Below are 72,089 nucleotides of genomic sequence, written 5' to 3' on the forward strand. Positions count from 1 at the left end.
TAGCCAAAGAGGTTCTCATGCTGATTGGGCAACAAAAACAAATTTGTGGACAAACCTCCATAAAAAAAAGATTTCCAAGAGATCACCCATCCCTATACCACCGTTAACTCTATGTAATTTCATTTACATCATTTCAATAAAAAATTATGCCAAAGACATATCACACTCATATAATGGATGCAAAAATGTTCGTCAACAAAAATGAGAAGCATTTAATTTGACGTGTTTGTGACACTTAAATGCATGAAAAGCAAAAATAATATTTTATTTATTTTCTCCTCTCAACTACCACTTGCTCTCTGAGTTTAACTCATCTATCCCATCATGTATTAAGTTAACTTTGTAATTATCTCAATCTAATAGTATAATAATAATAAAATGATATTGTACGTTAGGAAATAGGAAATCATCACAAACAATATAAACATTAATCAATAGCTCAATCATTAAAACTCATTGCAATGATCTATCCTAAACAACACTCAATAGAGACATGAAATAAAAACATTCAAAAGCAAAGATTATGCAAACCAAAGATGTGATTTGAATGCTCCTTCATGCGGCTCCATTGTTCTTCTTTCCTCTTCAAATGGTTTGGTTATGGATCTCACCTACAAGTGCACACACATAATTGAAAGCAAGTAGACAAGATTATTGATCAAGAGTACTAGAAATGTGATTGACTAGAAATTCGATAGCCTGATTACCAATTCAGAATCAAGGGATTTGAGTGAAGAAAATCATCCAATTTATAGATAAATTGGAGAAAAGACAAGATTAGCATGAAAATGATTCGAATGGAAATTCAAATCAATAATAGCAAAATTATGACATGTGTACGACAAATTGCTATGCAAGGATTTATGACAATTTATGACAATTTATGACAAATTGCTATGCAAAGATTTATGACAAGATTTTGAAATAGAAATAGACATTTAGGAATTTAGGAGAAATTAGAAAATTAAGTTGGAAATAATGACTTGGAAATTAGGAAATTGATGCAAATTAGGTAAATTAATTAATAATTTCTCATTAATTAATTAATTTACAAAAATAGGAGGAATTAATTATCCAATTAAATAAACATTTAATTGTGACAAGAAAACTTAGGATAAATAAATAATTTATTAATCCTAAAGGAGGAAATGACAAACCAGGTTAAATGATTAAATCACGAAACCCTAGAAGATGAATTAGGTCTTGATGAAAGATAATTGACTCGATCATGATTTTGAATTGATAAATGACCAATGTGATAAATGATTTGATTGAGAAAATGCGCCAATTGACGAGGAACAATGACAAATTGATCCAAATTGACATAATTGAGACAAACAACGATCAATGACAAATTGATCGCAAAATGACAAGATTGACAAGTTGACAAGAATCGATGACAAAATAGATTGCAAAACGACAATATTGAAAATGACCACGATCAATGACAAATTGATCGCAAAATGACAAGATCGAACGTGGCAACGACTGATGACAAATCGATCGTTAAAACGACAGGATTGATGATAAATTGACAAGATTGATAAGAGGACAAAACCCTAATTAGGATTGACGATGTCCAAAATGATGACAAATAAGCACGCATATTGATGCAATAGGATAAGATCGATTAAAATCATGACTGGATAGTGTTATTGACAAGACCAAATTTGAGAGCGAGATGAATGAAGAATGTAGAAGAAGGGCTCGATGCTCGCAAATGATAAAAACCAAGTGCGTGACATAGGAGAAATGTTAATGCGACGCAAAAACCTAAAATGAGGCAATGTGCAAATGTTAAAGTATGATCCCGCAAGCGTTGACCATTTTTAGGTGTCTACATTTTGCCCCTCTTTGAGACAATGCAATTTTAAGAGTTGTTTCAAAGAATAGTAATGAAAATGCCCCAGACAATGACAATGACATATGCATGCCCCCTCGAGGAATTGGCTGGAAACATGCAGAAAAGAGGCCAATTGATCGATAAAAATGATAGGATCTAACAGACTGACAAGACTAACAGAAGAAATGTTAGTAAGAAGAAATTAGACAGAGGATAGTTAGAGATGAAGGAAAACTTGCTTTCAGTAATGCACTTTGTAGGTGAGAACCTTTATTTTAATGTAGCAAAATGGATGCGTAGCATCGTGGCATTGAAGGCCAGAGCTGAAATGCAACCCTTTTTGCAAAAGACAGACACATCATAGACAAACAACAATCACAACCAAAAAGAAAAGGACCATGAACCATCCCGGTCACTCTAAATCACTCAGTGACATCATTGAGCAACATAGGAACATGACCGAAGCCAAAGATAAATCAATAAAAAGATAAGATGCACAAATTCCAACAAATCAAACAAACATCTGGATCTTCATCGTCAAAAGTTGAAAGTGCTGATAGGACGATCATGTTGTCTGGTTTCAGGACATGTGATACCCCGTCTAAGACAGGACATAGTCTGGTTTCGAGTATACCACACCCTGTATAAGACCCATGATAGTGTGTCAAGGACAAATGATATTGATGGTGATTGATATGACAATGTTGATCAGTTTGAATGTCTGGTTTGAGTGAAAAAGTTCATCTATTTAAGCGCATGATTCCATTAAAGCACAATGTTTGATTGTGTGTCATTGGAGGAATGCTCAGTGAGTTGTCTATGCACAGAGGGGTTATTTATTGACAAAATGCTTGTTTTTGGATTTTAATGTTTTTGAATGTTTTTGTTCATGTTTTTCAAGACTTTATTTGACTTTTCAAGGATTTTTTCAGGACGTTATTCAATTTTTTAATGATTTTTTCAGGACATTTTTCAATTTTTTATGATTTTTTCAGGACATTTTTCAATTCTTTTAATAGATTTTTTTCAGGACATTTTGCAATTTTATTTTTTTTGAGATTTTTTCAAGACATTTTTCAAATTTTTTGAATTATTTCATGACATTTTTCAATTTTTTTTGATTTTGCCCCTAGTGTCTAGCAAGGCAAGGAATATGACAGGTGAATAAATAGGCTTGCTGAAATGTTGGTGGATAGATGGAAGACAAAGGCCTTTTATTATGGAGACAATGCAGATGCAATTTTCAAGGGCTATTGCGTGATGGGACAAGAGATTGGATATGACAATGTAAAGCAGTGACATGGCATGAGGGACATGTCAAGAGGTTTTTGAAACCATGTTTAAATTTTGCGTCCTTATGTCAGATTAAGATCAAGGAATGAAAAAGAGTGTATGGATAGTGATAAGATATGGATAGGATAAGCAAGACCAAGAATTAATAAGGGACATGGACTAAAGGTCAAGATTGGCTAAGGGATAGTGGCAGAAAGTTGCAATAAGACAGGGAATATGGATGAAAAGTTATAATAAGCAAATAGATAAATGACCAAAAGCTATGATGGACTAAAAGCTGCAAACAAGATGCGTGATGCTCATGAAGATCCTCAGCCTTGTCAAGATCAAAGGTGGAAAGGGAAACTGGACATGAGGGACAATAGGATAACAGAGGGTAATGATAGGGGTTCGATAGGATAGTGAAAGGGCAATATGATATGAAGGAGTATGACATGGGTTCGATAGGATAATGGAACAATGAAAGACAAAAGGATATGATAGGATAAAACCTGCCCCCAAGTGTGGTGTGCAAGAAGTTCATAAATTACGCATGACACCTGTTTGCCAGGTTTTCATCACGGTACTTGCCCAAGGCGCCTGTTTGCCAGGTTTTCACCAGTGGACGAATTATTTTTGCTTTACTTTTTTCTTTTTGTGTTTTGTGTTTTTTTTTTTTTTTTTGATTTTTCACTTTTTTTTTGTATTTTGACTTTTTCAATAGAAGATGGACACATGATAGGGGATGGAAGAAGGACTCAAGCATCTTTTTGTTTGGATAGTAACCTTGAAAAAAAAATGGACCATGACCTTTAAAAGTATGCTCAAAGACGTTGGTAGGATAAGGACATGGAAAATGAGATGAAACTAAGGCAAGGATTTATGCAAAGGATTGGACCAAAGGGATGGAAGGATGGAAAATATGAATTGGATAATGGATAGGGTATTGGAAGAATTGCGCTTGAGTGGATAGAAATGTTGGCAAGATCAACATTGGCACACACCTTGAGGGGTGATGGACTGATGGAGGAAGAGTGGGTTTTGGATATGAAGATTTTGTGGAAGGAATAGCTTGGGATTTTGGGACATAAGGGCCCAAAACGGATGAAGAAGGTGATGGAGGAATAGACTTGGAAGGTTTGGATGGAGGAATAGCAATTGTAGATGCCAATTTGGATGTTTCTTTAGGCTTTTGTGCTTCAAGCAGCCGCTTAGGGATCCACATGGTTTTTGATTTTTTATGCTTTTGTGGTTCCTTGGAGTGCATTGCTTGCATAAGGGATTTAGGAACCCATATATATTTTGACTTTGCTTTATTTTTCTCAATGGGCCTTTGTGGCCTTTTGGATATTTCTTTTTCTTTATAGATCATATTGTTCTTTGTTTTGACATGTCGATTATATTGGACATGTTGATCCTTGAATACATGTGGATTGCTAGACTTATGACATTTATACTTGGCATCCAAATTGCTTGGAAGAGGGAATGAATGTCGGTGTGGATGGGAATGATATGGAGGCCTATGGGATGGATGGAGGGTTCTCCAAGATGTGTGCCTTTGCTGATGTTGCATAGGAGATGGAGGGATATAGGGACCTAGAATGGATGGAAGTGATGATGGGGAAGGTGGACATTTGGATTTTGACTTTGAAGGGATACCAACGCCTTGAGTGTGAGCTCTGTAGCCATGACCATTAGTATATTCTTCGATATGGAGGGATTCTTGCTCATGAAGGTCTACTCCTTTGCCTTTATGAATATCTTGACTTGTAGGATACTCTTTTCTTTGGGAAGAAGACGTGAGTCCATTATGAGGTGGATATGAGATGAGAGAAATAATGAGATCTTGAAGTGGATCGGATTGCACCCAAGTGGAAGAACCCATTATGCATGTCAAGGGTTCATGAACATCTTGCACTGACACTTTAGAATCATGAGGGGAATTAGGATCATGAGAGGGACTAGTATTGTGTAGTGGACATGGTTCAATGATAGGCTCTTCAAGAGATGGAATGGGAGAAATAATGGGATCATCAAAAGAAATGCGATCTTGGAGTGTATATGGAGCATTATGACAAGGAGATGGAGGAACAAGTGGATCTTGTGGAGGATCTGAAGGAATAATTTGATCTTGACAAGGAGGAAGATCATTGGAATCCTCTTTAAAGTTGCTTTGCTCTTGACTTTTAATCGGATCATCGGAAAGGATGGAAGGGATATCTTGATCTTTCTTAGGAAGTGGAATGTCAATGGGATTTGAAAGGACATTGTTTTCATGAAATGAAAGGGGATCATTTGGGATTGGATGGACTGGGATATCTTGATCTTGCTCGGGGAATGGAGTGTCAATAGGACTTTGGATAGGATGGACAAGAATAGGGGAATCATCGTGAGTGTCTGGGAACATGGATTCCTGGTCAACAATTGGATGGGATGATAAGGTTTCGAGATCTTGATCTTGATCTATTTCAAGACACATTTCTTCATGCTCTAAATTATCCTCTTGACATGGGGTTGGACTTTGGATATGCATGGAGGATTCTGACAAGGGCTCAGTGTTTTGGGATGAAGGAAATGCACTTTGAACATTCGTGATGGATTTTGGAAAGGAATCAATGCTTGAACATGAGGAAGAGGGACTTCGAATGGGGTCCTCTAAAATAGGTAATGGCAATAAAGTGCATGGTGGCATTGGGTCTTGTATTTCTGAAACATGACAAGGATGTGCATCATGAATTGGATTATCTTGGCATTCAATTATGGATAGCCCTTGAATAATTTCATCCTTGGGTGTATTGTTTGATGAGGACAATATGGAAGGTTCTTGGGAAACTTCTAGAGGTGTAGGGATAGATGCCACTGGAGAGTCAATTTGCTTGTGGGGAGATGAGGCATTGCTAGACATAATTGTATTATCTTGATCTTCCTCAAAGAACTCACTTGGTAATTTCCTTAAGAGCATTGCAATAAAGCCACCTTTCTTTCGAGGTTTTGACATGATTGGACCTGGAATTTGAACTTGTTTTTGATTTGATGTCATGTTTTGATTTCGAACTAGATGTTGATCAAATTGGTTTGACATGTTCAAAATTTGGCTTGGTGCATGTTGCAAGTTTTGTTTTTGAATGTTTGGTTGTTGTTGTTGAAATTGATATTCCACCATTGGTTGAACCATTTGTTGACATTGTATAGTTGGTTGGACATATTGTTGAAATTGGACCATTGGTTGTATTGGTTGTATATGTTGAAATTGTTGAACAATTGGTTGTGATGGTTGAAAATCTGATTGATAGTGAACACCTTCTTGTTCTTGTTGCGGAGGCACATAATGTTGAAATTGATGTTGTCTCTTTTCTTGAAATTGTTTCATCATCTCTATTTGGGAGAGGAGAGCTGGTATGTCTGATCGTTCAAGAAGAGATCTTACATCAATTGGCTCAATCTTTGGATTTAGACCTGGAAATTTTTGAAACACTTTGGACATTTGTGATCTATTCTTCTCAATGTTTTTCAATCTTTGTTCTAATATCTCTTCTTCTTGAGCTAGTTTCTCCTCTAGTTTTTGTATTTGGACATTTACATCATCATGAAAAGTTTGACCAATATTGCTTTGTTGTTGGGTTGGATAGAATTGTGATTGCATTGTCGGTTGATTGCATTGGGTTATGGGTCCTCCACCACCACCAGATAGGGGGGACAAGAGGGATGATCCTGGGGTGGGTCCTTCTAGGGCTCAAATTTTGTCGAGGCCAGGCAACTCCGAGGGAGGGAGTTCATCATAGCCGTAGAGGGCTCCCTATGTATCAGTATTGTACCATTTTTGTATGATGATGTAGACACCTACGGGTGGTTGTAACCATATGATTTTGACATCATTATATCATGACACTTTATGATTATATATATGAGATGATTCATCTTTGCGGCAACTATATGCATGTGTACCTATGTGATGGTTCTATATGTTTCTATGATGTATGTTTCTATGTGATGGATTATGATATGGATGCAAATATGTACATAATGAAATGCAATATTTTTGTTCTTTTATGTTTTTTAAATGTTATGCATATGTGAATGTAAATGTATGAAATGCAGATGAATATGATAATGCAAAGAACTATATACATGATGAGAATGCAAGAAGTGCTAACATGTGTTGTGTGTTGGATGTGATGCAATTGTGATATCTATATGTATGTATGAAATGCTTATGCGTGGTAATGCAGGTGCAACTACATGAAATGCAAATGTTTTTGGTGTGTCATTATACTCAGTCATGTGATAGCAGGCTACACGGACTCAAGAAAGATGATAGAATTCAATCAATAAAGGGGGATGAAAGATAGAAGATATGAAAATGAAAGAGCTTCTTGTGTGTTATCATCATTGAGCTTTATTATGGCAAGTAGGTTATGACAATCGAGGCATATGTTCGACCCATAAAGTCATTGTACCTGTTTGCATGGAGATAAGACAGTCACAAACAAGGAATGCCCCAGTTCACACTAGACTCACAATGTCCTCATATCCTTGGACAAGTCATAGCATTACTAAAAGACAATCCACAGACAACAAAGAAAAATAGGTGACGATACCCCATCCTCACCTTTCTAGTCAGAGACATCCTAGAGATAGAATCTCTAGTCAAAGACATCCCAGAAAAGCTAAAAGACATGTCACCAAAAGATAAAATCAAAAGAAAACCAAGACTCGACACCAACATCCACTATAGTCCTCAAGTTTAGTGTCTCTTGTCACTTGTATAAGTCTTATTTGATTGTGGTCACAATGTTTACTTTCACAGAAAGGATAGATAGTACTGAACCATATGTTGTCTGAGTTTGTTGAAAGATTGGATTTGTTGAAGCCCATTGTTGCTGTTGTGTTCCATCTGAAACTGGCTGAATCCATGAAACTAATACTTTATTACGGAGAAGATGAAACTTTATTGCGGATCGGTGATGCAAGTGCCGCTTTATTGTGGATTGTGCATGAATAGACCGAAGGAAGCTGGAAGAAACTGTACTCTTCGAAACATGTGATGTTCTCAGTTCCACACCCGTCACTAGACATAGGATTTGCCTTAGCCATAGATAGGATCTGATTTATTATGGATGGAAAGGAGTGAAAAGGGAGGTTTATTATGAATGGTGAACCAATCTTGGGTAGATCAATAACAAGCCATGATGGGAATGTGTAAGTTTATTCTGGATGGATAGGATGTGAGTGTGTGCAAAGTGAAAGGATGCAAGTGAATCCTGAAGGAGGGAGGAGCAATGTCTCTATGCATGGTGCTGGTGACCCAATTTCCACCATGGTACCTGCCCAGGGTGCCATCGAAGTGGTTTTCATCGTTGGACGAAATGTTTTTCTTTACTTTTTTTATTTTTTTATTGTCACAAGGCGCCTGTTTGCCAGGTTTTCACCAAGTAATGATTTTTATGTTTTTATGATTTTTTTTGTATTTTTGAAAATTTTGATTTTTTTTGTATTTTTGAATTAGGATACTCTGAAGAGCTATGTGTAAAACCTGTGAAGGTGCATGCTGTTGATAGGATCCTCCAAAGGTTCACCTTCTGTATTTGAGAGCTGATATGCCCCAGATCCATATGCCGCTATGCTGATGTAAGGACCAAGCCAGTTTGGTTCGAACTTGCCCTTCTTCTCTCTGTCTTGCTGATTTTTGGGATTTTCTCTGAGAACCAAATCACCTACCTCAAATGTGCGAGGCTTGACTTTGTGATTGTAGCTGCGACTCATTCGTTGTTGATAAGCCTTTAAATGATTAAAAGCAGTTTGTCTTCGTTCATCTAATAGTTCAAGTTCTTGTAAGTGAGAGACCCTATAGTCTTCATCACTGATAATGTTTTGCAAAGAGATTCATAAAGAGGGTAGCTCGACCTCAATAAGCAAGATGGCTTCAGCGTCATAGACAAGTGAATAGGGTGTATCTCCTGTAGGTGTGCGGACACTTGTGCGGTAAGCCCAAAGTGCAGGATTAAGTTGGATATGCCAATTACAGCCAGCGTCGTCGACTGTCTTTTTTAAGATTTTAAGGATTTTTTTATTAGACGCCTCAACTTGACCGTTACCTTGGGGTTAATATGGTGTGGAGAAACGATGAGAAATATGGAAGCGGTCACAGAGTTCACGAACATCCTGATTTTTGAAGGGACACTCGTTATCGGTGATAATGGAAATAGAAATACCATATCGACAAATGATATAGTTGAGAATGAAGGTAGCAATTTGTTTTCCAGTGACTTGCGTGAGAGGCGCGGCTTTGATCCATTTTGTGAAATACTCTATGGCAGTGATAATGAATTTATGACCATTGGAAGAAGGAGGGTGAATCTTGCCTATGAGATCGAGTCCCCACTGACAAAAAGGCCAAGGAGTCGCAATCGGTTGAAGTTCTTGTGCTGGCGCATGGATGAGGTCTCCATGAAGTTGACATTGCTTACATTTCCTAACAAACTAATATGAGTCTTTTTCCATATTGGGCCAGTAATATCCAGTCCTGATGAGTTTCTTGGCTAAGGTAGGACCACTAGAATGTGGACCACATATCCCTTCATGTACTTCACGTAACGCAATCTGAGCTTCGTCGCTTTCTAAACATCTAAGAAGAGTGCCATCTAGACCTCGACGGTATAGGACATCGGCTAAAATGACGTATCGAGAAGATTGGCGAATGAAAGTGCGACGTTGGTTATTGGATAAATTAGGAGGTAGGGTATTGTCATGAAGGTATGTGAAAATGGAACCATATAACTGGGACTCAGGACCAACGACACATATCATCTCAGTAGGAGTGGTTTCATATGAGGGAACCAAAAGGTTATCCACCAAGAACTCATAGTGGGTCTCATTCGGAGGTAGATTGATTAGCGAAGCAATTGTAGCCATGGCATCTGCGGCTCGATTTTGCTCTCTTGGTATCTGCTCAAAGTCTATCTTTGTGAAATGTTGTTTCAGGTCATCCACCATTCTTTTGTAAGGCATTAATTTCTCATCCTTTGTTTGGTAATCATCAGTTGCTTGACGGATTACAAGTTGAGAGTCCCCAAAAACATGAAGTTCCTGGATTTTCCATTGAACTGCAATCCATAATCCTGCTGTTAATGCCTCATATTCCACTATGTTATTAGTGCAAGGAAATGACAAACGGTATGATTTTGGTATGGAATCCCCATGAGGAGTTATGAAGAGGATGCCAGCTCCTGCCCCATGTTGTGTGTATGAGCCATCAAAGTATAGTTGCCAAGGCTTCACATGCGACACTGTTAAAATGGATTCATCTGGAAATTCTGAAGTTAGAGGAACATCATCTATCATGGGAGCATCTGCTAACTGATCTGCGATAGCTTGTCCTTTTATTGCTTTTTTGTCCACATACTCGATGTCGAATTCACTCAGGAGCATCACCCATTTGGCTAGTCGCCCAGTAAGTGTTGCTTTATTGAGAAGGTATTTCAATGGATCAATCCTTGCAACCAACTTAGTCTTATGAGTTAGCATGTAATGTTGTAATTTATGTGAAGCAAAGATCACGACGAGACATGCATACTCAATTGGTGTGCAGTTTAGCTCATATCCCACCAATGTGCGACTGACATAGTATACTGCCTTTTCTTTGCCTTCAGCAACTTGTTGTGCTAAGAGTGCCCCTAGTGCTGTTGAAGTAGCTGATATGTATAGTAATAAAGGCTGATCTGGAACTGGTGGCATCAAAACTGGCGAATTCAGAAGATAATCTTTGAGTATCTGGAAAGCCTGTTGACAATTATCATCCCATTTGAATTTGATGTTTTTATGTAGCAAGTGCTGAAAGGGATTACATTTATCTGCAAGTTGTGCTATGAATCTTCGCATGGACTGGAGTCTCCCTTGTAAAGATCAAAGTTGACTGATGTTTCATGGTGGTTGCATCTCTAGGATGGCCTTGACTTTTGCTGGATCGGCTTTGATTCCTCTTTTTGATACAATGAATCCTAGGAGCTTCCCGGAGGTTACTCCAAAGACACATTTCTTGGGGTTTAATCTTACTTTGTATTTTTCCAACCAATCAAAGATGACTAAAAGTATCTCCAAATGTGTATTTTTGTATATTGATTTGCCCAAGAGGTCGTCGACATAATCTTCCACAGTTACATGCATGAGATCATGAAAGATAGTAGTCATGGCTCTTTGATATGTGGCGCTTGCATTTTTTAGTCCAAAGGGCATGACATTCCAACAGAAAGTTCCCCAAGGACAAGTGAATGATGTTTTGTGTTGATCCTCAGACGCGATCTTTATTTGATTATAACCAGAGAATCCATCCATCAACGATAACATTTCATGACCTGTTGTGAGATCTACAATCAAATCTATGTTTGGTAATGGGAAGTCATCCTTAGGACAAGCTTTGTTGATGTCTCTAAAATCTGTACATATTCTGATGCTACGATCTGGTTTACTGACAGGTACTAAGTTGGAGATCCATTTAGGATAATCAATTGGGTGTATGAATCAGACATCCAATAATTTTTCAAGCTCTGCTTTGACCAATAATGCGACTTGTGGATGCATCTTTCTTAATTTCTATTTCACTGGTTTTGCCCCCAGTTTAACTGTCAAATGATGCATTACCAAATCCGGATCCAATCCAGGCATATCAGCGTATGACCATGCAAAGTTGATTTATCGTTCTTTGAAGAAACTTATGAATTTTGACCTTTCTGACTCCGTCAAAGATTGAGTCAGGAATATGTTGTGTGGAACCTCTTATGTACCAATGTTTGTTTTGATAGTCTCCTCTACCAACATGGATGACTTTTCCTCATATGATGCTGGGAGAATGTCGAGCCTTCCATCTTCGGGTGCCTCAGAGAGGTTTTCGCCCTTAGATACATCCTTTCTTTTTACTTTTTTGGGATCAGACAGTGCCATAGTGTGGTTTTCACCATAAAACCCTTGGTTTGTTTTTATTTTCATATTTTTGCAACTAGAAGGCCCAACACCCTCACCGAAATATGCCACGCTATTGAGTTCTATAGTGTATCCCGCTTTATGGTCCCCAGGGGGAAGATCATCTCGTATGCCAAGATAGTCAATAAAAGCTTCATCATTTTGAAATGTGTCAAACTGTGCAGATCCTTCATGATCCCAGTCAATAAGTTGGTGGTGAACAAGGGGAAGGCCTTTGATGTCTTCAAAGTTAGTGGGGTTAAAAGTAAAGATGCAGTTATATTCAGGTATGTCGAGGCAGTTATCGAGATGATCATTGGCACTCTCCTCATTAGTCTCGATCATGAACGAATCCAAATTATCATTACTAGTAGCGCATTCTGGGATAGGTGTTCTCATTCTATGTGATTTCAACCTAGGACCTAGAGACAAGGACTGTGCGGAATCCTCAGGGGTTGTTTCTTGACCAACTTTGAATTTTTCATAAAATTCCTCTTCTTCCGTGGGTTCATCTGGCTCTCTGAATGTCTCGGTGAGTTCATAGTCATTGGAGGATTTGTTTGAACCCCATTCCCATTCCTTGGAGTTTGTGGTATAACGATTCTCTTGTTGAATTTTGGCATCTTTGATTTGTAATGCTTATTCTGTCCTTTGAGTGTGGACCTTGGAAGTCATGAAACCAAGTCCCTTCGAGCATTCCTTTTTGAATGTCAATTTAGGTTGTAAAGGTTCAATGATGCCTTCCTTTCTTAACCCAAGAGGGCTTTTGCCATCATACCCAATTTTTTGTAGAATCTTGAACCCTTTGCCATATTTCTCACATGGTATGCTGATGTGATCTTGTGTATCATCTTCAAGGTCTTTGTAAAGAATTTTGTATAAGTCTTCCTCTTCCAGTTCACCCTATCTTTGAAAGATAGTAGGGTCCCATTTGAGTATAATGATAGATACCTGTTTAGTAGGATGTGGTCTTCCATATTCTTTTGGTGAACTCATGACTTGTTGTAAGTACATGGTCTGATTTAAAGTGTATGCACCCATGCCCTTGTGCTAAAATTTGCCTTTAAGCTCACCTTGTTTTGATGTCAAAGGTTTTAATGACTCGGGATCAATGTATGTAGAAGAAGGAACAACTTCACGATTACTGAGAATGATGGTCTCAGTTTTTGATCTCAAATAATTGCAGTATATGAACGGATTAGGATCACCATTAATTGTTATTTCAACTCCATTGTGAGGAAACTTAATGCATTGGTGATATGTAGATGGGACTGCCCTCATTTCATGAATCCAAGGACATCCTAGCAATATGTTGTATGTGAGATCTAGGTCTAGGACTTGACAAACCACATCCTTCGTAACTAGTCCAACTCTGAGAGGTAAGGTGACTATGCCTTTGGATGAATGCTCTCCATCATCATATGCCTTGATGGTGATTTTGTTTGTAGAATTCACAGCTTTATCAGAATATCCCAATTGTTTAATAGTGCTCAATGTACAAATGTTTAGACCTGCTCCTCCATCTATCACGACTCGTTTTATGCGATGTTTGTGTATGAAGGCTTCTATGTGTAATGGTGCATTATGTGGCTGACTTACGGAGGTGTCATCAACTTCTGTGAATGTAAGAGAGTGTGGAATGGAAAGGTATCCCACCATGGCTTGAAACTGGTCCACGTTTAGATCGGTAGGAATAGAGGTGTCTCTCAATATTTTGTCAAGAATAGCTTTATGTGCGGGGGATATGTGTAAAAGCTCAAGGATGGAGATGAGTGCGGGTGTCTTCCCTAACTGTTCTACAAGGTCATACTCAGGTCTGGTTGATGAGGAAGCAGTGTTTTTAGCTGGAGCACCTTGCAAAGTGAATTTACCTCGACGGGTTGTAACATGACATTTAGAGGTAGGTTCAGAAGAAGATCCAATTCCTTTTAGGACAATCTTAGGTCTCTAGGTAGAATTCTCAGGGTTTTTGTCCTTGATGATAATGGTAGAGACATAATTATCCATCGAGATGTGATTGATAGTTGAATCATAGTTATAAGATGCTCTGGTATAGTTGGTCTAGTCATCTGTGGCTGCAACTTTTCCCTTGTCATGCTTTGGGAATGATTCCTTAAACATCTCATGTTCTTGATTGGATGAGTGTCCTTCAATCTCAATGTCACCACTATCAATGAGATCTTGTATGATGTTCTTCAATCAATGACAATTTCCTGTTTTATGACCCTTGCTCTTATGAAATTCACAATATTCATCATCATTCCACCAATTTGGTTTGACCTTTGGTTCATATGGAGGAAAATATGGAATTGTGATTACTTTATTTGCCATTGAAGACTAACTCAAGTGGTTCTCCCAATGGAGTGTACTTCCTTCATGATCTAGAAGTTGTTTGAGTATTCATTTGATTGTTTGTAGAGCTTGATCCCAAAAAAACGATTTTGGGTCGCACTGTATTGGCATCAACAACACCATCATTGACTGTATTCTTGTTTTTATTCCAAAATCTTGGCTTATCTTTTCCTTTAAAGTCATCTTTGTTTTCTTTGAATATTTTGATGACTCCTTGTTCAATTAGGACCTTCTCTGTTGCTAAGCCTTTTTCAATGACGTCCTTGAAGGTGGACAAACAAGCTTTCCTTAGGTCATAACCAATGTCTTTGTTAACATTCTGAGTGAACATCTCTACCATTTGTTTTTGTGGAATTTCACAAGAGCATCTGCTGGCTAGATTCCTCCATCTTTGTAAAAATGATGAAAAAGACTCTCCATCTTTTTGCTTGGTGTTGCACAAAGTAGTGATTGATATGTCTGTCTCTATGTTGTAGGAGAAATGTTGAATAAATGCCTCTGCCAAGTCACCCCATGACTTAATACCAGGTGGAAGTTGGGAGAACCATTCCATAGCTTGATCACCTAAGCTTTGTGGGAATAATCTCATCAAATATGTCTCTTCTGCTGCTACCTCGATGCAAGCTGTGAAAAACTGTCTTATGTGTGCCTTAGGATCCCCTTTTCCTCTATACTTGTCAAACTTAGGTGTCACAAAGTGTGTAGGAAAAGGAGGCATTGGAATGCTCTTGTCAAATGGATGAGGACATATGTCTCTCATTGTGTATGTTGGCTTCGGTGTATTTATGTCCTCCATTTTCTTTTGTAAGTCCCTGATTTGTTGTTCCAAATTGCTCTTAGGTGGAGATCGAATTCTTGGACCATACCCCATGCTTGAGGCACCAATTGGAGGAGGAGTATGTTGCATATATGGATGATATTGATCATACACATGTTCATATGGAGGAGGTCTATAATGATGCTGCGTATATGGACCACTTGGTATAGATTCATGTTGAGGAACGAAATATCTGCTTTGTCCATGTATACCATACTCTACAGACATGTCATGAGTTTGTTCTAGTGTGTTGCCCCCAAATTTGACATGAGGTTTCCTTGTGTCCAAATTTTGAGCATGCCTTTGAATATCCAGTTGCTTTGGTGGTTCCTTAGCATTGGTATGTGATTGAGCATATTTTTCTGCATAAGACTTCCATAATGGTCTGCGGAGATGAGTATCATATGCTTGACCATGTGTGTATGGGACCTCTGGTTTTTGAAACAAAGATGATGGTGATTCAGGCACAAGATGTGGTCCTCTATTGCCTCCACTATTAGGCCTCCTTTGATCCATGTTGAGGTGAGGTTGTTGCAAAGGTCGATTTTCCATTATTTGAGACATGTCAAAATCATGAGGTATCTTGGCTCCACTTTGTGCCATCACTTGTAGAAAGTATTGTCTATCTCTTCTCATTATTTCCTCAACCAATTGATTAAAATGGGGATTCATAATGGTGTCTTCCACTTCTGCTAAATGTACGAAGAAGTTGTCCATATTGTCATTGTGTGTATCATTATTGTTTGTAGTGTCCATGTTCTCAATATTTGGAATGTTTCTATAGGCATCCATGTCAGGTAATGTAGTATGATCAGAATTGAAAAAGATATCATTGTCATACTCATAGGAGCTCATGTTTGCGGACTCTTGAGCCTCTTTAGCTTCTCTCCTAGATTTTTGAAGACGGGTTTCAACCATGAACTAGGTATTGACCGAGATGTGTGAGACTAGATGAAAAATGGAAAGAGTATGGAAGACTAAGAGTTGGATGGAATGTAAATGAATCTGAGGTGTACTTGCAATGTCCAAAGTGTAAGACCAAGTATGTATGTAGTAGAGTAGGTGTGACTTCCAAAGAGAGGATAGTTTCTCTTGATGAGGTAAGTTGACCTTGACTCTAAGTAAGACCAAATGAGACCCAAAGGTGATAGACCTTGATGAGGGACCACTTAGCAAAATGTTGTTGTATGTAATGTGTTGACAAAGTATGATGAGGACAAGCAAGTGACCTTTTGACTCAAGTTTAGACAAATGTGAATGTAATGTAAGGTGTAAAGCAATGATGGACTGTGTGAGACCCAAAGACAGGTTGAATGCTAGATGAAAACCTGGAGAAACAACCTAGGAAGCTCAAGAATTCTGAAACTAACTGTATTTGTTTGCTGGACTGTAAAAGTTTTTTCAATTCTGAACGCAGACGTGCCTGTATATTGCACAGACGTGATTTCCTGACACAGACGTGGTTCTGTTTAACACAGACGCGTTTCTGAGATTTTGTCAATGCAATGTTGATTCTGAGAACACAAATGCGTTTCTGCCCTTCACAGAAGCGGTTATACGACACAGATGCTATTATGCCAGACACAGACGCGTTTCTGCAAAATTTGTGCAATTTCTTCCAATCTGTGAAGTTGCTTTGTTGTGACCAAATCTGAATGTTTGACTGTTTTTTCATGACAAGATGATACAGTGTTGATGAGGACTCAATGTTTGCAAGTGTCTAGACTCAAAAATATGACTCCAAGAAAGTGTGTTGTTTGATGTAAAAATGTTTTGTATACACTTGAAGACACAAAAGACACAATGTTTTGCTGTTTGGTCTTGAATGTTTGAATGTTTACAATAAGTCAAACACAATTCTTATGGTTGGCCAAGACAATAGTTGTTGATCCCACATGGAGTTTTACCCTCAAGGCTACGCTATTCAAAGCGGATACTTAGATGCTTGACCTCATTGGCTCCACCCTCGGCACTCATTTCTCGGGTCAGCCAAGCATCAGTCCCCATGAAAACTCCCCGTGGCGAGCTTTGTATCTCTACTAAGAATCGTATGTGTGTGGGCTGCTACCAGAGGTCCGACCTCTTGCCCCAACAACTAGAAGGATTTTGGCTTCTAAAACAAAAAGGTACTAGTAAGGGCATCCACTCGTGTGACCATACATGCGACACTTTCAGCTCTGTAAATACAGAAGACTCCCATCCGGTAGGGGTTATGCCCTACAATTGATCAAATAAATTTGATCAAACGGGTTTATGGGGAGACATAGTGTCGGTATGAACTAATCAGCACACGTTATCCATAGTTTTCACCATGAATACAATTGTTTATAGTGGTTCGGAAGAGGTGAGTTTTCCTCGCTACCACTTGGGTCGTTCTCTTCTCACTAGTAGTCCTAATGACCACACAGGAAGACAGGCCCTATAAAGATTAAACAAAAAGAGCCTATTACTCAAGACACAAAAGACAATGATTCAATTTTAGTGCACCAATTGAAGTGTTTGCTAGTCTATGAAAACAAGACACACAATAAGAATAAAAAAACCCTTGCCAAGGACCTGCAACAAAGATTTATTAGTAGTTTGGATTGTTTGAAATAATCACCTCTTCCTGCAAGCACACAAGTTAAGTAAATTTTAGATCCAAAAGACTTTGTGAAAATAGGGGCCTTCGACAAAACGATTTTGCTTTCAAGACAAGCTGCACCAATTTCGTTAGTTAGATCTGAAGATGTTAGCTCAAAATAAACTAGATCTGAAAAACCGAATGACTAAAAACTTGAATCAATGAAAATCCAAAATGCAAAATAAGTGTACACAGACGCGGTTACCATAAACACAAACGTGACTTCTGGATGCAGATGCGCCTGAAAATCACACAGACGCGGTTCCAGAACGCAGACGCGACTACTGGACGTAGACGTGCCTGAAAATCCCACAGACGCGATTAGGGAACATAGACGCGATTTTTTGGAATCTGCCAAAAAAAAACTGTCAAGCGTGCAGACGCGATCCCAGATGTCGTAGACGCGACAGAAAACCAAAAACGTGATCCGAAAGTACGCAGACGCGAAAATATCGAAATGTTGTCGGAAATGTCAGATTTGCAACATCAAAACACCAAATCTGCAACAGGGATGTTAAATGCAAAAGGGACAAAAGTCCCACCGGGCGTGCCAAAATGTATATGGTGAAAATGGATAAACAACAATGATAATATTGAAAGACTAAATAGATTCAACCACAAAACCCTAGCCTAACAACGACAAAGATCCACCATAACATATGAAAATTACCTAAGACAATGCAAATCAAATGAAATCACAAAGATTATACCATCACATGTCCAATAAGATTTTGATCTCCATTCTTCCTATCTCCATTGATCTTGCTTGATATATTTGCTCTCAGATTTTATGTGCACAAGAGCTCAACAAAGAACAAAAATGTGGTTGCAAGTAGGATCGCATATGGAAAACGTAGTGTAGTCAAGTAGTCAATTGATCAAGAAATTAGTTAGGGTTTGATAATGAATGAAGCATCTCCTTATATAGAAGACACTATATGAAATGGAGGGATAAGATTAAGAGGTGTAAAAAGAGGTCGGCTATGATTAGAGGGTAGGTAGAGGAAATAAGAAAATAATGAAAGGGGTAGGTAGTGTAGGAATTAAGAGATGAATGACATGTGTCATAGGTAAAAAAGGCTAATGAATTAATTAAATAAATAAAGATTTATTTAATTAATAGAAGAAGTGGGATAATTAAATAAATAAGATATTTATTTAATTTAGGAAAAGGATAATTTAAATAAATAAAAGTATTTATTTAAATGAGAAATAAGACTGGAAGAGGATAAATGAATGAATTAATTAAATAAAGATTTATTTAATTAATAGAAGAATTAGGTTAAAGTAATTAAATAAATATCTATTTAATTAGACATGACAATTTTAGGTGTCTACACTAAGCTCTTCCATCCTATAAAATATTAGGTGTCTACACTAGGCTAAAGTAATTAAATAAATAAAATATTTATTTAATTAGACATGACAATTTTTGGTGTCTACACTAAGCTCTTCCATCCTATGCCAAAACTTATCTCTAGGGACCATGTCAAAAGCCTTCTTGAAATCAACAAAGCAACAAAAGACTTCTTCCTTCTTCTCCCAAGCTTTTTCAATGATGTATCTCAAAGTAATACCATGGTCAACTATGGAATGCTTAGGTCTGAAACCAGCTTGACCCTTTGCACGTTTATGATTTTCTTCCGCCCATTTGCTAATTCTATTTTCTATCATGTTTCCAAAGAGTTTAGCAAACACATGATTGATCATTATGGTCCTATAATTGGAAGGGTTATTAACATCGTCGCTTTTGAAAAGAGGTACATCAAGACTTGTTGTCCAATCTTTAGGAAACCCATGGAGGATGATGTTATTGAATATTTTTGTAATATGAGGAGCAAGGACATACATGCCCCACTTGAGATATTCTACTTGAAGCTCATCTGAATCTTTAGCTTTACCAACACCCAACTTCTTAATACCTAATTCAATCTCTTGCACAGTGAAAAGATTTGTTGAAATGTTGACCAAGGACGAGGAGGCCACCTCCATATCATGCTCATAAAGCTACCTTGCATAATCAAACCATTATGTAGACGTGATATTATTTTCAATATGCTTCTTTCTTGATTGAAGCTCTTTCTAAAAAAGTTTGAGATTATTTTTACCAAAAATTTTTAGCTCCTCTCTCCTTGTGATCATAAATACAGGTATTATTGCTACCACTAACTCAAGTTCAATTTAAATTTAAAACTTATGTTAGTACAACTAAAATAAATTAAAAACCCTAGATTTCTGTCATATTGCACAATGCAATAACCCATTATAAATAATAATGCTGAAATTGTGAGTATGTTTTAGAACTTCTGGAGTCCCATGGCTGATCGTTTCCAATAGTACGTATAGCACAGGCTGCCTTACATTCACCTGAAATCATCAAGCAAAAATGTGGAGATCAAAGGCAGGATTGATTTTTCGCGCAGTTTCATCAGCAGTCAATACCTCTTTTACCTGCATAGGAACGAAAAAGGTTCGAATCGCATCAATGACACCCCAAAACCAGGTCATGTCGGCAATACCCATTTGTTTATATTCTTCTGCTGTGCTTCATTTTGAAAATTTTGTCAACCATAATGACAGTAATGAAGAGTCTGAAAATGTTCTGAACCCTAATAATGACAGTAATGAAGAGTATGAAAATGATCTGAGCCCTAATGAGAGTAAAGAAGAGCCCTATGGTTCTGATGAATCCCAGATAAAAAATACTCCAACCTTAGGCAATTCTGAAAACTCCAATTTTTCAGAAAAAAAAAAGAGAGATATTGAAAATGTTGTTAGATTGCTCAAGGAGAAATGGGAGGTACAAGAACTGGAACCACAGCTTCAAGCCCTAGATTTGAGCATAGGTGGGAGCATGCTTGTTAAAATTGTTAAAAACCCAGATATTGATTGTCAGCAATTCGATAGATTTTTTCGTTGGGTTCTTAAACAACCAAAATATATTCCAAGTAGTGGTGTTATACATAGCATTACTACGGCCATTTGCAATAAAGGTAGTGGGGATGGGCTCAACATAATGCGAAAGTTGTTTCAAGAACTTGCAGAAAAGCATAAGGGAGTTGTGACTACATCATCATTGGATACTTTGAGTGATTATCTGTGGCGCGCAAAGAGAGTGACACAGGCTCGTAAGATCTTCAACCGGTATGAAGAATTTAACTGCGAGCGTGGACCTAAATCCTATCTTGTCACTTTCAGCGGGCTTTGCATGGCTTCTATGTTTGACGAGGCATTCACTGTTTTGGAAGGGATGAAAAAGGCTCATTTTTTCCCAGGAAATGTAGGGTCAGCTGCTTCTACAATTGTCAAAGAATTTTGCAAAAGCAAGAGGCCAAAAGATGCGCACATGATTTACCTGAAACTGATGGAGAATGGGATATTCCCAGGGATAGCTTCCCTGATTTCTCTTGTTGATTCCCTTTGTAATGATGCAGTGAACCCAGATACTGCTGCTGAAATTTTACAGACTATTCCAAGTGGGGAGCGTAGACACAGTTCGAAAGCTTATTCTACCATAATTCGAACATTCTGCAACAACGAGCAGATAGAAGAAGCTCAAGCTTTATTATCAAAAATGGTTGCAGATGGACCCCGTCCTGATCATGCAACATATAACTCCATTATCACTGCTCTCTGTAGAGCCGAGAGACCGGAGGAAGCCATCTCATTGCTTGAACATATGGCTACCAGACAACTAAAACCTGATATATATGCCTTCAATGTAATCACGGCCAGCTTTTCCAGGGCAGGAAAAATGGAAGAAGCTTGTGACGTGTATTCAAAAGCCAAGCAGTCCCATATAAATAAAATCCCTTTTATAACATACAAGATATTGATAGATGGATTTTGCAAATTGGGTGACACTAAAAAGGCTTATCAGTATTTCTCTGAGCTTCAGAACAGTGGTCATTCTCCCAACAGGGATTTATACACCAAATTGATTAGAGCACATGTTGTAGAGGCCTTGGATTGGCATACTGCGGAGATGCTATTACAGGAAATGGAAAACAGGGGCTTTCAACCTTCACTACACATTCGAAGCCTCCTTGTTGCTACAAAAGAATTGAAAGAGGAAGCTTTGCGAGCGTATGCTGAACAGATCAAAGGGTAGTACAAATCCATGCCATTTGGTGTAGGTAAGTTTATGTTTCTGCTCGATGCAGAGCATGTTGTTTGTTTGAAACTTGCTATAGAGATCTGAAATGAGTTATCCATTGGAGGCAATTCATTGAATTGTGGAGGTTATGTTCTATTTTTTCTGATTTCTTTACTTGACAATAGGGAATGCCCATCGTGCCATTTTTTTGGGGACTCAGCATGTGAGAAACTCCCTTGTAGGTGATTTTATTTTACTTTCATTCACATTTTGAATGTTGGTCAAGTGCAGTACTTTGATTTCAACACTGTGACCAAACGTTAGCTTTGTCATCAGGTTGCAACGTTGAGGCCATTTATTTCTGGAACGTGGGACATTCGCAAAGGCCAATAGTTTTGAGTACAATGTTAACATGCCAAGTGATTGTAACGCACATAGAAAAACTTAGTGCAAACACAAATTTTGAGCAAATGAGTTCATGTAGCTTGTATGCTATTTATCTTGAAAAGGAGAAAACTAGTCTCATTCATATATTGAAGCAGGGGCTATATAAATTCATGTTTGTTATCCAAGATGGCTATATTTGTTTCTGATATAGTTGTTGTCTTCTTTGCAGTAGAGTTGGGATCAAGTTTATGTTTCTGCATTTAAGCCAAGGCTAAATTCTGTTTCAGATATTCTCGTTATGCATTTTTGAGCCCATGTCTTTGGATAGTAAGATTTACTGCCAGTTTTGAGGCGAGCCTTCAGGTGATGCTTATCTGACCCTATGAATTCTTATTGTTTCTGAGAAGTCTCTGTTATCTCAAGGCTATTGTAGTAGTTCACGTGGACTATATCATTAAAACTCCAAGTTGTGTTTGTTTTCTATGCCAAGGACATGTATTCATTCCCACTATTCTGCTGATTTATGTCACATATTCGAGATTGTTTGTTAGGTTGTTTTAGCTTTATTGGGCTGTGCATGAAATCTATCCTGTTAGAGTTGTTGTCCATCTATTGATTGAGCCTGTTGATAAGGATTAGGTCTGATCAATTTAACTGCCAGCATTGTAAGTTGTGACTGTCAGTTTGTTGCAAATCATGAATGTGCATCTTGTGCATCATACATTGACCACATGAAAAGCAAAATCTCACAATAATTTTCTCAACTGACTTTGAGGCACTTTCAATGAATCGTTCAAAGTAAAACTTAAGAATAAAAGCAGTCTAATATGTGGAGTTATAGTTGGGCTTAAGATTTGAAGTTCACTTTCTCAATAAACATATTTGTATGAATATCCAACGGCAACATCATTCTCTTTAAGTTTGAGTTAGGGTTTTGATTTGTATGAAAAGGAAGGATATGTAATACACGGATGTAAATAATGGTATATTGGTTTGTATTCTATGCATGTGTTACTGTCATATATTCAACTTATGGTAATCAAATAATCACGTAGGGATTGTGATATACCAAAAGTTATTTGCAATGAGCCAGGTCATTTTATTCTTTATTATCACATGTTTTGTAGCCAACTATGTGTTTGTTGGCAAACTAGTTCCATAATTCAAACATGTTACTTTTTCCCTTGTTCTATATTGTTCTCTTTTTCATTTTAATTGGAAACATAGTTGATTTTTTTAAAGAAGGTAATACTAAAACATGATTGTAAAAGTTTATTCCTTGTCATATTATGTAATGACCTCATTCCATTAGTTCATCGTGCAGCATCCCATAAGCCCATTCCTTTATTTTTCCCGATGGCCTGGGGAAGAGAGTCTTTTTAAAGAGGGGAGGAAGGCCATTAATATTTGATAGCATTTCTGTTTAGTCAGTTTCTAATAGGGCATTATGGGGTTACAAATAGACTTTTCAAAAAGAGCAGTTATGTTGTTAGAGCATGGGTGCTGAGATATGGTGGCATTTTGACTTGAATAACACTTGTTAGATTGGCAATGCACTTAATTTTTGGGAGTGCTAAGATTTGGGACCTCCCCAAAATGAAATGTTCCTTGTACGACTATTAGAAGGCTCTTATCTGTTGTTGCTATATCTGAATTTAGTGTTCTGCAGCCGCTTTGAGGACGGAATCCTTTGAATCTTGAAATAGAGCATGAATCCCCTATGGCTTCCTTTGGCAATCTCATTTAGGGGCTGCAATTATGCTGAAGATATTCTCTTTCTTTATTTTTCTGAACCCTAATAATGACAGTAATGAAGAGTATGTAAATGATCTGAACTCTAATGAGAGTAAAGAAGAGCCCTATGGTTCTGATGAACCCCAGATAAAAACTACTTCAGCCTTAGGTAATTCTGAAAACTCCAATTTTTCAGGAAAAAAAAAGAGATGTTGAAAATGTTATTAGATTGCCCAAGGAGAAATGGGAGGTACAAGAACTGGAAACACAGCTTCAAGCCCTAGATCTGAGCATAGGTGGGAGCATGCTTGTTAAAATTGTTAAAAACCTAGATATTGATTGTCAGCAATAATATATTCCAAGTAGCGGTGTTATACATAGCATTAGCTGCATTACTATGGCAATTTGCAATAAAGGTAGTGGGGATGGGCTCAACATAATGCGAAAGTTGTTTCAAGAAGTTGCAGAAAAGCACAAGGGAGTTGTGACTACATCATCATTGGATACTTTGAGTGAGCATCTATTGCATGCAAAGAGAGTGACACAGGCTCGTAAGATCTTCAACTGGTATGAAGAATTTAACTGCAAGCGTGGACCTAAATCCTATCTTGTCACTTTCAGTGGGCTTTGCATGGCTTCTATGTTTGACGAGGCATTCACTGTTTTGGAAGAGGTGGAAAAGGCTTATATTTTTCCAGGAAATGTAGGCTCTGCTGCTTCTAAAATTGTCAAAGAGTTTTGTAAAAGCAAGAGGCCAAAAGATGCGCACATGATTTACCTGAAACTGATATGGGATATTCCCAGGGATAGCTTACTTGATTTCTCTGGTTGATTCCCTTTGTAATGACGCAGTGAACCCAGATACTGCTGCTGAAATTTTACAGACTATTCCAAGTGGGGAACGTAGACACAGTTTGAAAGCTTATTCTACAATAGTTCGAACATTCTGCAACAACGAGCAGATAGAAGAAGCTCAAGCATTATTATCAAAATTGGTTGCAGATGGTCCCCATCCTGATCATGCGACATATAACTCCATTGTCACTGCTCTCTGTAAAGCCGAGAGACTGGAGGAAGCCATGTCATTGCTTGAACGTATGCCTACCAGACAACTAAAATCTGATATATATGCCTTCAATGTAATCATGGCCAGCTTTTCCAGGGCAGGAAAAATGGAAGAAGCTTGTGATGTGTATTCAAAAGCCAAGCAGTCCTATATAAATAAAATCCCTTTTATAACATGCAAGATATTGATAGATGGATTTTGCAAATTGGGTGACACTAAAAAGGCTTATCAGTATTTCTCTGAGATTAAGAACAGTGGTCATTCTCCTAACAGGGACTTATATACCAAATTGATTAGAGCACATGTTATACAGGCCTTGGATTGGCATATGGCGGAGATGCTATTACAGGAAATGGAAAACAGGGGCTTTCAACCTTCACTACATGTTCGAAGCCATGTTGCTAAAAAAGAATTGAAAGAGGAAGCTTTGCGAGCCTATGCTGAACAGATTAAAGGGTAGTACAAATCCATGGCATTTGGCGTAGGTAAGTTTATGTTTCTGCTCGATGCAGAGCATGTTGTTTGTTTGAAACTTGCTATAGAGATCTGAAATGAGTTATCCATTGGAGGAAATTCACTGAACTGTGGAGGTTATATTCTATTGCTTCTGATTTCTTTACTTGACTATAGGGAATGCCCATCATGCCATTTGTTTGGGGACCCAGCATGTGAGAAACTCCCTTGTAGGTGATTTTATTTTACTTTCATTCACATTTTGAATGTTGGTCAAGTGCAGTACTTTTATTTCAACACTGTGACCATTGAGGTCATTTATTTCTGGAATGTGGAACATTCGCAAAGGCCAATGGATTAGTAGAAATTCATATATTGAAGCAGGGGCTATATAAATTCATGTTTGTTATCCAAGATGGCTATATTTGTTTCTGATATAGTTGTCTTCTTTGCAGTAGAGTTGGGATCAAGTTTATGTTTCTGCGTTTAAGCCAAGGCTAAATTAATAATTTTCTCAACTGACTTTGAGGCACTTTGCATGAATCGTTAAAAAGTAAAACTTAAGAATAATGGCAGTCTAATATGTGGAGTTATAGTTGGGCTTAAGATCTGGAGTTCACTTTCTCAATAAACATATTTGTATGAATATCCAATGGCAACATCATTCTCTTTAAGTTTGAGTTAGGGTTTTGATTTGTATGAAAAGGAAGGATATGTAATACACGGATGTAAATAATGGTATTTTGGTTTGTATTCTATGCATGTGTTACTATCATATATTTAATTTCTTTCAGTATTTATGGTAATCAAATAATCACGTAGGAATTGTGATATCCCAAAAGTTATTTGCAATGAGCCAGGTCATTTTATTCTTTATTTATTACAAATTTTGTAGCCAACCATGTGTTTGTTGGCAAACTAGTTCCATAATTCAAACATGTTACTTTTTTCCTTGTTCTATATTGTTCTCCTTTTCATTTTAATTGGAAACATAGTTGATTTTTTTAAAGAAGGTAATAGTAATACTAAAACATGATCGTAAAATTTTAAATCCTTGTCATATTATGCAATGACCTCATTCCATTAGTTCATCGTGCAGCATCTCTTAAGCCCATTCCTTTATTTTTCCCGATGGCCTGGAGGAGAAAGTCTTTTTAAAGAGGGTAGGAAGGAGGAGGGGGATAGGTTTAGGGAAATTAGCAATAGCAAATAATTAATATTTAATAGTATTTCTGTTTAGTCAGTTTCTACTAGGGCATTATGGGAATTACAAATAGACTTTTAAAAAAGAGCAGTTATGTTGTTAGAGCGTGGGTGCTGAGTTATGGTGGCATTTTGACTTGAACAGCATTTGTTAGATTGGCAACGTACTCAACTTTTGGAAGTGCTAGGATTTGGGACCTCCCCAAAATGAGATGTTCCTTGTACGACTATTAGAAGGCTCTTCTCTTTTGTTGCTATATATCTGAATTTAGCGTTCTGTAGCCGCTTTGAGGATGAAATCCTTTGAATCTTGAAATAGAGCATGAAACCCCTATGGCTTCCTTTGGCAATCTCATCTAGGGGCTGCAATTATGCTGAAGATCTTCTCCTTCCTCATTTTTGGCGAGTGTTTGGTGGTTTATCTTAGCTGTACACTTTGCTTAGAGGTCAGTGCATGTGTTGTGTCATGCCCCCGCTGAGAACACTGCCTTCCCAATCAGATCACAGCATTAATAAATGAAACCTTAGCATTGAAATAAAATAACAACAGGGCTGACTGAGATGCAAAAGAAATTAAATATGTAAAGTATTAGCAGGGCCGACCTTGGGCAGTATAATTTAATTATTAATGAAGACAAAACAGGGCCAACCAAGATGCAAAAGAAATTAAATAAGTAAAATATTAGCAGGGCTTACCTACGTTAGAATAATTTAATTATCAGCAAATAGACACAACATGGCCGACTAGGTTGAAGGTCATAAGGCAGCCGTTACCAAACATTACCTTAATGCAGCGTTTGATGAAGAGAGGCATTCCTTACCAAATGGAGGAGTATGACTCCCTCTACTAAGGGAGATATAAAAGGCGAGAAATCTCATTTTAGGAAGGCATGCATTGGACGATGACAGAATTCAGAAATCAAGTGGAAATTGAGATATATTGATTGCAAAAAAGAATAATATTCAGTAATCCAATTGAAGAATGAAAATTGTTATATACAATACATATATGAGATAAATATTGATTGCAAAAAAGAATAATATTCAGTTATCCAATTGAAGAATATTGCATAACTGTGCGATATAAACTAAGAACAAATATATATATACATATATCAAAAAATAAGTTATTGAAGCTATTTTGAATTTATAGTATTATCTTGCAAATAGGAAGGACAACCAGCCTTTCAAGTTCACAAGATATCAAGCATGCCACCCGAGACGGATGGAGAAGAGATCTTGCCATGCTAGTGGGCCAAGGGGTGTTGAGGATCAAAAATCTAATCATGCCCTTAGGCTTGAGGGTCTAATCAAGTACACCACTCCAAAATGGATGGACCAAAGAAGATCTTGCCATGTTGGTGGACTAGTGGGTGTTGAGGATAAAAATTCCAATCATGCCCTTGGGCTTGAGGGTCTTCTCAAGTATATGACCTCAAGATGGATGAACGAGAAATCTGCCCATGCTTTTGAAATACAAGGACAACTGTCCTTTGAGATTGCAATTTGCAAATATTCCTAATGATCAAAATAGTAATTATGTACATGTAATAAATTAGTTGTTAATAATGAATATATATTGTTTTAAATGTTATTATAGACCCTAAATATTTAATGTCCTAATATAAGTTTCTAGTGATTAATGGTGTGTGCAGGCCCTAAATAAAAAATATTCTAAAAGGTACCTTATAGTTGGCAATTTTATTCTAAGTTTATATTAATATAGATAATGCAATTATCATCGTAAGTTGGAATTTTTGTTTCAGGATTAAATTCATGTAAATTCCAAAAAGGGATGATATATGTTGCAAGTTTGGTGTGGTAGCATGCTATTATCTATTTGTGTATTCTATTTTTATCTTGTCAATATAATATAGTATTTCAATGCTGTGTGTAAAAATTTGGGTGTAGTAAGTTAGTTATACATTTCTTGTAGTGGTGATTACATATTAGTCTAATCATAGGATTAAATACAAAAATTAACTTAATGCAAAGTTCTAAATAAGTATATGATTTGATGTCACATGACAAAACGAATGATGAAACAACATTGCTCCAATTTAAAATTGCAAATCAAATGAAGCCTTGGGAAGTAAGTGGCTATAGTTTGGGTGAGGGTACATTTTCATTTGGCCCCTTCACCTTTTCATTGAGCTATGCTATTTTGACTTGTCATTGGGCTCGTTGACCGACAAATCCAACTAGTCTATTTTGGTATCAAGCCTTAGCTAAGCCTTATATGATGTAACATGGCAACCATCATAGTAATAGTTGACCTTTTAAATTTAAGAATGGTTCTTGGCAATTACAATGTAGTATATCAATGTGGTGTGTAAAATTTTGGGTGTAGTAAGATAGTTATACATTTCCTGTATTGGTGATTACATATTAGCCTAATCATAGGATTAAATACAAAAATAGACTTATTACAAAGTTCTAAACAAGCATATGATTTGACGTCATATGACAAAACAAATGATGAAACAACATTGCTCCAATTTAAACTGCAAACCAAATGAAAATGAAACTTTGGGAAGTAAGTGGCTATAGTTTGGGTGAGGATACATTTTCATTTGGCCCTTCACCTTTCCATTGAGTTATGCTATTTTCACTTGTCATTGGGCTCATTGGTATACAAATCAAACTAGTCTATTTTGGTATCAAGCCTTAGCTAAGCCCTATATGATTCAACATGGCAACCATATTACAATAGTTGGCCTTTTAAATTTAAGAATAGTTTTTGGCCAATTGTTTTCACGAGTTTTCTTTTGATTAACATATGTAATTGTTCTTTTAACAATTAAAAAAATAAAATGTATTTGTTGTTCTCACCATGAGCGCTCTCATGATTCATAATGCCATTGACTTTTCCTTTTAGAAACTTTAAAACCTTTCTTTTGTAATGGAAAATCAAAATTTCCAAATTCCTAAATTCAATTCTTATCCTCACCTAGTTGTTAACTAGGCATGGAGAAATTTTTGGATTCGGTTGGTATTTGCACGTAGCTTTATCAACTTTAGTGTAATAAGTACGCATAAGGGAGCATGGGCATGATCATTATGGCGTTTTCTTAGCTATCCATTATGTAACACTATTATAAACACTCTTAGCTAATTCCCATTAAGATGAATTGATCAACATTACATATTGACAAATGTGTACATTTGTATCACATTTTGCGTGAATGGAATATGTTTGATTGAATACTTTTATGCATCACTTTGTCATTTATTATTTCATTTTGTTAATCTTTCTTTGCATTTCATTTTTGGGCCTACATCTATTCTTTTTTCCATTATCCCTCTTTGGATATATAAGTTGCATTTCTAGTCTCACAAAACAGCTCATAGGCATCCTCTTGTAGTTATTTTTGAAATAGTACACACTATTGAAGACATTCTTTGAAGTAGAAGGCATTGGTGAAGACATTTTTGCTATTAGAAGGTATTGCTAAACGTGTTCTTTTGTGTTGTAAGGCATTTTTATTAATTACGTGTGTTTTTTAAGTGTTTATAAGACATTTATGTTATAATGGCCTTCTAAACTATGACAACTTGTTGGAAGTAAGATAAGTTTGCCCCATTTAGTTATTTGGTCAAATTCTTTGCCTAAAGTGCCATTTTTTGTATAATTTGATTAAAGCCGAGAATATTATATCTCTATCAAAAGTCATAGGGCAATAAGACTTTTTAAGGAAAAAAAACTTGTATCATTTCCTAGGGGCCTAAAGTTCAAAACTTGCCTCCTTTCATTTTATTCTAATTTGTAAAACTTGAATTAACTATCAAAACTAGCACAATTAGTCATACTATTAGAATATTTAATTATATTTTAGTCACCTATATTTAGTTCCTTGTTTAATGGTCATTTAGCTTTTTAGTTAATTAGCTTTTAAGCTTTATTTAGCATTTAACTTTTTCTTTTTAGTTAATTAATTTTTAAGCTTTATTTAGCATTTAGCTTTTTAGTAGTTCACTTTAAACGACTTTTTCTTAATTTAGAACATCGTCCTTGTAATCTCTTTATATACGTTTGTATATTGTTGAATAGATTATCCGATTATTGAATCATTCATTCAATTTATTTTTCATGGTATCAGAGCAGGTCGATGGGATTTTTTAAAGTGGGGCAAATTTTTTAATAAAAATTCATGGCCTTCTTTGTGGAATATTTTCCAGATTTTTTGTAATTGTCTTTTTATAAAAAAACGATTTTGCTTTTTTGAAGGCTTTTTGAGGGTTTCTGGTTCGTGGGCGAATTTCTTTGTGTTGGGTAGTAGTTTATGTTTTTTTAAGGGTTCTGGAGATTTTCGGGCCTACAACATAAAGTTTGTTTTTGTAGATTGAAAATTTTCCTAGGGTTTCTGCAATTTTTGACTAGGGTTTTGACCCTTCATTTTAAGTCAAAATTTTATTCTGGTTGCAGATTCCTGATAGTTTTTTCGAGACCTCAATTGGGTCGTCGCTAGATTTTTTTGGGTGCATCGTTTTCCATGCTTCGATTTTTGAGGCATCTAATCTGCATTCTGATTTCAAATTCTTCTTGATGGGGTTTTCAAGAGCTTTTCTCGGTTGATCTCTGATTTTTATTGGTGCCTTGTTTTTCGTGCCTCAAATTTTGTGCCAACGAATTTGCCTTGGAATTTAAAAATAGTCAACAATTTCTGCTAATTCTGTGGACGTCGGGAATTTTGGTGTCTTCTGGGCGCTGTTTATGTTGTACATCCGACCTAGGGTTTCTGCCCCTATTTTTTTTTGTGTCGTCAATATTTTTTTAGTTTTTTTACAAAAAAATTAGAGGTATTTTTTTATTTTCTACAAATTATTATTTATTTTCTGATTATTTTTTAGGAAAAAATTCAGGTTTTAAGTTTGCAGAAAATTTTAATTTCTAGGTTTTTCCAAACCTCGAAATTCGTGCCTTAGGATTCGTACCAAATTTCTCCTCCAGGGTTTCAAATTTTTTGTGCAACTGCTTCTATTCTGTTTTTTGAATCAGATTCTTCTATCTCATGCTTTCACTAGGTTGACCTCATTCAACCTCCATTTTTGTGATGGCATCTTTGACCAACATCATGTTGGAACACAATCAAAAGTTCAAAAGCTACCACAACACCTGGAAATAGTGCATGCTCACGATATCTGAATATCATTACCTTTATTAGATTGATTTAGGCCATACCTCGTCTTACAGGTCTCGAGGTTTTCACGATTTTTTCCTGAAAAATTGTCTGTTGGTTTTCTGATTTTTTCCACAAAAAATCATTGGAGGGTTTTCACGATTTTTTCCTCAAAAATTGTTCATAGGGTTTATAATTTTCCCTTAAAAATTATCTCATATGTAATCCGCAATATTCGTGTAAGATTTTAATTATTTGGGTTTTACCATTTTTTTCCACAAAAACGCTGATTTGTAACCTCAGATTTCTTGGTTTTTCGATTTTCTCCTCAAAATCATAAATTCTCTTTTTGAGGGTTCCTATTTTAGGGTTTGAAGGTTTTTTCCTCAAAATCGTGCTTTGTTGCAGTTAGTTTGGGCCGCACTTGCCAGGGTGAACATATGCAACCGTGGTATCTTGCAGTCAGTTTTGGAGTTGGTACTCTTCTGCAAAAGGGTTTGCCGATTTTCCTCAAAATTATGGTTTTAGGTTTCAGTTTGGTTACCCAACATCAGGTTGGATGTATTCTGGTATTCTTGGTCATTAACACTTTTCAGATCCAGGGAGGGTCTCCACCACAACATAGTGTTCTTTTCATTTGTGATCAAAAGACTTGTAGTATTTTTTGTAGGGTAGTTAGTAGATAGAATGACCATTAAGGGAGGGTATTAGAATATTTAATTATATTTTAGTCACCTATATTTAGTTCCTTGTTTAATGGTCATTTAGCTTTTTAGTTAATTAGCTTTTAAGCTTTATTTAGCATTTAGCTTTTTCTTTTTAGTTAATTAGTTTTTAAGCTTTATTTAGTGTTTAGCTTTTTAGTAGTTCACTTTAAACGACTTGTTCTTAATTTAGAACATCGTCCTTGTAATCTCTTTATATATGCTTGTATATTGTTGAATAGATTATTCGATTATTGAATCATTCATTCAATTTATTTTTCACACACCTTTGCATGTATCTACAATCTTGTCCATTTCATTATGTCAAATCATTCTATGAAATTTACTTATCTAAAAATTAGGCTTATACACAATTCCAATGATTACAAATGCTTAGAGGTCCAATTTGTCCACATGATAAATTTTAATCCTTGAAAATCAATATAATATGTAAAATTGCATTGGAGAGGGGTGTATCTTGTTTAAATCTAGTGAAAAATTTCAAAATAGCATAAATTTTGCATATGTTGGCCGAAATTGGCTTTGTGATCAACCATTTTTTATGTAACAAAGTTTTGAAATCTACTACATGAGTGAAATTTGTTTTTATAGCTTTGGAAATGTGTTTTGGAGGAATACATGGAAAAATTTGTTTAGATTGTGGTCAAAGTGCAACAACTTGTCAAATCAAGATCATTATTTTTGTTTCATCATTTTTGGTGCAAATAAAGTTTAAAAATAAAATAAAATTCACAAAGCTGAAACAAATCAAAACATTCAATAGTCACGATGCCTTTGCTTTACATTTACGAGTTAAGCATCTTGAGTAAATTATTACATCTAGTGCTTAATGGAGCTACAACAATAATGTCTATTGTTTAGTCCCCAGAAATTGTCAATGAAAAATATGGATATTTTCATTTTCCACTTGCCTTTGTTATTTGTTTGTTGCTATTATAGTATGTACATCTTGATAGGAATAAATGCTATTTCTAAGTTGATGTTGATAGGACATCTTTTTTATATATCACTCAGGTTCTATGTACCTATTTGCTCTCATGTGCTTTAATGTTTCCTCCATGTATCATTAGGTATATTGAAAGCACAAACTTCTTCCACATATTGATGAGTATTTTGGAAGGGTGAGCATTGTGGTATTTCAATCCAACAGTATATAGGAAAGGAAACCATTTTTAGTGAAAGGAACTAATCCATTTTCATTTAATATCAAAAGTTATAAGGTATTGTGAATTGTATTATTTTTGAGCATTATTGGTAGAATCCAAGTTGGATGTGTGTAGTTTTCGAAATCATGTCTATCCTATACATAAATGGCATGCTTTCCTTACAAATTAACTTTAGTAACAATCAAGAGGCAAAGATAATATTTGAATGTTAGCATCAATATAAGCCTATGTTTATATGGTTTTGTAATCAACACAAAATGTTGTAGAAATAAATCAATAGATTGAAATAGTAATTACCAGTTCAACCACCCAATGCTTCATTAAAGAAGAAATATGTTGTTAACAACGATGCTCCTTCTTTAAGTAGTTCATCTCAAAAAGATAGTAAAGGCAAAAAAGTCTTTGCAGAAAAGTGTTCGAGTCCCCTTGTCATGTCACAGATCAATGGATTTTCTAAATCAAAAAGTGTAAAGTTAAAACTTTTATGAATACAATATTTGTTAGTCATATTGATCTTATTGTTGAATCTCCCCTTGTAGTCTAGGAGACAATAAAACCCAACAAACATTGTCTTGGTCTAGAGTATACATCATGTGAATTTTTATATATTTAGTCGATAGGCTTGTATTACATTGGCTTTGCCCACCGGAATCATCTCACGTTGGATTTTTTTTTTTCTGTCAGCGGAGAAATTTTGGCACGAATTTACCTTCAAGATTTTTGAATGTATTCGGTTATCCAAAATGAATCTTCACCTTACACGCAATCAACTTTCTCCTATTTAATACACAAATGAGCTGTAAGCAGGGATCGTCAGCGTTTCGTTGAATCATTAAAGTATTCATTTCCGTGGGATAGATCTATATCTTTATTCTATTCAGCTTCAGTAGAGATTTTTATAGATAATCTCTAGCCTCATATTCTTTAAAGGATGTCTTACATTGTTGGAAGATGTAAATTTGTTGGCAGACTTGAACACCCTCTATCATGATCACTGGTTATTTCCATTTAACACATCTACTTATCAAGGATGTTCATGGTCATTGTTGGTGGCAATAGTATTTACACATGTATCGTTATGCATGCATCCATTCTTTGGTTCTCTTGTCATGTGTTCTAATTGTTCAAAGCTTCCATCAATAGCACTCATCCATCAAAATAAAACTTCCTTTCAAAAAACCAAATAACTCGTAAATCGAGGTGATTTGATGCGTTTCATAGTCAATAAGTCAAAATTCACATTTTGAAGTGAAATATTCAAATGATTCTAAGTTAGAAAACAACACTTAGCATTAAAAGGGGTGCAATAGTTATCTTGATAATAAAATATATTTTGAATAATATATTGGAGGGTACAAAATGTACATGTGAAAATTATCTTTATTATAATTAATTATTTTTTAAATTATTTTCACATCATTTTAGTTGGTTTTTATCCAATGCTAAATGCTATTACCTAATCCAAAGGCAAAAAGTAAAAGACAACTTTTCAAAACCATAATAATAAATAATTACATATTGGGAGAATTTAAAAGGAATAAAACATTTAAAAATAGAGGCCTTAGAATGCATGCCAAGTTTATTCACAATTCTATTAAGTGACACCAATTCAAACAAAGCCCCTACCCCTAATTGAACTCCCAAATGACTTACATTACCAATGACTCTAGAAACTCTTCCAAGATTGTTTCATCAATTGATTGCAGTTTTGAGTCTACTATTGGAGAGCATGTAGCAGAAAGTCAACAACAAACTTCTCCCTAATTACACAAAGAATATGCAACGTAACAAACATAAGGGATATAATGATTGCAAGTTTATGTTAAGTCAAGGGATACAATGATGCCTTTTGCTAACGACTCTCTCTCCTGAAGAAATTTGAATGCCACTTCCAAAAGACGAAAGACATTCAGCTGAAGCAGAAGAACAAAGATCTGAGAGAACCTACAAAGGCTATGATGCTGTTGGTTAAGAATGCAGAGGAGTCCATAAAAGTTTTTATTTGATATGTAATGCTGGTCTTTGGTTGCTAGTCTCTCGCTGGCTCTGTGCTGTTTTGTTTCTAGTTGTTGGGTTTTCTGCTAGTCTTTTAGCAGGTTTTTTGTTTTTGTCTTGTCTTCTCTTGTTTCTTTCATGCTTTTCCTCCATTATGTAAGCGGGTTTCAGGTCCCTTAAAACCTGATTTTCCTTAATAAAAAACTCCTGTGCCAAGCTTCTATCTGTGTTTGGTGGTTCGGGTCCCCCCCTCCCTCCCATGGGTGCCACTGTGGGTGGTACCACCTTTGGGGCTATTGTTGCTACAATGGATGGGTTCGCTACCCTTGTGTTTGCTGCTACGTTGGTAGTGGGTCCTTGGTGTAGGGGCACCTCTTCAACAAGCAAATCATGGATCTGAGGATGAAGACTAGGATCATAGTGTTTGTCTTAGTGTCTCGTGTTTATGCAAGTTTCATGTATTCAATAAAGACCCCACCTTGTAAACCAATGTCACTGATTAGGCAACTTGATAAGCCAATTGGGACAATGTGGTCAATAGGGATAGTAGGATGTTTGTTTTTGTGTTTGATAGGTTTTTAGGATGTCTTAGTGGTGTTTGGTTGATCCAAGTTGTGTGGATCCCAAACTTGTAGTGTTTGACAACTTTTATACAAAAATGCGACTTTTGAAAATGCAACTTTTGAGAGCAAAATTACAACTTTTCAAAATACGATTGATGTAAGCCTTTCAACGGTTCCAACCTCCTCCAAATTTGGTTGGTAACCGTTGGAGAGGGATACAATCCTTGTGGACACGATTCCCAAAATTGGAGAGGTTGTGGTTTGAATTTTTGATGCAATAAGACACAAACAAAACTGAGTTTTCCCAGAAATTCTGAGTTTGCAGAGATTGTACGTCCTTGTACGGATTGAATTGAGCAAAACCATTCATGGAGTAGTTGGAGGGTTGAATCAGATTTATTTTGGTGGTGGTCTGAGGCTTTGATCATTTCTGAGTAGGTGGAACCCTTCATTTCTCTGACTGTAACCCGGAAAGTAAGGGTTTGGCTAGGGTTTTAGCCAAAAATGGCCATATCTTGCATTCTTTCCATCTTGAAGCTTCTTTCTTTGGTGGAGTGTAGGATTGGCCTATGTATTCTAGGGTTTTCATGGGTTTTTTCCGGGGAGACTTGGTTGTGAGGAGAAAGAGGTAAATCTAGGTAGGCATCTCCATGTGACTACCTTAAGCAAAATTAGGACAGTCATCATAAAAAATTGTAACGGTGGATTCCAGGTGTGCAACCCTGGAATTAGAGATTATTCACCATCCCCCACATGCTCATGAAGTTGATTTTTCAGTTTGGATTCAAGAAATGGTAGTTGCTTTGTAAAATAGGCCTAATCGCCCTAATTAGGTCTCTAGGCCTCTAAGGGGTTTAGACCTTGAAAGTGTAGATCTTGCCAACCCATTTTGGAGATGAGTGTAACTCCCAAAATGGTATCTGGAATGGTGAGTAGTTTGTCAGAGTGTGTGGAATATTTTGGAGTTAAGGTCAATTCTCTCGCTAAATAGGGCTACTAGCCTAGGGAGTAGGTTTCCAAAGGAGGTATAAGGATTTGAAGACAAAACCTTAAAATAATTCTTGGAATAGTCCTTAGTAGTCATGAATGGACCAATTCCAAATCCCCTAAGAGAAGGAATCATGGAATGGTGTATTGGAGGTGTTGAGGCCTGTTACTCATTTTGAGGAGGTGTTAGCCCAGTGGATTTGTGAGTAGTTCTACCCAAAAGTGTGGAGTCCTTCCTTGTAGGGCCCTTGTGATCATTTGAAGGGTCAAAGCCTAACCCTATTGGACTTGTCCTTAGGTATGTGTCTGTAGGACTCTGCATCAGTCCTGTTCTTGCTGCCCCTACGTCTGCTATTGTGTTTGCAACATGTGGATTGGATGTATTTGATGCCCTTCTTGGTCATGGTGTTGGTAATTTTGTCATGGGTGCAGGTGCTGTAGCGGTTCCTTTTGGTGATGTTGCCTCTTCAGCTGATGGTAATCTTGTGGGCGTTAAGGTTCCTCCTAGACTTGCTTCCTTTGCTGGTGGATGAAGCTTTTCTTGCGTGGCTAGATTTGCTGCTTATCCCCCTAAGGGGATTCGTTCTTTCCCTTGTGCCAAGACCTCCCTTATGGTGGTTTGTGGCCAGAAGGTTGTGGAAAATATTGATTTCTACCAACGCTGTGCATTGGTTTATAGATTTACTGGATTTTGGCCTTCTCCCAGATCTCCATCGATGGGTGAATGATTCCTGGAAGCCTTTAGTTTCCCATTCCATTGAGCTTTTCCCTTGTCCTAAAGGCTATTTCATTGCTTCCTTTTCCTCTTCTCATGACCATGATGTGATTTTGGGCAAGTTGTGGGATTGGGTCTAGATCAATCTCTCTATCGAACCCTAAACAACTTCCTTTAATCCCCTTATTGAACCACTTAATGCGTGTTTGGTATGTGTGTTCAGTATGGGTTGTGCCTCTTACTATTGTTGAAGCTTCTGTTGACCCTCTTGTTACTAGTGATGTGGCCTCTTCTATCCTGAAGGCCCCTACACCTGTTGCTCCTGTTCAACAACAACATTCTGCTCATGTAGTTTCTACTTTAGATGTTGTTCTATAGTAGTTTGATGTTTCTATGGATAGAAACTCTATGGGCCCTTCCTTGATTGATTCTTCCTTTGATGTCCCTAATAGTAGTATCACTTGGACTATTGTTTGTCGTAGGTAGAAGGGGAAGTCCTCCCCTCCCTTTAAACCCCTCCGTGTCATGTTTTGGGTGTTTCTCCCCACTCTTGAGCTAGGTTTGGGTTCTTGCTGGTTTGGTAGGCTTCTAACAACGAAATTTTGGCTTGTTGTTTTTGGCCTACCCGACCTTGTTTTGCTTTTGGTTTGTACCCTTGTTTTGTATTCTTTCCTTTTCCTCCTACAAGCTGTTGTATAAAAGGTTGACACCCTTGTTTTGTTGCTTTTTAATTAAAAAACAAACATATGAAATGAAGCTAAGAGAGATTATCATATCTACTCATAATATGTATTAAAAACTCACTACCAAAGCTTACAACCACATAAGCAAGATCTACTCTACAACCAAGTGTAATCTATAATGAGATATGATATAAATGAGATCATAGTATATATAAATATTGAAGGCCATAAGCTAAAAACCTTCTACAATGTAGATTCAGTTAGATGGTTCCAATTCTATGTTGCATGCATTTTTCTTGATAAATCAAACAGAAAGTGATTATCTTTCCTTCATTGACAATCATAACACCTTTGTTTTATTACTAAATTTAATTACTTCCATACTGTTGTGGATCTTTAAGAAGTAATGGTTATTACTCAATTGATTTGTTACTCTTAATTCAGCTCTTTGAAACTAAAAAAATATTTAAAATTAGATTGATGTTTTTTTAAGGGATATGATTATAATTTTTGGTTTGTATTGAGAATAATGTAAATGTTTCCCAAAGTAAGATAAAATTAAATAAATTATAAAAATATATAAATTAAAGCTACCAATTTTAAAGTCTAAGATGTGGGTGTCTATCATATGATGATTCAGTAATGGTTAGTAAGTTCTAAAGAAATGAACTCCTTTGAGGTAAAAGAATCATTACAAGCTAGATTGATTATATTCACATAAGAAATTAAGATAGCTGTTAGAGGAGTTTTCATAACTATAAGTTTTACTCAAATTCAATGACCTATATTGACACATTAACTTTGAAAATTGATACATTAATCTTCAAATTCAAAATGAATAAAGTCAGTTGAATTGAATCTTAAATGTTTTGTTTACTCAATTCTATTTTCATAGTAAATTGGTCAAAGTGAGATTATCTTCGATATGACGTTAATCATATTTATTTTTAACATCAACATATAGGTCATATAAAACATAGATCAACCTCCATGAGTATAAATGTATACTACATAGGGTTAAGGTATACGCAAATTTTTGTGTCCTATTAGGTAGATGGATTTCTTGGTGTTGACAATTAAGAAGTTGTTCTTGATCAACATATTTATAATTTCTTAACATTGCATTTTTGTAACAAATACATATGGGATTTAATATTTAAATATAAATATTAATGGAGGTAATTCTATCTTGTAGCGTGACATATATAATTCTATGTTTTGTGCTATAACATTCAATTGTCAAAATGGGTATTGCACTATACAATGACGGGTTCTATAAGACTTATGAGGAGTATATCAACTCTTGATTTATGTTCATTATGGCAAAATATAAATTATTATCACTATTTCTTTGATTTGTACCTTCTAATTTATTATTTAACTATATCTTACTATCGGTGTACCCTTTGCACCTCCTTTTGGTGCAAGTGCTGGTAGAATAGTGTTTGGAAGTATTTTTAACAATATTTAAGTCGATAAGTATGAGGTATTTTTCCACAACAAGTCAAACTACGCAGTTGAACCCTGATAGCAATATCATAATACTTAAGTTGTCTTCACCCACTGGTCAACATTGTAAAATTGATAAGTTGTTAAGGCAATTGAAATCAATTTAGAATATACAATAATGAGCAACAACAAAAAGGTGCAATAAATCAAGTAACAAAGAGGCATGCAACAAAGATGATAATAACCAAGGTTGGTTCTTGAACCATAACGATGACATTGATAGACTCGATGAAGTTGAAGATGGAGCTGATGTAGATGAAGATAATGGCGACGATGATTTTTGCACCTTCTCTATAAAGTTAAAGGCAAAGGATCTGACAAAGGCTTGTTCAATATCAATATTTTTCTTATTGCTATTTTATTGTACTTTGTTGTGAATAATATTGAGGCAAATATTTTTTAGGATGAGGGGTTTGACGAGGATGACAAAATTGTCTTTGAGAAGGCAAAAAGGCATGCCAGGGAGTTCGAGGCAAAGGTCCTTAATGAGAGATCCATTTTTGGGTCTACATGAAAGGGTTTATGCTCCCTTTAAAGGGTGTTTCTTCTACGTAGGGAGTGATGAAGTTTATTAAATCAACATGTGATGTTGTGCTTTAGTTTGTTGAGGAGGGTGTTGTTTTTCCTTCTCTTGTTGCCATTCCTACTTTGACCCCAAGAGTTCTAGAGGATCTTTGTGAGATGGAGGTTTGTGATGATTCAAGCCTATAGATAGATGGTGATAGTGATGTGATTATAGAGATTTTTTGTGCTCCTATGACTATTGTTTCCTCTCCTCTTGCTATTCCTACTTTGAACCTTAGGGTTTTGGAGGAACTTTACATTGTTGGGAGTTTTGGTAACTACGATACTACTAAGGTTATGGCAGAACGGCAAATTGAAATTGATATTCTACAATCTCTTATTGCTGAGTTGTCTTATTGGCTTAAGAGCCTTCTTGTTTGGAGATTCTATGACAGTCATCCCAATATTGATACTATTAGAAGATGGGCTTCAAATTTGGAAACTAAGGGTTCAAGTTGAGGTAACTACTATGTTAACATTTTTTCCCCTTATCCTTTTCCAATCCAATAGATTTCTTAAGGATTATTCACGAAAGTCCCCAATTTAAATAGGGATGTGTGGCTTGTCTTAAAATAATTGGCTTTTGGGTTTCAATCTATTGAATGATGCCATATTCAAGTTCCCTGTTTGGATTTGGTTGTGTTGGTAAACAAATTTGTCACTATGATTGTTTTATTGAAACTGGCCCTGTTTGCCCAAAGAGAAGTGACAATCGTGCCAACAGTTGGAGAGATTGCAATGAAACTTCAATCTTCCTCTGCATTTGAGAGGGGTAGCTCCCTTGTGTGATGTGGTTTTTTAGGATTCTTGTGTACTTTTGACCCAGAAGTACAAAAAGGAAGGAAAACATAACTAAAGAGGATGAATAACAGAAACCCCAACAGTAGACATACAAATACCAATTGAGATTTCACAATAGATAATGATTCCAAAGGGGTTTTAAGCACACGATAAGTTTTGATATGCAATGATAAAAGAAGGATAACGAATCTCAACATACGAGGAAACATGTTATCTTATCACATTCAAACCAAGATACTAGGGTATGATTGTGTTTCATCATTTACACATATCATTGAATTGAAAACCAATGGATCACATAAATACACAAGGGATTATGAATTTAACATACAAGAAATTGATAACAATAATTGAGAAACACATTCAAGACATATGAATTAAATGCATTCTTCGAGAAATTGATAACAATAATTGAGGAACACATTCAACATATGATTTAAATGCATTCTTAATTATTCTCTTGAAAATATACAAGTTCAAAAGCTTTGAGTACAAAATGTGAAAACCAAAAGTTCTTCAGAATTTCTGCTTTTTGTAAGAGTCCCCCCTTTAACATTACGAAATAGACTTGTATTTATAGGCTTTAGAAAGCAACCACCTTATAACTGCTTAGGGTAACCACTTAGGAAAACTACCTAATTAATGGGTAAGTGCACCAAGTTGTGGTACCAAAAAGGTGCCACTTTTTATCTTTTCATAAAAATGCGTCATTGGCATGAAAAGGTCGTCCAAACCTATGGGTTGGATGCCCAAGGAAAATCCAACCCAAAGGGTTGGTATTCTCCCAAGCAAACCATTTGGCGAGCGCCAAATGTTTTGCATTGTCTAATGTGAAGGTTTTGTGAGTGTGTAGATTTTCCAATATGGGCACAAGTTATATCCACCCCTGAAGGAGAATATATACATAAAATATAACATTTAAGTATAGCTCTATAGGGCTTATAATGTAGATTCTAGTTTTTAGAGGATCATAGAAAATTTCAGACTTAGTCAAATTTCAGTAATCAGCATGTTCCTAGTAGAATTCTTTAGCTATGTATCTCACTCTCTTTATCTTCCCCAAAACTCTAGACCTATCTCTTTCCCTCTCTTGTCTCTCTCACTTCTCTATCCTTGACTCTCCCCCTCTCTCTTCTCTCTCACTCTCTTATTGTTTCTCTCCCCTCCCACTCCTTTCTCTTGGTCACTACCTATCCCTTTTATCCTCTCTCTCTCTCTCTCTCTCTCTCTCCATATCTAGGGTTGTCCCTCCCTCCCTATATTATTACCCACCTTTCTTTCCCCCTCTAGGTTTCTCACTTATCTAATTGTCCACCCTCTAGTTCTCTCCCTCCTTCTCTACCTTTCTCTCCCTTCTCCTTACCTCTATCTATTTATTAACTCTCTCCCTCTCTTCTCTCTCTCTCTCTCTCCAAACATATCTATCTCCTCATTCTATAGGTCTCTCACTTCCTCCATGTCTACCTCTCTATCCATCTCCTCTTACTCATCTCTTTGTTATTATATCTCTTCTATTCTCCCTCCCTCCCCTCTCTAGGTCTCTACCTTCCTTTCTTCCTCTCTCCCTCTCTATCTCCCTCTCCCACTCTCTCATCTTCTTTCTTCCTCTCTTATTCTCTATCTTCATTGTCTAGGTCATTACATCTCCATCCCACCCTCTCTCCCCTCTCTAGGTTTCTCCCTCCCTTCCTCTCCACCTATCTACCTCTGCATATAGGTCTTGTTACCCACCTCTCTTTATCCCCCTCTATCTATCTCACTCCTCTCTGGCCATCTAGGTCTCTCACCTATCTATATGCCCCCTCTATAGTTCTCTTTGTCCATCTCTACCTCTCTCTCCCTCCTCCTTAACCCTATCCCTTTATGAACTCCCTCCTTTTCTCTTCCTCCCCTAACCTCTTTATCTCCTCCTTCCATAGGTCTCTCCCTCCCTCCATGTCTACCTCTCCATCCATCCCCTCTTACTCCTCTTTTTGTTCTTCTATCTCTTCCCTTCTCCCTCCCCCCCCTTTCTAGGTCTCTCCCTTCATTTCTTCCCCTCTTCCTCTCTACCTTCCCATCCATACATACCCCCATATATATCTCACTTCCCCACTTTTTATTCTCTCTCTCTCTCTCTCTCTCTCTACATTCTAGGTCATCAACTCTCTCTCACCTCTCTAGGTTTATCACTTCCTTCTTCTCCACCTATCTACCTCTGCATCATGTCTCATTACTCACCTCTCTCTCCCCCCTCTATCTATCTCATTCCTCTATCTTGTCATCTAGGTCTGTCATCTCTCTTTCCCAATATAGTTCTCTCACCTATCTATTTGTTCCCTCTCTAGTTCTCTCCCTCTCTCTTCCCCTCTATCTCCCTCCCCCTTTACCCCTATTTATTTTTTAACTCTCTCCTCCTCTTCTCTCTTTTCCCCCACATCTCTATCTTCTCCTTCCCCAGGTCTTGTAGTCCCTCCATGTCTACCTCTCCCTCAATCCCCTCATACTCTTCTCTCTCTTTATTCTTTCATCTCTCTTCTTATCCCTCCCTCCCATTTATAGGTATCTTCATTCTTTTCTTCCCCTCTCCCTCTCTATCTCCCTCTCCCTCCTTATCCCCATATCTCTCTCCCTTCCCTACTAATTCTTATTCTCTCTTTACTGTCTACATCATCAGCTTTCCATCACAGCCTCTTTATCCATCTCTAGGTTTCTCCCCCATTCGCTCTCCACCTCTCTACATCTCCATCCATATCTCATTACCAAACTCTCTCTATCCCCCTCCATCTCTCTCTCTCTCTCTCTCTCTCTCTCTCTCTCTCTCTCTCTCTCTCTCTCTCTCTCTCTCTCTCTCTCTCTCTCTTTCTCTAGGTCTCTCCCCCTCTAGGTATCTTATATCTCTATATAACCCATCTAGGTATGTGCATGAGCATGGTGGGCCATATGAACCCTTAGGAAACCATTACTATCTATCTTAGGACACCATAAGACCTCTTAGGACAACATATGGTGTCGTTACAAGTTATATGGTGTGCTAAGGGGTCATATGGTGTCGTTAAGGGTCATATGGTGTTATATGACCCCTTAGGATACCATATGATCTCTTAGAACACCATATGAGCCCTAAAGACACCATATGGTGTCCTAAGGGGTCATATGGTGTCCTAAGGGGTCATATGGTTTCCTAAGGGGTCGTTTTGTGTTTTATGGCCCCTAATGACACCATATGACCCCTAATGACACCATATGATCCATAATGACACCATATAGTGTCCTAAGGGGTCGGATGGTGTTCTATGACCCCTTATGACACCATATGACCCCTTATGATACCATATGGTGTCATGGGGTCCTAAGGGGTCATATGGTGTCGTTAGGGGTCATATGGTGTGCTAAGGGGTCATATGGTGCCCTAATGGGTCATAGAATACCATATGACCCCTTAGGACACCATATGATCCCTAATGACACCATATGACCCCTTAGGACACCATATGACCCCTAACGACACCATATTATGTCTTGAGGGGTTATATGGTGTCACAAGTGGTCATGTCATGTACTAGGATGTTAACAGGGGTCATATGGTCTCCTAGGGGGTCATAGAACACCATATGACCCCTTAGGTCACCATATGACTCCTTAGGACACCATATGGTGTCATTAGGGGTCATATAGCGTCCTAAGGGGTGATGTGGTGTCCTAAGGGGTCATAAAACACCAAATGCACCTTTAGGACACCATATGAGCCCTTAAGACACCATATGACCCCTTAGGACATATGGTGTCATTAGGGGTCATATGTTGTCTTAAGGGGTAATATGGTACCCTAATGGGTCATAAAATATCATATGACCCCTTAGGACACCATATGATCCCTAACGACACCATATGACCCCTAACGACACCATATTGTGTCTTGAGGGGTCATATGGTGTCACAAGTATTCATGTAATGTACTAGGCTGTTAAAAGGGGTCATATGGTGTCTTAGGGGGTTATAGAACACCATATGAACCCTTAGGACACCATATGGTGTCATTAGGGATCATATGGTGTCCTAAGGGGTCATATGGTATTCTATGACCCATTAGGATACCATATGACCCCTAACAACACCATATGACCCCTAAGGACATCATATGACCCCTTAGGACACCATATGGTGTCGTTAGGGGTCATATGGTGTCCTAAGGGGTCATAAAACACCATATGACCCCTTAGGACACAAGATGACCCCTAACGACACCATATGACCCCTAACGACACCATATGACCCCTCAGGACACCATATGGTGGTCTTAGGGGTCATATTGTGTCCTAAGGGGTCATAGAATACCATATGACCCCTTAGGACAGCATATGACCCCTAACGACACCATATATGGTGTCGTTAGGGGTCATATGCTGTCCTAAGGGGTCATATGGTATTCTATGACCCCTTAGGACACAATATGACCCCTAAGACCACCATATGGTGTCCTGAGGGGTCATATGGTGTCGTTAGGGGTCATATGGTGTCGTTAGGGGTCATCTTGTGTCCTAAGGGGTCATATGGTGTTTTATGACCCCTTAGGACACCATATGACCCCTAACGACACCATATGGTGTCCTAAGGGGTCATATGGTGTCCTTAGAGGTCATATGGTATTCTATGACCCCTTAGGACATGTCATATGGTGTCCTAAGGGGTCATATGGTATTCTATGACCCCTTAGGATACCATATGACCCCTAACGTCACCATATGGTGTCCTAAGGGGTCATATGATTTCTTAAGGGGTCATATGGTGTCCTAAGGGGTCATATGGTGTTCTATGACCCCTTAAAACATGATATGACCCCATACAACACTATATAATCCCTAAAAACACCATATGGTGTCCTAAGGGGTCATATGGTGTTATATGACCCCTTAGGACTCCATATGACCCCTAATGACAACATATGGTGTCGTAAGGGGTCATATAGTGTTCTATAACCCCTTGGGACACCATATGAGCCCTCAAGACACCACATGACCCCTAAAAACACTATATGGTGTCCCAAGGGGTTATATGGTGTTTTATGTACCCTTAGGACACCATATGATCCCATACGATACCATATGACCCCTCACGACACCATATGACCCCTCACGACACCATATGGTATCCTAAGGGGTCATATGGTGTCCTAAGGGGTCATATGGTATTATATGACCCCTTAGGACACTAAATGACCCCTTAGGAAATCATATGACCCCTTAGGACACCATATAGTGATGTTAGGGGTCATATGGTGTCGTAAGGGGTCATAGAATACCATATGACCCCTTAGGACACCATATGCCATGTCCTAAGGGGTAATATGGTGTCTTGAGGGGTCATATAACACCATATGAACCCTAAGGGAACCATATGACCCCTTAGGACACCATATGGTGTTGTTAGGGTTCATATGGTGTCCTAAGGGGTCATAGAACACCATATGACCCCTTAGGACACAATATGACCCCTAACGACACCATATGACCCCTTAGGACACCATATGGTGGTCTCAGGGGTCATATGGTGTCCTAAGGGGTCATAGAAAACCTTGTGGCCCCTTAGGACACCATATGACCCCTTAGGAAATCATATGACCCCTTAGGACACCATATGGTGACGTTAGAGGTTATATGGTGTCCTAAGGGGTCATAAAATACCATATGATCCCTTAGGAAACTATATGACATGTACTAAGGAGTCATATGGTGTCTCAAGGGGTCATAGAATACCATATGACCCCTAAGGACACCATATGACCCCTTAGGACACCATATGGTGTCGTTAGGGGTCATATGGTGTCCTAAGGGGTCATAGAACACCATATGACCCCTTAGGACACAATATGACCCCTAACGACACCATATGACCCCTAATGACACCATATGACCCTTCAGGATACCATATGGTGGTCTTAGGGGTCATATGGTGTCCTAAGGGGTCATATGGTATTCTATGACCCATTAGAATGCCATATGACCCCTTAGGACACCATATATGGTGTCGTTAGGCATCATATGGTGTCATAAGGGGTCATATGGTGTTCTATGACCCCTTGGGATACCATTAGACCCCTAAGACCACCATATGGTATCCCGAGGGGTCATATGGTATCATTAGGGGTCATATTGTGTCCTAAGGGGTCATATGGTACTCTATGACCCCTTAGGACACCATATGACCCCTAACGACACCATATGGTGTCCTAAGGGGTCATATGGTGTCCTTAGGGGTCATATGGAATTCTATGACCACTTGAGACACCATATGACTCCTTAAGACATGTCATATGGTATCCTAAGGGGTCATATGGTGTTCTAAGGGGTCATATGGTATTTTATGACCCCTTAGGACACCATATAACCCCTAACGTCACCATATGGTGTCCTAAAGGATCATATGATTTCCTAAGGGGTCATATGGTGTCGTAAGGGGTCATAAGGTGTTCTATGACCCTTTAGGACACCATATGACCCCTAAGACCACCATATGGTGTCTTGAAGGGTCATATGGTGTCATTAGGGGTCATATGGTGTCGTTAGGGGTCATATTATGTCCTAAGGGATCATATGGTGTTCTATGACCCCTTAGGACACCATATGACCCTTAATGACACCATATGGTGTCCTAAGGGGTCATATGGTTCTCTTAGGGTTCATATGGTATTCTATGACCCCTTTAGACACCATATGACCCCTTAGGACATGTCATATGGTGTCCTAAGGGGTCATATGATATTATATGACCCCTTAGGACACCATATGACCCCTACCGTCACCATATGGTGTCGTAAGGGGTCATATGATTTCCTAAGGGGTCATTTGGTGTTTGAAGGGGTCATATGGTATTCTATGACCCCTTAGGACACCATATGACCCCTTAGGAAATCATATGACCCCTTACGACACCATATGGTGACGGTAGGGGTCATATGGTGTCCTAAGGGGTCATATAATATCATATGACCCCTTAGGACACCATATGACATGTCCTAAGGGGTCATATGGTGTCTAAAGGGGTCATAGAATACCATATGAACCCTAAGAGAACCATATGACCCCTTAGGACACCATATGGTGTCATTAAGGGTCATATATATGACCCCTAATGATAACATATGGTGTTCTTTAACCCCTTGGGACACCATATGAGCCCTTAGGACACCATATGACCCCTAAAAACACCATATGGTGTCATAAGGGGTTATATGGTGTTCTATGTCCCCTTAGGACACCATATGACCCCATACGACACCATATGACCCCTCATGACACCATATGGTTTCCTAAGGGATCATATAGTGTCCTAAGGGATCATATGGTTTCCTAAGGGGTCATAGACCACCATATGACTCTTTAAAACACCATATGACCCCTAACAACATCAGATGATCCCTTAGGACACCATATGGTGTCCTAAGGTGTTATAGAACACTATATGACACCTTAGGACACCATATAACCCCTAACAACACCATATGACCCCTTAGGACACCATATAGTGTCCTTAGAGGTCATATGGTGTCCTAAGGGATCAAATGGTGTGCTAAAGGGTCATAGAACACCATATAACCCCTTAGGACACCATATAATCCCTTAAGACACCATATGACCCCTAACGACACCATATGGTGTCGTTAGGGGTCATATGGTGTCCTAATGGGTCATAGAATACCATATGACGCCTTAAGACACCATATGACCCCTAACGACACCATATGACATGTCCTAAGGGATCATATGATGTCTTAAGTGGTCATAGAAAACCATATGACCCCTAAGGACACCATATCACCCCTTAGGACACCATATGGTGTTGTTAAGGGTCATATGGTGTCTTAAGGGGTCATAGAACACCATATGACCCCTTAGGACACAATATGACCCCTAACAACACCATATGACACCTACAGATACCATATTTCCCCTTAGGACACCATATGGTGGTTGTAGAGGTCATATGGTATCCTAAGGGGTCATAGAATACCATATGGCCCCTTATGACACCACATGACCCCTTAGGACACCATATGACCCCTAATGACACTATATGGTGTCGTTAGGGGTCGTATGGTGTCCTAAGGGGTCATATGGAATCCTAATGGGTCATAGAATACCATATGACCCCTTAGGACACCATATGACCCCTAATGACACCATATGGTGTCCTAAGGGGTCATATGGTGTCCTGAGGGGTCATATAGTGTTCTATGACCCCCTAGGACACCATATGACCCCTTTTAACATCCTATTACATGACATGAGAACTTGTGACAACATATGACCCCTCAAGACACAATATGGTGTTGTTAGGGGTCATATGGTGTCCTAAGGGGTCATATGGTGTCGTTAGAGATCATATGGTGTCCTAAGGGGTCATATGATATTCTATGACCTATTAGGATACAATATGACACCATATGACCCCTAATGACACCATATGATGTCATATGGTGTCCTAAGGGGTCATATGGTGTCGTTAGGGGTAATATGGTGTTCTATGACCCCTTAGGACACCAAATGACCCCTAACGACACCATATGATGTCCTAAGGGGTCATTTGATGTTATTAGGGGTCATATGGTGTTCTATGACCCCTTAGGACACCATATAGTTTTGTGAGGGGTCATATAGTGTTGTATGGGGTCATATGGTGTCCTAAGAGGACATAGAACACCATATGACCCCTGAGGACACGAAATGGTGTTTTTAGGGGTCATAAGGTGTCCTAAGGGCTCATATGGTGTCCAAAGGGGTCATAGAACATCATATGACCCCTTAGAACACCATATGTTGTCATTAGGGGTCATAAGGGGTCATAGAACACCATATGACCCCTTAGGACACCATATGGTGTCATTAGGGATTATATGGTGTTGTATGGGGTCATATGGTGTCCTAAGGGGTCATATAACACCATATAACTCCTTAGGACACCATATGACCCCTTAGGACACCATATGGTGATTTTATGGGTCATAAGACACCATTTGACCCCTTAGGACACCATTTGGTGTTGTTAGGGGTCATATGGCATCCTAAGGGGTTGTAGAACACCATATGACCCCATAGGACACCATATAACCTCTAACGACACCATATGACCCCTTAGGACACCATATGGTGTCATTAGGGGTCATATGATGTCCTAAGGAGTCATAGAATACCATATGACCCCTTAGAACATCATATGACCCCTTAGGAAACCATATGACCCCTTTTGAGACCATATGATGTTGTTAGGGAACATATGGTGTTCTAAGTGGTCATAAAACACCATATGTCCCTTTAGGACACCATATGGTGTCATTAGGGGTCATATGGTGTCCTAAGGGGTCATAGAAGACCATATTTCCCATTAGGACACCATATGACCCCTTAGGATACCATATGGTGTCCTTAGGTGTCATATGGTGTCCTAAGGAGTCATAGAATACCATATGACACCATATGACCCCTAACGACACCATATAACCCCTTAGGAAACCATATGACCCTTAACGATACCATATGACCCCTTAGGACATGATGTGGTGTTGATAGGGGTCATATGGTGTCCTAAGGGGTCATATGGTATCGTAAGGGGTCATATGGTGTCTTAAGGGGTCGTATGGTGTCCTGAGTATCAATACGATGACTACCCTCAACCCTATCTACCCTAAACAATGTTCCATTAATCTTGTACCCCATACCATAAACCTTATATCCTACAACCTATTATCTAAATCCTATATAGGGGAGGGAGAAAAAAGAGGGGAGAGGGAAGAATAAAGAGATAGAGAGATCTATGAAGAAAGGGAGAGGTGGGTAGGGAGTGGCCGAGAGACCTAGAGAGGGAAGAGTAGATAGGTGAGGGAGAGAGATAAATGCACAAAGAGAGAAAGAGGGGTAAGGAGGTGGAAATGAAAGAATTAGAGAGGAGAGAGATATAGAGGTGAGAGATATAGAGCCTAGGAAGAGAGAGGTGAGAGACCTAGGGTGGAAAGATAGAGGTGAAGGAGATACAGGGGGATTAAGAGACAAAGAGGGAGATGTAGATATGTAAAGATGGAGGGAAGGAGAAAAATCAGTATGGAAAGAGAGGTTAGGAGGGAGAGGTATTCATTAAGAGAACACAAAGAGAGTGGAGAGAAACAATAAGAAGAGAAGAGAGATGGAGGGAGGGAAGGATAGATATGGAGATAAGGAAGGAAGGTGAGAGAGAGAGAGGGAGAGAGTATAGTAGAGACCTAGAGAGGGGAGAGAGAAAAAAATGAGAGAAGAAAGGGGGAGTAATAGATCTAGATTTTTTGGTAGATAAAGAGGTGATGAGAGAGATAAGAGGAGAGAGTCCATAAAGGGATATGGGTAAGGGGTGATGGATAGAGAGAGGTGGAGAGGAATGGAGAGAACTAGAGAGGGGATAAATAGAGAGATGGGATATGTAGAGCATGAGAGAGAGATTAAATACCTAGATGGGAGAGATAGATAGAGGGGCTTAAAGATAGGTGCCTAATGAGACATTAATGGATAAGTATAGAGGTGGAGAGGGAATGAGGGAGAAACCTAGAAATTTGAGAGAGGGAGGTAGAGAGAGTAGGAGGGAGAGGTGACAACCTAGACAATGGAGAGAGGGAATAGATAGAATGGAAAAGAGATGACTAAGAGGGGATGGATGGAGAGGTAGACATGGAGGGATTCAGAGACCTAAGGAATGAGGAGATAGATAGGTTTGGAGAGAGAGAATAGAGGGAGAGAGTTCATAAATGGATAGGGGTAAGGGAGAGGGAGAGAAATATGAAGATGGGGGAGAGAAATAGAGGGTGGACAATTAATTAGGTGAGATACCTAGAGGGGGAGAGAGAGATGTGTAATAATATAGGGAGGGAGAGGAAGTGAGGTGAATAGGGAGGGAGGAAGAGACCTAGATATGGGGAGAGAGAAGATAGAAGGGATAGGCAGTGACCAAGAGAATGGAGAGGGAGAAGAGTAAAATAATAAGAGAATGAGAGAGAAGAAGAGAGAGGGAGGGAGTCAAGGATAGATATGGGGTTAAGGAAGGAATGAAAGGTAGAGATGTTGGGTTTACCTAGAGAGGGGAGAGAGAAGTGAGAGAGACAAGAGAGGGATAGAGATAGGTGTAGACACTTAAAAAATAATTATTTTTAATTATTTTTAATTCCTCACATAATTAATTATGTTAATTCAAATTCTCCTCAATATTAATTAAATATAATTGATATTGTCACTATAGTATGTGACTGATTTATTTAGTAAATCAATCCCTTTCTTTATTCTTCTAAAAGTTGAATTCTCACAAATCTCCCTCTTAGCTAATTAATTTCAATTAATTAGTTAACCCACACGCTTCCTACAAACCATCTTCTTAATTCATCATTAACCTAATAAAGTCTTCTAGAAACTCCCTAAACTCGCTTAACCTTATTCTTCTAATTTTTAATTCCCTCCACTCATTCTCTCTCCTAGTCAAATTCCTCCTACAAATCCTAATCCCACCTAACATTTCCTCTAATCCACCTCCTAATGAGTTGCTACTGGCTAATCATCATGATTAGCCACGAAGTCAACTCCTTGTCCCTTCCATCTAACCACTAGCTTTTAATGCTCTTTTCCTAGGTGAATGTGAGATCTTCAAAATCTCACAATCCTCTAGGCATCTCCTCTCCCAAGGAATTTTTAATTCCTTCTTATTCCTCCAATCCCCATGATTATCCCTTTTAGGAGAATTTAAAATTCCTCCTCCCCATTCTTCAAGGAATTTCACATCCCTTGCTCCTCTCAAGGCACATTGGGAAGTCTTCTCAATGCACTTTGCTCTTCTCAAGGTACCTTGGGAAGTCTTCCCAATGTACCTTGAGGAGTGTGGAGACAAGAAATGTCTTTAAGGCATATCTCTTGGTCTCCACACCCTCTCTTGGGCCTTGTGTGAGCTCACAAGAAATCCTAGCCCTTCATCTTGAATCCATCCTAGCCATCCATTCTTCCTCTCCTCTTTCTATAAGTTGAGGACTTCATCCCTCCATTCTTCATCTCCAAGTTTAGTAATCTTATGCTGTCCTTTTGAGCCCAGGGAATCATCTTGGCAACCTTATCATGTTCAAATCATATCTCATCCACACTTGATCATCTCATCTTTATCATCTTCCAAATCCATTCCATTTGTGCACAACATTGGAGAGCCATCCACATCAAGCAAGCAAGTAAGAGGAGCACATCAAGTGGAGCATCACCAAGGGGCGCCTTCACTTCATCAAGCTCAATCCGAGGGAGAGGTATAAGGTTTTGTGAGGTATATGCATCTTATTCATGTTTTCATGTATTTTGGAGTTATGTCTTTGATTTCATATGATTATATGTTTGACTTGCATGCTTATTAACTAATCCACCTCACAGATCTTTTTCCCCTCTTCAATAGGTATAGATTTTGGGGATGATAAAGAGAGTGAGATACATAGATGAAGAATGCTAATAAAAGCATGTTGATTACTGAAACTTGACTAAGTCTGAAATTTTATATGATCCTCTTAAAACTAGAACCTACATTACAAGTCCTATAGAGTTGAAACCACTCTCAAACATCCTGCCAATATATATATGAAATATAACTTAAAGTATAAGTTCTTTCTTATACTTAAATGTTATATTTCATGTATATATTCTCCTTTGAGGGTGGATATAAATTGTGCCTAAATTGGAAAATCTACACACTCACAAAACATTCACTTTGGACAATGTAAAACATTTGGTGCGCGCCAAATTTGGCGCTCGCCAAATGCAAAAAATTGACTTTTCACATTTGGTGTGCGCCAAATGTGAAAATTTAAACTTTTGCATTTGGCGAGTGCCACATTTGGCACTCACCAAATGGTTTGGATTGGAAACCACCAACCCTTTGGGATGGATTGTACTTGGGCATCCAACCCAAAGGGTTGGACGACCATTTCAGGCCTGAGACGTGTTTTTATCAGAAGATTAAAAAATTTCACATATTTTTGGCTGTGCTCTCCATCAGGTTTGCACATGTTTCAATGAAACTAAAAAAAAAACACCATAGCAACCTCAATCTCTCTCTTAGCTATCCAAGCATGTAACATTAAGTCTTTCATCTATAATTTCTTTTGTTAGTGTGTCCATTTTTTGTTAAAAACCAACATGCACTATTTTGGGTTTAGTTTTTTACACGTTCATCAGATTTTGAAGAAACTTATATTTTTAGAAACTAGTCTCCATTCTACACAATTTAAAAAAAAGTGTTGATTTTTGATTAGTTATCAAAGATTTTAGGGGGGAGCACGCTCAAATTTTTGTTTTTCAGGATGTGTCCACTTCGAAAATTAGTAAAATATCATATGCTCATTAAAAAATTAGCTGAAAAATCTGGCATAAACTACAAGGAGTTAGCTAATTTCTCACCTGAAGCAATTTTAAAAATTTAAAAAAAAAGTTAGCATTTTAGGGGGGCCGCCACAACAAACGCTATGTTATGTTTTTTGCATAAAAACAAGACCACTTTTTGTGGCCCCCCTTTTTGAAGCCCTTAATCTCCACCATTTTCAAAAAAAAATTACTAGTTTAGAAAGTAGACTCGAAGCACTTTGACTCTTGTTCTTGTTGCATCTTCAAATTTGGAGTGTAATTATCTTCAATTTGTCGTTGAAGTTCAGACTTTGCTGATTTCAGAAAAAAAGTGGCATCTTAAGACCCCCTTTTGGTACCACAACTTGGTGCACATACCCTTATCACATATTGTCATGCTCTGTGAAGTGTACCTGTACCTGCAAACACAATGCACTCAATAAATCATTACAAGCATGGTTAGAAGATTTAAATCAAAGAAAGACAAAACCATAGCTAATCGACTTATTGCCTCCTAATAAATGCGAGTATGAAAAATGCTCTCAGATTTGATTACACAAATTACAGTGACTTGACTACACTTAGATGGAGGATTTCAAAGATGAAAATGCATGATCTAGCAAGAATAGAATGATTAAGCTACATGATTTCATGATTGATCTAGAAAATAAGCTAAGATTAAGATGCAATTAAGCTAAGATTGAGCATGATAACATTGTTAAAACTGATAAACTATAAGCTAGATGCCTATAATAACAATGCATACGATGAGAATGAGATGGGATCCATATTGCTCCAAATGAGGTCTATTTATAGGATTTTCAAGGCTAGGGGTGATGTGGCAAGAATCAATGGTCACGATTGATCTGAAGATATCAATGGTTAAATTGGAGGAGGATGGCAAAGGGGGTTGGATTAAAGGGAACATCTATCATCTCTATGGTGACAAGTGTCAAAAGGCTTCTAGAAGGGTTGGATGAAAGGGAACACTTAGTGACAAGTGTCAAAAAGGTTCTAGAAGATGTTGGATGAAAGGGGACATGGTGGTAGGTAGAATGGGTTAAGTTTAGGAATGGTTAGGTTTAGGAGTGGTAGAAGTTAGGAGAATTTGAATTTAAAAATTTAAATAATAGGAAAAGGATAATTAATCTCAACAACTCATGATTGATTTGTTTTAATTAATTAAAGGATTTAGAAGAAATGTTTGATGGGGGGAATTAATTAATTTGAATTAATTAATTAAAGGGATGAAATGAACCTATTTAATAAATCCTTAGATTTATTAATAAGTAGAGAATGAGAGATTTAATCAAATTGCTTAGTGAATTTAATTAAATTGGGAAGGAGGATTAATTAAATAATTGCTTATTTAATTAATTATCTTCAGACCATTTTTAGGTGGATACATTTTGCCCCTCTTTAAAGCGACGTGTGATGACGCGTTGATTCAAAGAATAATCTCATTTTGATGATGGTATTGATTTGATAGGATGCCCTTGCTCTTGATTGCTAAATTTCGGTATGATGATGCCCCATCGGGAGATCAATTGAGATAATTGATCTTTTGAGTTTTTGCGAGATTGATATCCCAATAGATTTGATTTGATTTCTGTAACTGTCTTTGATTAGCTTGATTGATTAGATTGAAAAAATCTTGATTGATTAGATTCAGTCTGGTAAGGATTCATCCTGTATAAGACATGAATGATCACAACGTCTAGTTTCGGGAAGGATTCATCCTGTATAAGACATGATCAGAACATCTGGTTTCAGGAAGGATACATCCTGTATAAGACATGAATTAGAATTAGATCGTCTATAAGACATGATAGAATTGATTAGGTTTGTTTGATTGATTGATTTGATTTGATAAGGTTGATTAGATAAAGAACTGACAGTTTGTTGATATCAAGTTGCTAAAATATTTGGATATGCTGATTGTTGATTCTGTTGAGAGAGATAGTATAAGATTTGGGCTGGGTTGATAATATCATGAGATATATGAGTTATTATTCTGATTACGTATACACTTATGATGATACTTTGACGATTCCTGCGATAGATTTAGCCTTGGATAAAAGGAGCTTTTAGGATCCCATGCAAGAATGAAATGCAAGCTAAAATGCAAATGAAATGCAATGGAATGACCAGACCAATCACTGATTTATTTTGCGTTTTTGTCATCATTGAGCTTTTGAAATGTGGGAAGTGAGTGCAAACATCGATGGTATAATTAAACCATGATGACCTGAGTACTTCTTTCCTGAATTTTGATATAGCAAGTTAGCACAAGCATCAAGGTATAATTGAACCAAGATGACCTGAGTGTTGCTTGCGTAAAACAGGCAATATTAATCATTTCAATATGCAAATCGGAAATATCTTCAATGATACTTCAATGATCATGTCCCAAGACAAATTTGCACATATTAATGATTAATTTTTCAGACAACAGACAAGAAAAATATCATGTTTCTTCCTTGTTCCTCTAGTCAAAGACATCATGGAGTCACTCAGAAATCATGATAGCGAAAAGCAATTATAGAAAAGTTGAACAATCATGTGACAATCATTATCCAAAAGATATTATCCACTGAAAAGTGTGTGATGCGCTTAGATTGACTTTTTGATAGCTTGATAGTTGATAGTTTTGATCTCGTGTTCAATGTTGGATGTGTCTCAGTTTTCGCTTGATAAGAGTTGTCTAACTGTTTGTTCTACCTGTTTGATTAAGCTCAAAATGATCAAGAGTTTTGCCCCCAGCTAGGTGTAGGATTTTGCCCCAAGCCTAGAAACAGAGTTGTTATGATATATCCAATGATCCAAACCATGGAAAGAAGCCACTCGGGATGCTTGCATATGTATAAAGGCTTAATGATGGTCCACGCTGATGGAAGATGAATGAATGCAAGCGAAACGAATACATGAACTAATAGATGGAAGAGATAGATGACAGATAGCACCTGTTTGCCAGGTTTTCACCATCTGTTTTTATTGCACTTTTTCTGATATCTGATTTTATTTTTTTTCTTCTTTTTTTTTTTTTAGGATTTTTCTGATTTTTCACTGTTTTTGATTTTTCTGATTTTTCACTTTTTTTTAATTTTTTTATATTTTTCACTGTTTTTAATTTTTTTTATTTTTCACTGTTTTTTAATTTTTTCTGATTTTTCATCGTTTTTGATTTTTTTTTCTGATTTTTCAAATATAGAACTTTTTCAGGTGCATGCTATTGATAGGTTCCTCGAGCTGATTGTCGTCCTGTGTTGATAGCTGATATGCTCTTGATCCAAATACTGCTGTGATCGAAAATGGACCTAACCGGTTTGGTTCAAATTTTCCTTTCTTTTCTCGATCTGCCTGGTTGCGTGGATTTTTCTTTAGCACTAGTTCTCCCACTTGAAAGATTCATGGTTTGACCTTATCATTATAGCTCTGGCACATTCTTTGCTGATATACCTTTAGATGATCAAAGGCATTGTGTCTACGTTCATGGATCAGTTATAACGCTTGTAGTCTAGATACTCGTTGTTCTTCATCTGGGATGAGACCTTTTAGTGATACACGTAGAGAGGGTATCTCTACTTCGATTGGCAATATGGCTTCTGATCCATATACAAGAGAGAAAGGTGTGGCACCTGTCGATGTGCGGATACTAGTGCGATAGGCCCATAGAGCAGGGTTCAGTTGAATATGCCAATCTTTCCTAGCATCATTCATTGTCTTTTTGAGGATTTTCAGAATAGTTTTGTTAGATGCTTTTGCCTACCCATTTCCCTGTGGATAATATGGTGTGGAGAATCTGTGCTGGATTTTGAACTTCTCACATAGCTCTTGTACATCTTGATTTTTGAATGGTCGCCCATTATCAGTGATAATGGTCATTGGTATTCCATAGCAACAGATGATGAAATTCAAGATAAATGCAGCAATTTGTTTTCCTGTGATGTTTATGAGAGGTACAACTTCAATCCATTTTGTGAAATGTTCAGTAACTACTAGGATGAATTTATGTCCATTAGATGAGGAAGGATTTATCTTTCCTACTAGATCAAGTCCCCATTGACAAAAAGGCCAAGATGTTGATAAAGCATGTAGTTCTTGTGCTGGTGTATGGATCAAGTTCCCATGGATTTGACATTGTTTGCATGTTCTTTCTATTTTAAAAGAATCTCGTTCCATAGTCGGCCAATAGTAGCCCAAGCGTATGAGTTTTTTAGAAAGGGTAAGACCACTTGAATGAGTGCCACAAATGCCATTATGGAATTCATGTAAGGCCTTCTCAAATTCTTCTTGTTCTAGACATCTTAAGAGTGTACCATCTAGATCTCGTTTAAACAGGGTATCTGCGACGAGAGTAAAATGTGAGGATTGGCGAATAAAGTTTCTCTTTTGGTTTTTTGATAAGTCAGAAGCTAAGATATTTTTTTTCAAGTATGTGTAAGTTTGTCCATAGTGGGAGGAATCATGTCCAATAAGTTGACAGATGGTTCGGGAATCAGGACAATTAAAGGCAGGATGAAACAACTCTTCAACCAGGAATTCATAACGCTGTTGATTTTCCTGTGTCTACAATAGAGAAGCAAGTGTAGCCATGGCATCTGCTGCTTTGTTATCATTTCTTGGAATCTGTTCAAAAGTTATTTCTACAAAGTACTTCTTGAAATCATCAACTATCTTTTTGTAAGGCATGAGTTTGTCATCTTTTGTTTGATAGTCATCATTGATTTGATTAATGACAATCTGAGAGTCTCCAAATACTTGAAGTTGTTTAATATTCCATTCTACTGCCATTTTGATACTTGTTACCAATGCTTCATACTCTACTCCTGATTCATGATGTGTTTCATTATTGATGTCTGCTCCTAGACTGATATTTGGGTGATGTATTGCAATCTGATATGGATGAACCCTGGAACGTCTGTATATGAACAGATAAAATTGACTTGCCATATTTTGAATGGTTTCAAGTTTTTTTGTCTTGCTAGTTCTGATAGAGAGTTTGCTGGATGTAGATCAGTTGTGTCAATGATAATTACCTCTGCTGGTTCTATTAGGATAGATAACTCCTCTTGATAAAATTCAGGTAAGGTGTCAAATCTCCCATCTTCTAGCGCCTCGAGGAGGTTTTCACCGTTAGATGCGTCCTTTATTTTTACTTTTTCCTGGTCTAATGTTGCCAATAAATGGTTTTCAACATTAGACCTGATATTGTTTTCTTGATTTTCAATTTTGCGACTAGGAGATTTGACATCCATTTGACTTGAAGATACGTTAGCGAAATCCCTGGTGAAAGTTGTTGCGGGTTGGATTTCATTGAGATATAAGGATATGGCATTGTCATTTGGAAACTTATCAATATCGATATGTTCTTCATTTTCCCAGTCCATAGGTTCAGGATAGCTTAAGGATAAAGGATCTTCAGGTTGAATAGTTTCAAAGATATTAGGGGTCATGATAGAGATATCAGAGCTTTCTGTATGTATTTCCATGTCTATAACAATACTCTCATCAGAATAACCTCGTATAAGAAAATCCTGATCGCCTCGGTTAAGTCCATGTCAGTCGAATGTGATTCTGATTCAAGTAGGCTAGTTCCTAACATTTGTCCTGCATACGTGTGAACTACATCGACTACTATATCTGCTTCTTCATCCCTTTCAATTTGAAGTTTCTCTTGCTTGTTTGTCCATGATATAAAATATTCTCCATTCCCTCGATCTTTTAGCTACATTTGTTTTTCCATGTTTGACAAAATTGATTCAAATGATTATTCCTTGGATTGTGTGCTTGAAGTTGCTACCTCTCTATTATGTGAAACAATGACCTCTTAAGCTGATTTCAGATTATTACAACCCTTCAATGGATTTGAGACTTCTGATATTGTGATTTCTTGTCCATTGTATGGAAATTTTAAGCACTGATGGCATGTTGATGTAATAGCTTGTATGTCCTGAATCCATGGTCTCCCCAAGAGTATATTGTATGGTAGGTCCATGTCTAGAACTTGGCATGCTGTATCTTTTTGCAAGGGTCCCACTTTGATAGGTAATATTACAATTCCCTTGGAGTAATGTTCTTCTTCACCAAATACTTTGATTTTTACCATTTTCTGAGGATCAACTGCATCTTCTGAATATCCTAGAGCACATACAGGATTCATAGAGAAAATGTTCAAGCTAACTCCCCCATCTATTAGGACATGTTTAACAAGTGTTCTACGAATGAGGACTTCAATTTGCAAGGAAGCGCTATGGGGATTTTGCAATGAATCAATGCTTGGATATGAATAAGATGAGCTTTGAATAGGATCCTCTAAAATAGGTTTGATGGCAATATTGTTTGGTGAGAATGCTATGGAAGGTTCTTGCAAGCTTTCAGGAGGTGTAGGAATAGATGCCTTTGGAGAGTCAATTTTTTTATGGATGGATGGATCATTGCTAGACATGGGTGCACAATTTTGATCTTCTTTAGCCAAATCCTTTAGGGATCTCTTTAAGAGGTGCATAAAAGAACCACTTTTCTTTGGAGATGTATTTGAATCCTTGTGAGGTTTTAACATAGTTGGATTCTGATTCTGAACTTGTTTGATTTCTCTGATATGTTGGCTTGTTACTTGTATTTTGCTTTGGTATGTCATGTTGATATGATTTTCAGCTATTTCAAATGTTTCTGTTTCCATTTCAGGGGTTTGATTGTCTAAAAGTTGTTTTGATAAGTGATCAATAGTCAATTTCAAGGCAATAGAATGATATGACACTAAAAGATGGTTCAAGTGTTTAAAAGTTTGCATGTTTTTCGATCTTCGGTTTAGGAGTGCAATGATGGTGATTTGATAAGAACCAAGTCCAGTAGGAACGATATATCCTACAATGTGGGACAAGGTTATCCTGACCAAACATTTCAGTTTCGTGATAAAGGATGATTGATCCTGATGAGAAACTATGTTTGAGTGATCAGTTTATCACAGAGGGTGATAATTCACTTTGAGATGTTTAGATTTTGAACTTGTTGGGGGTGAGCACTTGAAAATCTTGAGGTGTATATTTTCTAAAATCTGATTTTGATGGATGATAACTTGACTAAGCAAACCAAGAAGACAATCTAAGCACAGACTGACAGATAATAGGTGTTTATGCTTACTGCAAATTGATCAGGCAAAAATGATAAATCTAAAACAGGCATGTAAGACACAGTTCTGGACTGACAGATGCAGAGTTTTGTACGACAGATTATGCAACATAGAATGCCAAGAGATACAAAACAGAATGACAGACTAGTGACTTCATGTGTAAAGCAATGTTTCATACGACGTAGAACCTTGACTCGTACGACAGAAGATCAAGTAGTACGACAAAATATCTTGACTCGTACGACATGTATTTTAACTGGTGTAAAAAGTGTTTGTTTGTTTGAGTTTTGATCACTAAATTTTAATGTTTTACTTTGGTTTTCCAGTTTTAAGTGTTTGATTTTTCAATTTAGGGATGAATACACAACAAACATATGATGTGATACATGACTCTCAATCAAGCTAAACCCTAAGGAAGTTGGCTGAGAATGAAAACCTTTGCTTGCTGACTTAGGTACACACCCAATAGCTAATCAGAATATGGCCGCTGAGTCTCACGCAATGGATTCTCAACGCCATATTATCCGACTCCAAATGCTAATGGGGGCACGATATGGCAAGTGTCTTGGGAGAGTTACTATCTCTCTTGCACAAAGATTATCACCCTTTCAGAGGTGAATCGGGTAGCTTCTATTTTAACCGGTACTAGTAAGGGATCCGTTCGGCGTGTCAGGGTATAAACTCAATTAAGAGGTCTCCCATCCTTGAAAAACAAGGTTTGATATACCCGAAGGTACGGAGGAGAGCTATTCCCGAGCAATACCATTGCTTTGATTTTGATCAAAAACACATTTATTTTATAGTGGGTTGGATTACTTGGCGTTAGCCCTTCCCACTTAGGTTGTTCCCCTCTCACCGGCCTTAAGGGCTAAGAGTTAATAACTCCTTGGGAGGACAGACCTGCTAAAGAGATGCACTAATGAAAGTAAAAGACGAGTCTAGCTTTCTGATCACCTAAGAAAGGTGAGAGCATACTCGCCTATCATGAAAGACACATAAGACATGATAGTTCATTTCTTTAAGCCCAAATTGAAATGTGCCTAAAAATCTTAAAGAATACACAAAGTTTTTGTTGAATCCTTAGGCAACCTGCAAAATAGATCCATTAGTAGTCATGATTGTGTTTTGACTTATGTCTTTGACAAGCATATCTTCGTAAATCATCCTACAGAAAAGAGTTAGGTTGCCAAAAATCTCACAGATAGAACAAGATTAGCATTAGTGATCCGAACTATGAAATTTTTAGAAAAAACTTTATGAAATTTTATCCTAACTTCAAATAGGCATAACTTTCTGCTTGGGACTCAAAATGATGAACCGTTTAACTCGTTGGAAAGGTATCCAAGAGTTTTAGATGAGATTTTGAAAGAGCATGCTTGGCCAGGGTCTTTGGACACTTTCAAGGGCTAAAAATGACCAGAAGGCCTTCAAAAATGCAAATTACCAACATATAGACAAACTTGAAAATTCTAACTTGCAGTTTATCAAAAAAATCAGAGATGCAGAAACTCGTACGACATGATTTACTAGTTAGTACGACACAAATTTAGATTGTGCACAGGAATAAAAGCAGACTCGTACGACATAAGATTTTGAAGCCAGAAATTCGTACAAAACAAAATTAGCTCTAGTACGACAATGAAAATCAATTCGTATGACATAGGATTTTGTAGCCAGAAATTCGCATGACACAAATTTAGCTCTCGTACAACAATGAAATGAAGCTCATACGAGTTAGGATGAGCTAGTACGAGTAAAGAATTTGCAACATAGAAATTCGTACGACATGCATTTAGATTTAGTATGACAATGAAAAGAGGCTTGTACGAGTCAGGATGAAGTTTCGTACTAGAGTAAAAGTTAGTTCATACGAGTTGGAAAATCAACTTGTACGACATTCTGATTCAGGTCCTTGAGAGGCCGAAAATGATGATTTTTGCCCCATGGTGGGTGCCAAAATGTCATGCTCTATGAAGTGTACCTGTACTTGCAAACACAATGCACTCAATAAATCATTACAAGCATGGTTAGAATATTTAAATCAAAGAAAGACAAAACCATAGCTAATCGACTTATTGCCTCCTAGTAAATGCGAGTATAAAAAATGCTCTCAGATCTGATTATGCAAATTCCAGTGACTTGACTACACTTAGATGGAGGATTTCAAAGATGAAAATGCATGATCTAGCAAGAATAGCATGATTAAGCTACATGATTTCATGATTGATCTAGAAAGTAAGCTAAGATTAAGATGTAATTAAGCTAAGATTGAGCATGATAACATTGTTAAAACTGATAAACTATAAGCTAGATGCCTATAATAACAATGCATAAGATGAGAATGAGATGTGATCCATATTGCTCCAAATGAGGTCTATTTATAGGATTTTCAAGGCTAGGGGTGATGTGGCAAGAATCAACGGTCACGATTGATCTGAAGATATCAATGGTCAAATTGGAGGAGGATGGCAAAGGGGGTTGGATTAAAGGGAACATTTGCCATCTCTATGGTGACAAGTGTCAAAAGGCTTCTAGAAGGGTTGGATGAAAGGGAACACTTAGTGACAAGTTTCACAAAGGTTCTAGAAGATATTGGATGAAAGGGGACATGGTGGTAGGTAGAATGGGTTAAGTTTAGGAATGGTTAAGTTTAGGAGTGGTAGAAGTTAGGAGAATTTGAATTTAAAAATTCAAATAATAGGAAAAGGATAATTAATCTCAACAACTCATGATTGATTTGTTTTAATTAATTAAAGGATTTAGAAGAAATGAATTTGATGTGGAGAATTAATTAATTAAAGGGATGAAATGAACCTATTTAATAAATCCTTAGATTTATTAATAAGTAGATGAATGGGAGATTTAATCAATTTTCTTAGTGAATTTAATTAAATTGGGAAGGAGGATTAATTAAATAATTGCTTATTTAATTAATTATCTTCAGACCATTTTTAGGTATATACACATATAATAACCACCTATTTGCAAGACAAGTTAGTATTATCCTAACTTTTACAAAGATGAATCCCACAAGTCTCTAACTTTAGTTACAATAAGTGACATATGTCACTTTTATCAATGACAATTTGAAACTCATAACATCAAAAAGAGAATAAGATATCGGATTCATTGACGTGCCAATGTGTCTTCTTGCAATCATGAAGAACTTGTTTTTGGAGGAAATCCACTTCAACTCCAAATTGGAAAGTTGCTCCCTTTTGTGGAATCAAATATCAACCTTTCATAGCTTTGCAATTTTGGACTTGCATTTCCATTCCTTCCTCAAAAGAACCACAAGCCACAAAATGAAAATCCAATTCATCAGAACTTACATCATGATATGATCCATCTAAAAGATCAACCCGCACAACAACACGAAATCCTACTAGGTCATCATTAGTCGTAATCCTTCCATGACATAAACTCCTTAGGCACACATTAAAGTATCAAATATTTTCTCATTAGAAGCAAACCAATTCTACTTCTTTGTCCCACTGAATAAACTTAAAGGTACCTTCACTTTTTAAGACTTTTCAAAACATGACCAATATGTCCCATTTTCATACATAGTTGCAAGAGACATCTTTAAATCTTCATTTCAGGCCATTCTTTAAAATAGGTATTCAATCATTTACATTCAAGGTGTTTTCACTGTTTTGGCTTCACATTGCCCATTAAATTCATGTTCAGAAAAGTTGAATTCCATGCTCCTTGATTTTATGCATTGACACCATTACTATATGTATCATCAACATCAGAGAATCCTTGTGAGTTTCACATATTCACTCCTCAATAGGATATTAGAACCTTTTGCGTTTGACAAGTAGGTACTAAATTTATTAAATTTATGGCACATATGATATACCAACTCTCCAGTATGTTCTCATTCTCAAAGGACTGTGATTGCATTCATTTTCAATTTTGCACTTCAATCATTAGGAGGCATTCGAGGGTGCTTCATTAATTCAAATCAAGAACTTCCTCGCAAAATCCATGTTGTACACATTATGCAATTATTTCATGGGATTACATTCTCTTGAGGCATTTTGTCAAACAGTTCCCGCGCTTGTTTATGCTTCCACATTCACTTCATGGAGAAAGTGAAAAAGATAGCGAATTCATCTTTGCGCTCGCCTGTACATATCTGACAATAATGTACTCTACCATATGTCTTGATGGCTATCCATTTGCTATTTCTGGATATGCAATATAACTTGTGCATTGTTATAGTATTGCAATTCTATTTCTCATATTATTTGTACCTGGAAAAACACATCCATACCACCGCCATTGGTCTAAATAGCATAATAAAATAATTGAATTGCATTTGATCAAAAGTTTATAATGTCTTTACAACACATCGATTTGTGTATATCCTAGAAATTGTTGAAGTCCATGTGGTGACATTCCTTTTGAGGCACTTGGTGAAACCTTATTGAATTCGGCTTTACCCCTGCCAATTGCATTTGGTACAAAGTTTTAAAAGTTCATTTTGTGCATATCTCACAATCATCGCATGTCATGAGATGACATCGATATGAGGAATTTTGTAAAATAGTTCAGTCGTGTTGTCTATGATACCATTCCCAGCTACATCCATGTATATTTCATCGATTTGCTTACAATTTGAAGATTTTGAACCATCATTTCACCTGCCCGTTTTCAACCCATATTCATATATGATCTATAGGCAACAAGAAGTAGAAAACATTCATACAACCACCATAGGCTCAACTCACATCTAAATGATATAGTTTAGGACATCATCAAGATGCACACAATGCAATTCATGTGTTTATGATCTAAATAGAGGAGTTCTAGTGCATTTTGAGCGCAATGTCCAATAGTCTAAGTTAACTAGGAGTCTTAATCTTTTCATCCATGAGTTCATTTGTCTAAGCATTTTAGAGTTTTTGAGCAAATTAGCATAAATCATTTTCCTAGCATAGCTTTTGCATATCATCTATCAATCCATTCCACACTTGCCATCTTGGAAGCTACTAGTGCTTGTCTGAGAGCAAATCATCTGCAACCAAGAACAGTGGGGTTAGGACACAATGAGACATAATCCATGAAGGTATATTTTGTTTTATTTATTTTATTTAATGTTGTTTCATTGGTTGAAGCTTGAGTTCCTGTAGCTTTTATTTTTCATGACAGACTAACAAGTTGTAGGTCAATTTTTGAGGTGAAAACTTAAGTCGACACATTTTTGGCACCCACCGTGGGGCTTAGGCCTCACACATCTCCTTCTAATATCCTACCTAATTCTCATAATAATTGAATGAATAAACACATTTGTAAGCCATTTTCATGCCTGTGTGCAATATGGTAGCGCATTTACTGCATAGGTTAGCGCTTATATTGCATAGGTTAACGCATTTATCACTCAGGTTAGTGCTTATATTGCATAGGTTAACACATTTATCACTCAGGTTAGCGCTTATGTTTGTGAAATCACACATTTATTACATAGGTCAATGCATTTATTCAATAGGTTAGTGCTTATGTTTTGCGAGGTAGCCCTTCTGTTTTGCAGGATAGCGCATTTACTGTTTTAGCGCTTTCATTCTAATTATCTACAATTTTTGAAATTTTACAATCTGTCAGCTAACAAATCTTTGCAGGTTCGACTGTCCAAGACTTAATGTTTGCAAACTACTAACTTGTGTACATGCAAGGTTTTATTTTGAGAAATTTTTTATGCATTTTCTCACTTAGTCTAACTAGGAGTTCTTTTGGTAAGTAAAAGATCATACATCTTTCATCTAGCTTAACTAAGGGGTTAATGAGCAACATGCATACTTGCATTGTGTGTTTTCAATAAGGTAGTTGCACATAGATGATTTAAAGGTTAAAAAGAATCATTGTCTACCGTGTTTGCTTAAAAGTAGTAGGTGAGTATGCTCTCACCGTAATATGGTGATAAGAAAGCTAGACCTTTTTTTATCTTATGTGTTACCTTTAGAGGGCCTGCCTTCCTGAGCTGCCTTGAGGAGGCTAGTGAGAGGAGAACGACCCAAGTGGAAAAGGGCTAATACCAAGTCCTTCCAATCCACTTAAAATAAATTGTGTCTGTGATGAAAGTCATGGGTAAAATGTGCTGATTAGTTCATACCAACACTATGTTTCCCCATAAACCCTATAGAGCGCAACCTCTATAGGTTGGGAACCTTCTATATTTACAAAGTGTAATAAGTGCCGCATGTATGGCCACATGACCGAATGCCCTTACTAAAAACCATCTTGTCTAGTTGCCAAAATCCTTCTAATTGTTGGCATAGGAAGTCGGACCTCTGAAGCGGCTCACACACATATGGTTCCTAGTAAAGATATGCAGTTTGCCATGGGGAGTTTTCATGGAAACTGGTGCTTGGCTACCCCGGAGCAGTGAGTACCGAGGGTGGAGCCAGTGGGGTCAAGCACCTAGATATCCGCTTTGAATATCATAGCCTCGGGGGAAACCCCATGTGAGATTCAACAATTATTGTCTCGGCCTACCATAGGAATTGTACTTGCTTGTGCACTTTGATTTTCCAAACATTGTGTCTGCAAAATATTCTCAAAATGGTCAAAAACTTGAAAAATCATCATCTTGAAACGAGTCAAAAATTTGACAACTAAGAATTTCAATCAAAATAGTGAGAATCACGCTTTTGTAGCCCAGAGAAACACTTTTGCACATTAGGATAGCACTTTTACTCAACAATACAATGCATCTGAATTAGAGGATCACACATTTGTTAAATAGGACAACACTTTTGCAACATAAACAACACATTTACACCCTAGGTCCACACTTTTACAGCTACAGAGCAATGCTTTTACTTCACAGTACTATGCATTTATTGCACATGACAATGCTCTTATTCAACAAGATAACACATCTACTCCATCGCATCTATAACAGTGAGCATTTCCCCATATCAGAGCAAAATTTCAACATCAGTTTCAGATACCCTTTTTCGAGGAGATTCATTTTCAACTGTCACAGATTTTCAAACTAGTCAAACAATCAGGTTTATCAATCAAATAGGTCATTTCCAAAGGTTTTCATAAGCGTAAGCATTCAATAAGTTATTGGTTCAACCATCTCAAATGCAAAATCATCATCATCATTAGTTTCTTATCAGGATACATCAAATCCTTTATCAGGAAACTAGATCATATCAACCTTTGTTCATTATCTTGGATATATCATTCCTATTTGGACCTAGGTTATATCAAAATCAAAATTGCACTCACTTTGGAATCAAACAACTTGTAAATCATTATATGCTTATATGACTTTTCGATATCGCCTCAAGAAAAGAAAACCAAGTTGGAAGGCTATCTTGAAGAAGAGGAGATTCTTATACATCAACCACAAACTCTAGTTAAAACATAGAACATTCCTACACCATTTTCGTAACTATCTACGTGGTTACGAAACTGAGTTTGACAAAGAAAATTTACAAGCACATTCTTTTAAAAAAAGAGACGCCTTATCTCAATGCACTAATAAGGGTGGTAAAATCAACATAGCTTATTTTCCTAAACTAGTGATCACCTATTGAGTTACATCTAGAAAATCAAAACTTGGGAAGTTTCAAGTCAATCATATACCAGTTTGGACCAGAGCTCAACACGAGCAATTGAGAAGACAACAAAAACAAATGGAAGAGGAAAATCCAATGTTTCATCAATTTGGATACACAAATGTTGATGAAGAGGCAGTCAATAATACCATTAGAGACCTTGAACAAGATTCAAGATTTGACAAACTAATGGAAAAACAAAAACAAAAGTATATCCTAATGTTGGCAAATTCAGGAGCAAAATTGCCACAAGGTTTTAACATGGAAAGTTTGAAACAAGATGCAGAAAAAAGTCATAATCAAAACATTGATGATCACAATGATGATGACTTGAATCAGGTAAACCACGAAGAAACAAGAAGAGATAGAGAAGAAACAAGAGGAGATAGAACAAGAAGAGACCACGATGATATAAGGAACCAAGATGAAAAAAGAAGGGAACAAAGTGATAGGAGAACTTATGAGGATGCAAGAAGAACTTGTGTTGATAATCCTCTATTAACTCTCACTCAACAAATGCAAACTTTGCAATAACAAATACAAGATATGTAGAATGGAACAAGTTCCAAGAAATATTCATTGGAGGACATTTGTCCATATCCTTTTGACAAGAATTTAAACATGATACCATTCCCACAACATTGTGAAATCCCAAAATATGTTAAATATGATGGGAAATATGATCCTCAAGATCATATTAGGGAATTTTGCACTATAAGTATGGAGTTTGCACAAAATGAAACTTACATGATGTGTTTATTTCCTAGAAGTTTAAGCGGGCAACCAATGGAATGGTTCTCAAGATTGCCATCTAGGATTAAATCTTTTGAAGAACTTGTGAACAGATTTATCTCACAATACTCCTACAACATAATAAATGAGATACCAATGCTAGACCTATGCAATATCAAACAAAAAAAAGGAGAAACTTTCATGGTTTTTCTACAACGATGGAGACGATTGTTTAATAGGTACCCAAGAGATGTACCAGATCAAGAGAAAATGGACATATTCATTGACAATCTGACAAGCGAAATGAGTTATCATCTCAAATTGCAATGTCCTCCTACTTTTTCAAAAATGATTGAAAATGGTCTAAAGATAGAGGATGCAATGGTAAAGAAAGGAGAGTTAAAACTCTAAAACAATTCCTATAACAACAATCACAACAAAAACAACAATGGTAACAATAACAATGAGAAACCTAAATTATGGTCAAAGAATAGAAATGTTACCAATGAAAGAAATGATGATAACAATGCTGCCAAACAACAACCAATCTTTAACTTATCAAGTCAAGCACCAAACAACAACAACCAAGAGAACAGTAAACCCAAGTCTTTATTCTCCAATTCCTACAAGAAATTCACAAACATTGGGGAACCATTGAAATCGGCTTTAAAGACTCTTCTTGTGAATAAATTGATTACCTTACCAGAAGCAAGAAATTATGAGCCTCAAATCAAACCAAGTTGGTGGAACGACAATCCTTTTTGCAACTATCATCGAAACAAATGACATCAAACCAATGATTTTCAAAGATTAAAGCACCTTATTCAAGACTTAATTGATAATAGAACTATCACAGTGGATGGTCATAAAATAAATGAATCGCATCTAGCATTCAAAAATCCACTCCCAAACTATGAAAAAGGTGAATAATCCAACCCAAAGGATGACAAGGGCAAAGCCAGGATAAAATATACTTACACATATGATGATGTGGTAAATGTCATTATTGTCAAAGACAAAACACCTTCAGAACCTATCAACATCATTACTAGAAGCAAAAAAAGGTTACATTTCTAGGTACAACAAATGAATCAACATCCACTTCAACACAATATAACTTAGTGGAACAATTACAAAAGATACCCACCCAAATATCAATTTTGGAGCTCCTAAAAGTTTCACCTATGCATAAGGAAATATTGGAGAGAGCTCTAGCAGAAACAACGGTCTCAAAAGACCTAGATGTGGATCAATTCCAAAACATGGTGGGACACCTCATAGCCCCTCATTGTTTATCCTTTTCTGAAAATGATGACGCATCCTTACAAAACCCTCACAATGCTCCCCTACTTATCGAAGTCACCATTCATACAACCTGTGTCAAATGCGTACTCATAGATGGTGGATCTAACTTGAATATTTGTATATTAAGTTTAATAAAGGCTTTGGGATATTCAGAGAATGCAGTGGATCCAAAGAAGAAAATAACTATCAAGGCCTATGATGAGGAAGAGAATTCTTCTAAAGGGATTGTGGTGTTGCCAATCAAAATAGGACTAGTAGAAAGAGATACACTGTGCCAGGGTTTAGATTTGAATCTATCTTTTATAATATTCTTTTGGGAAGACCATGGATTTATGACATGCAAGAAGTTCCTTCTA

The 72,089-nt window shown here is 37.2% G+C and overlaps 2 protein-coding genes across 5 annotated transcripts; both read left to right on the plus strand.

The window, feature by feature from the left end:
* Window positions 1-20,118: 20,118 nt before the first annotated feature.
* Window positions 20,119-22,553, plus strand: LOC131060265 (small ribosomal subunit protein mS80 (rPPR6)). Of its 4 annotated transcripts, none has more exons than XR_009110319.2 (3): window positions 20,120-21,998; window positions 22,144-22,196; window positions 22,283-22,553. XR_009110319.2 is itself a non-coding variant. In XM_057993442.2 (2 exons), the coding sequence occupies exon 1, from the start codon at window positions 20,249-20,251 to the stop codon at window positions 21,971-21,973; it is 1,725 nt and encodes a 574-aa protein (XP_057849425.2). In that variant the 5' UTR covers window positions 20,119-20,248; the 3' UTR covers window positions 21,974-21,998; window positions 22,295-22,553. The 4 variants fall into 4 exon arrangements, 2 of the variants coding, with proteins under 2 accessions (XP_057849425.2, XP_057849424.2); XR_009110318.2 differs by having other exon boundaries at window positions 22,295-22,553; XM_057993442.2 differs by lacking the exon at window positions 22,144-22,196 and having other exon boundaries at window positions 20,119-21,998; window positions 22,295-22,553.
* Window positions 22,554-24,476: 1,923 nt separating this feature from the next.
* On the plus strand, window positions 24,477-38,450 carry LOC131060288 (small ribosomal subunit protein mS80 (rPPR6)-like). The gene is made up of 4 exons (XM_057993462.2): window positions 24,477-24,819; window positions 24,932-25,601; window positions 37,656-37,882; window positions 38,296-38,450. The coding sequence occupies exons 1-4, from the start codon at window positions 24,477-24,479 to the stop codon at window positions 38,448-38,450; spliced, it is 1,395 nt and encodes a 464-aa protein (XP_057849445.2).
* The last annotated feature ends 33,639 nt before the right edge of the window (window positions 38,451-72,089 follow it).

The sequence above is a fragment of the Cryptomeria japonica genome, chromosome 1 (assembly GCF_030272615.1).
Source record: "Cryptomeria japonica chromosome 1, Sugi_1.0, whole genome shotgun sequence".
NCBI lineage: Eukaryota > Viridiplantae > Streptophyta > Pinopsida > Cupressales > Cupressaceae > Cryptomeria > Cryptomeria japonica.

Excerpts from the sequence above, each read along its gene's own strand:
- LOC131060265 (XM_057993442.2), top strand. The coding sequence starts at position 20,249 with ATGTGGAGATCAAAGGCAGGATTGATTTTTCGCGCAGTTTCATCAGCA.
- LOC131060288 (XM_057993462.2), top strand. The coding sequence starts at position 24,477 with ATGGCAATTTGCAATAAAGGTAGTGGGGATGGGCTCAACATAATGCGA. Across the intron at positions 24,820-24,931 it reads TAAAATTGTCAAAGAGTTTT|TGAACCCAGATACTGCTGCT; the intron begins GTAAAAGCAAGA and ends GTAATGACGCAG. Across the intron at positions 25,602-37,655 it reads TATGCTGAACAGATTAAAGG|GTATGTGTCTGTAGGACTCT; the intron begins GTAGTACAAATC and ends ACTTGTCCTTAG.